The 72089-nt window shown below is 41.2% G+C and overlaps 1 long non-coding RNA gene and 1 other non-coding gene across 2 annotated transcripts; both read left to right on the top strand.

Annotated features, from left to right (window-relative positions):
• Nucleotides 1-19635: 19635 nt before the first annotated feature.
• Nucleotides 19636-56687, top strand: LOC119944516. The gene is made up of 2 exons (XR_005455927.1): nt 19636-19694; nt 56461-56687. It is a non-coding gene; the product is annotated as an uncharacterized LOC119944516 (long non-coding RNA).
• On the top strand, nt 22538-22610 carry TRNAP-AGG. The gene has a single exon. It is a non-coding gene; the product is annotated as a tRNA-Pro (tRNA).
• Nucleotides 56688-72089: the final 15402 nt, after the last annotated feature.

Genomic DNA, 72089 nt, shown 5'->3' with positions numbered 1-72089 from the left:
GCAACTTAGTTTAAATAGCTATTTCAGAAATGGAATTCAATGTTGAATTTATTATTTTTTTATTTTTGTGTGTGTGTGTGTGTGTGTCTGTCTACTCCCACTTAGATTCTCTCCCATTTGGGACAGGGACTGTGTCCAACTTGATTATCACATATCTGCCCTAGTGTTCAGTGCAGTGCTTGGCACATAGTAAGCACTTAACAAATGCCCCAGTTATTATTGTTAGGACCTGTGTGGGATAGGGACCTTGTCTGATCTGATTATCTGGTATTTTCTCCAAGGTCTAGCATAATACTTAGCACACAATAAGCTCTTATTAAATTCTTTAACTGGCTTACTCATTTTTGAAAAAACAATAGCCACTCTCACTGGTCTGACAGTGTATCATTTTTTTTTGCTGCAAAGGGATCAATGGGAAATAATGTGATTCTTTCTTAACCACTGTCCACCATTAGGAAGTGGTCTGGGGCAATACTGATGGCATTCGTTAAGCGCTTACTATGTGCCGAGCACTGTTCTAAGTACTGGGGGGATACAAGGTAATCAGGTTGTCCCACGTGGGGCTCACAGTCTCAATCCCCATTTTACAGATGAGGTAACTGAGGCACAGAGAAGTTAAGTGACTTGCCCAAAGTCACACAGCTGACAAGAGCCGGAGGCGGTATTAGAACCCATGACCTCTGACTCCCAAGCCTGTGCTCTTTCCACTGAGCCACGCTGCTTTTTCATGGTACATTTTCATGGATTCCAGTCAGTTACTCTCCCCTTCCACCTCCGGCATGGGTGTTACTATGCAATGGGGTAATGCCTATGGGCCAACGGGCCACCAATCTTTGAAAGAAGGAATGGTTCCTAATTGGGCCAGTGACTCAGTGAAAGAACAAACGGAATTGGTGGAGTCCGGTGGCATTCCCAGGAAGGCAACTGGGGAGAAAATGGAAATGTAGAAAGATGCTCCCTCAAGCAACACCTATAATTAGATTCTCCCTTTTATGTCCAGGAATCCCACAGCTGACTAGAGGATTTTCTTCTTCATCCAGGTTGGAAATGGAAGCCATGGCAGAGATTAGCCCCCTAGATTACAAAAACCCATTAGAAAGCCATTAAAAAGCATGGCCGATCAAACAATCAATCAGTCACTCAAGTCAACTGTATTTACTGAGCACTTAAACTGAATGCAGAATCAAGTCAACTGTGTTTACTGAGCAATTACTGAATACAGAACACTGTACCTTAGTACATTGGCGGGTAAATTACAGTAGGCATACACAATGCTGGGTCATGTCTACTTGCCGACGGTTGGAAGCATGCTGCCCTTTGGGGATACCAATTCTAGGAGATGGCAATGAACTACCACCGGAAAATAAGTAGAGCACCGATTATTATCACAGAGTATATGCCGAGTAACTCTGTATCAGGGTCTGTCTACCTGGACCTTCAGGGAAAAAGTGAATGAAATTAAATAGGATAGGAGTTTCCAGGATCATCTCATTAGGCATTGGATTTTGGTTGGCACAGAAAGAGCTTAGACTTACACTTTTGACCGGCAAGATGGAGAATTAATGATCTTTGATTTACTACTTAATCTCTGAAAATATCATTTTTATCCTCAATGGTATTTATTGAGCACTCACTATGTGCATAGCACTGTACTAAGCACATGGGAGAATACAACAGAGTTGGTAGACACGTTCTCTGCCCACAGCAAGCTTACAGTCTAGAGACTGTATACTATATTCTATCATTACCTATCTATTACAAGATACAGGAAGAGAGGAAATTGTTACAACACAAGCTACCAATCCATTTTGATGTTTTTCCCTTGGCACGATTTTTTATTGATCTGATATCTGATATCTGTTCTGAATGAAAAAAAAAAATCAAGTCCAGTCAGATAATGATTTTGACCCCTATCTTGTTTTGTACGTTTTCTGGAAGGAGAAGATTGCTATAAATACCTTTATCATTTGATCTTTTAACCCTAAGGAGCGATATGATTCATTTTGGCATTAACAAATCCCTGTCAACAAAAGGAGGACTGAATTGGGATCGTAGCTAATACAAAACATTTTCATTCCTTTCTAAAAATTAGAATCTCTGGTACAATATTCAGATAACTTACACGCTGGCACTTTGACCATATTCCTAATAATCAGATGAACATAGGCAAAGAATCTTAGAATTGCTGCAGACTTTTGCCCGCTTCTTTCAAAGACCTGCCGGCTAAACAAATAAAATGAAGTAGTAGGAGGGAGAGTAGGGGAAATTAACTGCTGAGGGCTATAGTTAATGAGTGGTCTGACAAGAGGAAAGTCCTGGTCATGAAAGTGTACAAATAGAATGGCAAAAAAATTAACACCACTAAAAAGACTTAGACCATACACATTAGAGGTTTATTCAATCTTGAAATTTATTGCTTTCTTGGGGGATCCTGCCTGCAACCAACTACAGAAGGTTTTCCAAACAAGATCAGTGAGATCAAGCAAAACATTGGAACTTTGAAGCAGGGCTAGGCTTCTGGGTAAAAGTATGCAAAATATGACTGAGTCTTCATTAAAAAGTGCCTTACACCATCATCGGCAAAATCTATTGCTGCTTGGCAACACTGCCTCATTAGGAAAAAAAGGAAGCGGTCACTCTATAGAGAATGGCAAATGTGTCATATTATGACCAACCTCAAGGGCTTGTCTGTTGCTTGGTGTTGAAAAGCAACTAAGGGACATAAGATTTCTCTCATACATGTCTTTGCAAGAGTCTATTGAGCTTCAGACAAGACGTGGTTGAAAAGCAACTACGGAATATAAGACTTCTCTCATACATGTCTTTGCAAGAGTCTATTGAGCTTCAGACGAGATGTGGTGACTAAATCTTTGCCCTCTCTCACTGTACAACTGACCATCAGAGATGTTCATCAAAAACACTGTGCTAAGAATCACAGAATGTCTCTGCTTTTATCCCAACTTTATGGAATATTTGTCAGTTTAAGCTCATAAATCATTTTCCACTCATCCAGAAAAAGAACTCTTTCTCTTATGCTTTCTCTTGCAGGAAACGTGAGCTGGATTTGACGATCTCATGAGAGTTTTTTCACCACTTTTTGGGTAAATCTACTATCGCCACCAAGATCTTCTGAAGGAAAAAAAAAGCTGTTAAATAAGACTTTGGGTAAGATAAATAACTGTAAGTTTTCAGGTAACTTTCCTGTAGAAATTCAGCTTGGGGTTTATATCTACCCTCCCAGTGCTTGGTATAGTGTTCTGCACAGATAAGTGCTCAATAAATACTGTTAATGGATTACATGTCCATCTGTTTTCAACAGGGATTGCACTTTAGCAATAAGTCCATCTTTTCTGAATTACGTGGGCTGCTTTAACCATTGAGCAAATGTTCAGTTATCCCAGACCCATTGCCTTCAAAGGGGTTCGTTGTTGAAATTCTAATAACTACCTCTATCCCCTACTCTGCACTGCCCCGACTCTAATCTCTGCCAAGGCCATTGCTTTGGGTGAAACATTACCAGACCAAATGGGTGCCGAGGCTGAGGTATGTATGTTGCAGGAAGGAAGAAGGAGCCAAACATTGACCCGGGGATCTCCCTGCTGGCTTTTAGACTGACCAGAAGCTGAAAGTGGCTTCCATGTAACACTAGTCCCTATTTAGATAGTTGGACAAGGCCTTTTCAGGGTGCTGTCTCCCGGAGTAACTCAAGTCATCATGAATGTAAGTCACCAAGCTCCTGCAAAACTCCTAGAGAAAAACACCATAGCACAAACAGAAGCATTACATCCCAAATCATTCAATCAATCAATCATATTTACTGAGCACTTATTATATTCCAAGCACCGTACTAAGTACTTGGGAGAGCACTCAGTAAGCGCTCAATAAATATGGTTGATGATTGATACAACAGAATTAGCAGATCCATTTCCTGCCAATTAAGAGCTTACAGTCTATGAATAATGAGTAAACATAAGGGTTGGGTAGGGACCGTCTCTGTATGTTGCCGACTTGTACTTCCCAAGTGCTTAATACAGTGTTCTGCACACAGTAAGTGCTCAATAAATACAATTGAATGAATGAGGGAACATATTTCTGGCTGTCATAAAACTTGGTGGAGTTGAGGCAGGAGAAACTTCAATAAATGAACTAGGTCCCATTTTCTAAATATAAATCCACTAAATAATATATTTTAATCTTAAATCAAAGTACTGATAGTTACGAATGGTGCTCACATTCAACCCCATCAGCATTCTCTGAAGCAGCTTATAGAAGTATTCTTTCTACAGTGTGGTGGATAAGCAGGATTGTTCTTAATGTGGCTCTTCCTAAGTTTTATTTTTTTAATACATTTGGCCAATGAACTGGCCATCTAAGCCCATCTAACCTATGGCCCAGTGCTCCTTCTTGCCCTTCACCACTGCCTAAACCACTCTGGAAAGCTTTGGCTCCCTTGATAGCAGACAGGAAGACTTCAGAAATTAATGGAACCGTATTTGAGCTGCCGGCCATGAAGGCTGCAAGAACTTGCTTTAGTGTGACTTCAAGAAACAAGGCTGAGTTGTTAAGTTTCCTTAAATGATTAAATCATATAACATCCAGTCCCACACCTGGAATCTTCCCTTTGAGAAGGTCCATGCACTTTTCAAACACAGGCCCTGGTCCTCCTACTGTGATTGGAGTAAACTGCTCACTCTTTTAAGGTATTATGGTTCCACTTAGCATATTACTGTTTGTCAGGGCAGTAAATGGTACTCTAGTGACTTGCTTGCTTCAGTGTATCTCCAACAAGTGAAAGGTTTCTGCCCTTCTCACCAGCAGGATCAGGTCCAAAATTATATTATCCCTTTCTGTATCCCAGGGAGTAACAGATTTCCAAGAAACGATTTAGCTTGCACAAGTAGCTGAATTCAAGTCAAAGTCAAGGACCTGTCTTGGAAAACACCTGAAGTCTGTTTCCCCTAAATCCCAATCTAGATACCATTAGTAGAAGCACTCCAACCGAACTCAACTGCTAGGTATTATGCATGACTGCATTGTTTACCATAGCGTTTTATGCTATTGAGTTCTCCTGAGATAAAATCAGGAAAACCAATGAAGACTTCAAGGAAAGGTGCCAAATTAAGTCTACCTGCAGAACTCTAAACTGCTGACTCCTATAAAAATTGGTTTACTTGTTTATCTGATTATTAAAAAGTCATTTTATTAAGCTGTAAATCATTTCGTTCGGTACCACTACATCAGTAGGTAAAATTAATGATGGAGATAAGCACATTAGAAAGAGGCACAGCATGGTTACATGACAACATGGAAAAAGTTGATGAATAGCAGCTTAGGAGCAATGACACAGAGTTCACATTTAATTTTAATGGTGAAGGGCATCGTCATATTGAGCAGACCGGATAAGGATAAGTTCATACTGGCACATGGTTTGATGTCATCGTAGGTGACATGGTGTGGTACCAGAGGAAGAAAATGTCATGTGGCATTCTGAAGACAAAATAAATAAAAAAATTTCAGTTAACCCTGAAGGGAACGTGGTTTTCCTAAACCCGACGAAGGGACTCTCCTACAGTTACTGCAGCCAATGTCTCTTTTCCCTCTAAATCTGTTTAAGTTGTCTAAAAGAAAAAGTGCCACATACAATCTGTGCAGGGAATGAGAGGTTGTAGGAAAGAGTTAGAAAGACTAGTGAGAATAATTTAAAGCTTGTAGATCTTTGGATGATTTCATCAGAAAGATGGGTATTCTAGCATACTGAGATGCATGATATATGAAGAATAATTTAGTATCTTTCCCATAGAAAAAACACTTTATATACCATGACATTTTAATCCTCTTAACAGTTCTGTGAAGTAGGTTGATGCATGTGGTGGCAAAGGAATATCTTTCATTTCATTTGGAGGTGGGGAAAATGAAGTACTAACGATGAGAAAACCTTATGGCATTTTTTCTTAGGGTGTCTAAGCATTGTCTCTATGGGATCTTCCTAACCATATCTCTGTGCAGGTCAGGGGCAGGCACTGACCTTTTCCAGATGAAGAAAGTGAATGGGAAAACCAGTAAACTAATCTGTCAGCAAGCTGGTGGCAGAACTAAAAATGGAATTCGCTTTTCTGGTTTCTTGTCTTACGCTGTAGAATCATTTCCGACCCACAGCGACTCCATGGACACATCTCTCCCAGGACGCCCCATCTCCATCTGCAATTATTCTGGGAGTTTATCCATAGAGTTTTCCTGGAAAAATGCAGAAGTGGTTTACCATTGCCTTCTTCTGGGCAGTAAACTTGAGCCTCTACTCTCGACTGTCTCCCATGCCACTGCTGCCCAGCACAGGTGAGTTTTCACTTGTAGCAGATTGCCTTCCACTTGCTAGCCACTGCCCAAGCTGGGAATGGAACGGGTGGAATGGGTATATTTCTGCTTGACTCTCCCTTCCATAGCCAAGACTGGTAGAGTTCTGGAAACTCTACGGGTATGATCCTGAAACGGGATTCCAAGTGCTTAGTACCGTGTTCTACACACAGTAAGGGCTCAATAAATAGCACTGAATGAATGATTTTGGGTTTCAGTCCTACATTTTTAAGAAGTACATCGCACCAAACTGTCCGTTGGCTGTGTTTTTATCCTGACTGTACTTAGAGTGTCGCTGAGAAACAAGTCCCATTTTCAAAATAAAACAGTTAATGCGTAAAACCTACTGCTTTCTTATACACAATTCAGCGAATGAATCTGGCCAACTAAAACACCAAAGTAAGGACAAAAGAAGAAAGTCGCATTGAATCACCTTTCCTAAAATAGCATAGTCTTGAACTGGTTAACTAACCTGAAAAAGAATCCTTCTGCATACACAGCCACGAGGGCTTTGAGGGAGTTAATAAATGCTGAAAATTGAGTACAGTGCGTATGGTAGCCTGAGTGTCTGATCTGAAATGAAAACATTTAAGCCACAGTGCATGTGCCTACATACTGGTCTATGAGCGAGACATGGGCAAGTGTACACATGCCCAGAAAGAGCAGTTCTCTTCAGAATTCCCCTTCTGACCACTGAAGGCTTATTCTCACAGCTTGAAATCATCAGGTCTTTGTTTATAAAACAATCACATTCATTTCCTCCCTTCATTCCTGAGCTTTCAAGATTGGATTTTTAAGAACTAAAAACAGCTCCATATCTTTGAGCGAGGGAGGGCCAGATTTTCTTCTCGTCTATTGTTTAATCACGTGGGTCATACACAAAAAATGAATCCTTTTTTTCGCAATTATTTATGAAGTGCTAGGCTGTAGCAGAGAAATATTTTACCTATATAAAAGAACATACTAAAGTCTTAGACATGTCCCCAGGAGATATAGACCACTGTAAGTCTATTCTAGATTCCCCAACTTCCTTTAACCCTGCCCCAGGCAGACAATAGAGCATGGCAAGATGGAATGAAAGAAACAAAGAAGTGGAAAGGTAGATGAGAGGGGAATAAAAAAACTCAAAAAAGATGGATTCAAAATGAAAATATGTAGTCTACAGCAGCAATGAACTTCATCTGTAGTGGTGTAGGGTATCTCAAGGCATTGAATGTGAGGCTGGTGTCAGCATTTGAATATGGCAAATCTGCATTGCAATATTGCTACATTTTCTCAGTTGTTTTCTTTTTGACTACAGGTTTCATTTGTGTACATGGGAAAACATTTAAAAATAAATGCAGTGGGCATATGGAGCAATAGCTCCTGGAAACACCTTCCTTAAGAAAGAAAAAGAGACCATGAAGTGAGGTAGTTGAGGAAGAAATAAGCTTAAAACTAAAACCTTAAGGAGCATAAATCTAAGACAATTGCCACTTGCCTTCCACCTCAATAGAGGGGTCACAGATGGAGTTATAATAGAGAATATTGAATCCAGAAAAATCCTCATCACTCGAGTTGATTGGAGTGGTGCGAACTAGTTCTAATGGTAGCTGACCCATGGACACCATGTCTCCAGAACACAATGGTTTAGCAGTTACTACCGGTGTCATCTGCATCCAACATCGCAAAAGCATTAAACTTCACTTTCAACATTTAAGTAGCAAAAAAGAGCTAAATTCATTCATTCATTCAATTGTATTTATTGAGCGCTTACTGCATGCAGAGCACTGCACTAAGCGCTTGGGAAGTAGAAGTTGGCAACATACAGAGACGGTCCCTACCCAACAGCGGGCTCACAGTCTAGAAGGGGGAGACAGACAACAAAACAAAACATATTAACAAAATAAAATAAATAGAATAAATATGTACAAATAACATAAATCGAGTAATAAATCCTTACAAACATATATACATATATACAGGTGCTGTGGTGAGGGGAAGGAGGTGGGGTGGGGGGCATGGGGTGGCGGAGGAGGGGGAGAGGAAGGAGGGGGCTCAGTGTGGGAAGGCCTCCTGGAGGAGGTGAGCTCTCAGTAGGGCTTTGAAGGGAGGAAGAGAGCTAGCTTGGCGGATGTGTGGAGGGAGGGCATTCCGGGCCAGGGGGAGGACGTGGGCCAGGGGTCAATGGCGGGACAGGCGAGAACGAGGCCCAGTGAGGAGATTAGCGGCAGAGGAGCGGAGGGTGAAGGCTGGGCTGGAGAAGGAGAGAAGGGAGGTGAGGTAGGAAGGGGCGAGGTGATGGACAGCCTTGAAGCCGAGGGTGAGGAGTTTTTGCTTGATGCGTAGGTTGATTGGTAGCCACTGGAGATTTTTGAGGAGGGGAGTAACATGCCCAGAGCATTTCTGCACAAAGACGATCCGGGAAGCGGTGTGAAGTACGGACTGAAGTGGGGAGAGACAGGAGGTTGGGAGATCGGAGAGGAGGCTGATGCAGCTAAATGAAAATCAATGGAGACTTTCTTCATTTTTGCCTCACAATTCCTCCTTATGGGTGATTTAAAAAGCACATCTAAAGTGATCCTTGTAAACAAGCATTGTCCATTTTAATTTTTACTCGCCTCTTGACTTAATAAATGGAAAGCGTATATGAGCACGATCTCTCTCTCTCTCTCTGTCTCTCTCTGTCTCCCCCCCCCCCACCCCCCCAGCAATGAAGCCGATGTATTGGGCTGTGTAGACAGTCATATAATATCAGTTTCTTCCACATCTTGTTTTGAAAGCGATCCTTTTAGGATAACCATCCAATAGTATTGAATGGGCTTTCACTTCATCAGCACCTCATCCTTCAAGCAGTTTGGATATTTAAAAACGCTTTGCCAGTCAACATTCCTTCGAGATCTGGAAGAAGCAGGGCTACAAGCACCAGAGTTCAGAAGGGCTTACCCACCGAAACCCAAATCCCCACAGAACAACTCCACGCAGGCTTGGACATTTATTATATTAAAATGAAGGGAACACTCCAAAATAATACTCCATTTAGCAAAACCACGATTCTGAATTGCCCACACCACTAGGAGGTTAAAGAACAGGAAAACATTTGCCTGTAAAAATGAATTGTTTTAAACTCTTCTGGAGAAGAGTTGAGATAGCCCACTTTTCTTATATTTTGCCAAATAATATCGAGATAAATTAGAAGCTGCAGTATCACAAGCCCTTTATTTCACTGGAGTATGTGTGTAGGGGGAGAATAAAGGAGAGGTGTGGAGGAAGGTGCTGTTTTGCTAAGGTAGGATGCAGAAATTCAAATGTGAGAAGTCAAAAAACCACACCAGTCCACTTATTTTCCCCTGCTTTATTGTTCCCATTACCCTGCAGAAACATATTATGTGATTCTGCTCTTATCTGCTTAAGAATTCATCAGAATATTTATACTGACACCCCAATCATTTTTCCAAATTTAATTTCAAAAAAAGATTTGGGGTATGTTCTCTTAATAGAAATTTCTTTATTAATTTGCATTTTGGTGGGTCTAAATTCTGTATGAACATATGCCCTCCACATATACGTGTGTATCAAATGTATAAATACATATACACTACACATAAATGATTTATTATAGAAATATCAGTGTTTCTAGATTACACCGCATACTAGATGAGCTGTCATTAGGGCAGAAAGGATACATAGCTTTTCAACAAAAGAAAAGAATGAGGCTGCCAGAGTGTTGCAGTGGTTCGGGCTTTTTTTTTTCCTTCCAGCATCCATCCCTGCCAATCTTTGCACTGCCAGTAGGGAAAACCATATCCATGGCAACCAACCGTACCATTCCTACCCACATCAATGACGCCTCCAATCTAAACTGTCAAATATTCTATGCACATCATGTAAAATAGGTCTCTTTCCCCTTATACCTCTGTGCATCTCGTTTCCGTGGCTACATGTTTATGCAAATGAGAATTGTCCTTTCTCTCTCAGGTTGATTGAACACTGAATTTGTTTTGCACCTTGGCAATGCAAAGCCATGCTGTCTTGCCACCTGGTCTACCGCATAATTGCAAAAATTACATTATAATGATAACTGTACCCAAATTAGCCTGATAACAGCATCTACCTGCCTTGTGAGAGAGGGGAAAAAAAGCCAGTGTGCTATAAGGAAGCATGTTAAAACAGAGTTAAGATAGAGGGATAATGTTTAAGTGGCTCTCCAGAGTCTACTAATTTTCAGAATTGGAAACCTAGTGTTTGATTTGTTCTTTTTAGGCAGCGTGAAAAAAAAATCCTACATAAATTCTGAATGACAAATTTGCCCATCCTTTTTTGTATGGGGTTCTGGCATCTCAGGGAATCTAAGGTGTCATTTCCTCCCTGGAAGAAAGGAAGAACAAAACACGCTAGGTACGTACTGTAAATTTTTCCCTCAATCTCATATCCTCTCCACAAATTTCTCCCTGGCTCCACCTCACAATCCATTCCTCCTTCACTTCCTTACCTCCCAAATTTTAATTCTGCACCTTGAATTTGTTATAGGGTTAGGCTGTAGGGCTTGCCAAGGCTGTCACAAATTTTAACAGAAGGAATGGAATGACCCTTTAAAGAGGAGTCTCCCCCTTCCTCTCTTTCTCCCCACCCCCCCACCCCGCTTTATTCCATTGCTTTCCACTAGATTACGCTGCACATACGATTCCCTGTTGTGCAGCCTGGGATGCATTCAGTTTCTTTTTTAGGAAATCACTGTACATCATTATATAAATAACAAATAATCACGTTGCTTTCTGCTCAGGTTATTTTCATTGTAACGCTTCTCACTGATTCAGTGACTTCATCTGAGGAATTAATTTGTTAATCCTCAATGAGATAGAAAAGTGGAAGTTGAATGCTGGTGAGCGGTATTATCCTCAGGCAGTGCTTTAATAGTTAAATAATAGGCACCCGATTCCTCTGCTATTCTCATGATGGGTGCTTGAAGCATATTTCCTTTCTTTCGACGATGCTGAAAATAAGCACACGATCGCTCTTTAAAGCAAGAAGAGATTCCAAGATCCCGGGAGCTATTTATTCCTTGTGTTCTATGCTTCACTGACATATTTCAAGATTCTGGTGCCACTGAATAGACTGAAGGACTCGGGGACGAAGAGTTTCTTTCCATTCCGAATGGAACATTTCGGTCCTGGGTCACAGCAAACTTTGCTAAAATAATTCCTCAATGACTCTTATTTTGCAGATTGAAAAACTGAGGTAGAAGCCAGTTCAGAGACTTGTCTCAATCTTCCCAGGAGCCATAAAAGAAAAAAAATGCTACTTTTTCTTGCTAAACCTTGGCTTCAAACGTTAGGTCAGGCTCTCTTTAATCCCTAAGGAATGAGGATTAAGACAGATTCCCACCTTCACTGTGGTGGCACGAAACCCTTTAATAATGATAACAATAATAATGGTATTTGTTAAGTGCTTACTATGTGCCAAGCAGTGTTCTAAGTGCTGGTGGGGGGGATACAAGGTAATCAGGTTGTCCCACGTAGGGCACACAGTCTTAATCCCCATTTTACAGATGAGGGAACTGAGGCATAGAGAAGTTAAGTGACTTGCCCAAAGTCACACAGCTGACAACTGGTGGAACAGAATTAGAACCCATGACCTCTGACTCCCAAGCCTGTGCTCTTTCCATTGACCTGTGCTGCTTCCCACTGCTTCTCAGTGGTGCCTTTCCCACCACTGTCCATAATAAGGAAAATAAATCTGAACTTTTCTTGAGGTTTTCCAAATATTAAAGGCATAGGTAATTTGGGAAATTAATCACTAAAGACAAAATGGGATTTGGCTTTCTGAGTTTCCCATACCTGCAGTTTCTAACCTGGAAATCCTTCTTTAGGAGGCAGGCTCTTTCTCTTCAACCGGGACCTCAAAATTCACCCCTTAACACTTCTACAATCTCAGATTAGGATAAGACTTTTTTTTTTTGCAATGGATCTGATTATATGCCACCTCCTTTAAAACATTTAATGGGGGAAATGGGACACCACTTTTGGTGAAGCAATAAGAAACACTCTGCTCCCTACAATTACAGAGGCCACTCTGCCCAGGCTACATTATGCAATTTGGAAAATCACAAATAAATTTATTGACACAATACAGGAAATTACACCTGGGCTATAAATCATCATAGAGCACAACTGGGGAGTGGGAGAGGTGGTAATATAATGTCTCAGAGTCATGTCTGAAGCCAGAATTTTAATGGCGGCCTATCTCCTATGGGATATCTGGTCATTTTGTTCCTCTGAAATAAAGCGGTCAAGTTCAGAAAGTATTGGAATCCATTTTGGTACTCTGCAGTAGGTAGGGGACAAATAGGATGGGATGAGGTAGACTACTAACTTGGTCCTTTTCAGAAACCACTTGCCATCTGCTAATGGACTTGAAACCAAAACCTCTATGCCTGTGAATAAACCATCTCACTCCCTTATCTTCTCCATGGAAAAATTACACAAACCACCCCATTTCCTTTTTACTCTTATCTTAGCACTACTCACAAAGTACACTGAAAAACATTTCTCTTCAAGTGAAGAAACGATTTGGAGAATATTTATATCTAACTGATAGAACACTCCAGTGGTTGGGATTTGAGCCCCTCATGGGACAGAAACTGTGTCCAACTTGATAAACTTGAATCTATCCTAGTGCTTGGACAGTTAGTAAGCGACTAAGAAATATCATAATTATTATGATATAAAAGATGCTACAGCCCATTTTGAGAACGGAAACTAGATTTATGCCTGTGTCTGGCTGTTGGGGACTACCTCTTCTTTATTAAAAAAAAATGACTCCTTGTATAAGTTGAAATCTGAGGTCCCAGCAGATATCGGCCAAGGAGTTTGGCTTCTATCTACCTGAAGTCCTAAAGCAGCTTCATCTCCCTTTCAGGTGGGATCAGCCACACGTGTCCAGTTGCCCCTAGAAGATTGTGGGTTATTTTCCAGCAGTCCAAAGTTATGACAAGGGTGGCACGAGGGGTGCTTTAGCTCTCCCGTTAGGATGGAGCTGCCAGTCCTCTAGCTGGAGGAAGTAGGAAATGGGCCTCAAATATTCATCAGATGAGCAGCATACAACCACAGTATGCCCAAGAACCATAGGAAACAGCAAGACTAACTGTCACCCACCTGAGTTGAGGGGTTACTCTGTTACTTTGGCCTGGAACAATCGGAAGAGAGCATCATGAGCTATAGAGGGGCCTTTTTAAGGGCTAGTCCCCTCAACCCTGGAAAACCCTCTCATATATTATTGGATGAGAGACAAATTTTACCCCATCAAATGCGAACAATTGATCAATGAGAACCAAGGAAAAGATACCTGCAGACCACAGATATTTAAAGAAGGATATAATTAATGCTACATAAAAGAGGGAAATCTTAAAATTGAATGTATTAGTCACAAAGCTTTATTGAATACAAAATGGCCAGAGACCCCAGCAGAAAGGCCCTAAATGTTAGAATAATTACATTTAATGGAAACATGAAAACCCGTATTTTGAAATGGCTTGATGAAGATTTAGTTGAAAGTATCACAGCACCACAGAACCATTTTAGATCAGATTAAACCAGTATCTAGGACAAATGAAAAAAATTAGACGGTGAGGAAGTTACGAGATATTTTAAGTCATCACCAATCTCACTGACTACGCTAGATATTCAATCTAAAATTATTATTACATTATTCTCTCTTGGATTTCTAACATTTTTCTTGGAGAAGTACTATTAATTGGCTATGGAATTTGATATGTGGAAGGGTGGCTAATTTTTCTGATTCGGCTTCGATCCTCCAACAGCTGTTGGCTATTTAGCGGAGTTGAAATCTCTCTATCTCCTGGGATTCTTGGCTCTTGCATAAATTTCAGATGCGCTTTTCTTGAACACAGCAACTTCAGAAACAATTGCATTTATACAATGTACGTGTGTACTATGAAAACAAATCAGTAGAAAGATCGTCTATGAGCACAAGACTTCTGTAAACATATTCTTGTCAAGGTGAAAGTAAAATGCCTCGAAAGAGGAGTTAGGTGAAAACTGAATACATACACAGAGGTGAAATCGTTTAAATAAGCAAAGTCTTTAACAGAAATGTACATAATGTTTAATGTAAGAAATAAGTAAATATATATTTTAAGATGTCCTGACAAACTTACCTATATAGACATTTCTTCTGGCATTATGGTTTTGGGTAATGCAGGATTTAAAAAAAAACATTTTTTTGTTTTTTAGTTAGTGGAATGGTGCATGTTACCTCTTAAGCAATATGAAAGGAAACAATGTTTCCATTGAACAGGTAAAACAGAAAAAAATGGGATTATACTACAATGGAGGCTCAATAAGCAATCTCTCCTTTGGGGATAATGAATCAGTCAATCAATGGTACTTATTGAGCACTTACTACATGTGCTTGAGAGATTACAACAGAGCAGAGTTGACAGGCATATTCTCTGCCCACAAGGAGCTTACAGCCTAGATAAGTGATCCCTTACAAGTATTTTGAAACTTCATGTGCCTGTTAAGAGTTTAAGCCCCATTTGCTGACTCAACATCTAATAATAACAATAATCATTGTGGTAGTTGTTAAGCACTTATTATTATGCGCAAAGCACTGAATTACACACTGAGGTAGATACAAGATAATGAAGTCTAGACTGTGAGCCCGTTGCTGGGTAGGGACCTTCTATATGTTGCCGAATTGTACTTCCCAAACGCTTAGTACAGTGCTCTGCACACAGTAAGTGCTCAATAAATACGGTTGAATAATAATAATAATAATAATGGTATTTGTTAAGCACTTACTATGTGCAAAGCACTGTTCTAAGCGCTGGGGGGATACAAGGTGATCATGTTGTCCCACGTGGGGCTCACAGTCTTAATCCCCATTTTACAGATGAGGGAACTCAGGCACAGAGAAGTGAAGTGACTTGCCCAAAGTCACACAGCTGACAGTCGGTGGAGCCGGTATTTGAACCCATGACCTCTGACTCCAAAGCCCGGGCTCCTTCCACAGAGCCACGCTGCTTCTCCTATGAAAGTCAGACACAGTCCCTGTCCCACAAGTGGTTCTTGAACTAAGGGAGGGAGAACAGGCATTTTATCTCCATTTTACAGATGAGCAAATGGAGGCAATAAGAAGCTCAATGACTTATCTAAGGACCCAAGGCAATTAAGCGGTGGCCCCAGAATTAGAATTTAGGTCACCTGAGTCGCAGGCCTGTGCTCTTTCCACGAGAACACATCTGCCAGCCATTTCACAGTGGATTCTAGCTGAGCAGGGAGAACCTAAGGCAAGTAAATGGCCATGACACAAGGGAAGTTGGCCAAGGGGAATCTGGAGCAAAAATGCAGTAACAAGCAGAATGGTCTAATGGAGGGAGCCCGGGCTTGGGAGTCAGAAGACTTGGGTTCTAATCCCAGCTCCATTACTTGTCTGCTGTGTGACCTTGGGCAAGTCACTTCACTTCTCCGTGCCTCAGTTAAGTCATCTACAAAATAATAATAATAATAATTATGGTATTTGTTAAGTGCTCCCTATGTGCCAAGAAGTGTACTAAGTGTTGGGTTGGGTACAAGCAAATCGTATTAGACACAGCCCCTTGTGGGGCTCATAGTCTCCATCCCCATTTTACAGATGAGGTAACTGAGGCACAGAGAAGTGAAGTGACTTGCCCAAGGGCACATAACAGACAAGCGGCAGAACTAGGATTAGAACCCATGACCCATGGCTCCCAGGCCCATGCTCTATCCACTATGCCATGCTGCTTCTGGAGACTAAGACTGTGAGCACCATGTGGGACAGGGACTATGTCCATTCTGATTACATTAAATCTACCCCAGCACTCAGTACAGTGCCTGACAAATAAGCATTTAACAAATGCTAATTATTACCATTACATTATTATTATTATTATTATTACAGTCACAGTCACTACAGACCACAGCAGGTGAAAAAAGCTAACATCTTCGTCCTTCCATAGTACTACTGCTAATACTAATTATGGTACTTAAGTGCTTACTATGTGACAGGCACTGTAGTAATAATAACAATTATGGTATTTGATAAGCGCTTACCATGTGCCAATCACTATACTAAGCGCTGGGGTGGATACAAGCAAACCATATTGGACATAGTCCCTGTCCCACATGGGGCTGTCACCCGTCGTCTGGGGACGGGTTTGTTCAGTAATCGGCGAGGTGAGAGAGAGAGAGAGAGAGAGAGAGAGAGAGAGAGAGAGACCGGGGATGGAAAGCCTGAGTTTTATATAAAATTTATTCCACAAGGCGAATTGAATTATTTAGTTGTTTAGGCGCAATGGATTGAGCTTCCCTTTCGGGAGGAATGTAATCAATTAGCAATATTCAAGCTTCCCTAACGGGAGGGACACAATCATATGTTAATCGCCTGTGGGTGAGGCAGCTAGCTCTCACCCACGTGCCCTTCCCACTCGGGAAGAATCCACTTACTTTCCCACATGGGACAAATTCATTACATTCCCCGTGCACGTGGTGGGAGGCTAGCTCTCAAGATGTGCTCTCCCTACATGGGAGGAATCCACTCATGATCCCCATCAGCAGTGGGGCACCTGGGTCCCCCCCAGGAGACATTCACCTGTCCCGCGGCCCTTGCCTCAGTGTGTTGGTTCTGGTGGCAGAACGGGCATCTGGCCTTCTGGGCAGAGAAAGACACGTGGACTGCTGCTGCTGCTGCGTGTCTCGGTGTTCTGCCCTGGAAGGTCAGAGGCGACAGGTATTTCATTCATTCATTCATTCAATCACATTTAATGAGCACTTACTGTGTGCAGAGCACTGTACTAAGCGCTTGGGAAGTACAAGTTGGCAACACATAGAGACAGTCCCTACCCAACAGTGGGCTCACAGTCTTTATCACCTGTGCCCCTAGGCCATTCCAGCTTCTGGCCTCAGTCTATCCAATCTACAGCCCACTGTTGGGTAGGGACTGTCTCTATATATTGCCACCTTGTACTTCCCAAGAGCTTAGTACAGTGCTCTGCACACAGTAAGTGCTCAATAAATATGATTGATTGATTGATTGATCCTCAGTCTATTCTCCCCTCTCCTCTATACCTGACTTGATTGGCACAGGGGTGAGGGACACCTTCTGTATTCCCGGCTTGGGTCGTCAATCTAGCACATTTGGTCATGGGACCGGTATCCCACCCTCACTTCCTAGTTCCGCCTGCTGGCTCAGGTGGTCATGAGATAGCTTTTGACCTTGAGATGGCCAGTACCTCAGGGTCACCTTGCGACAGGGGCTCACAGTCTTAACCCCCATTTTACATATGAGGTAACTAAGGCACAGAGAAATGAAGTGACTTGCCCAAAGTCACACAGCAGACACGTGGCAGAGGCGGGATTAGAACCCATGACCTCTTGACCCCCGGGCCCATGCTCCATCCACTATACCATGCTGCTTCTACTGAAACCATCTTTGCTTTAACAAAAATGAGGTCACGGTAGAAATCAATCAATCAATCAATCGTATTTATTGAGTGCTTACTGTGTGCAGAGCACTGTACTAAGCTCTTGGGAAGTACAAGTTGGCAACATATAAAGATGGTCCCTACCCAACAGTGGGCTCACAGTCTAAAAATGACTAGAAATGACATCAGAAGCCAGGGTCACTAGGGGATAGAGTGGTGGTAGAGGCCCTACTGAGAGCTCACCTCCTCCAGGAGGCCTTCCCAGGCTGAGCCCCTTCCTTCCTCTCCCCCTCGTCCCCCCTCTATCCCCCTCATCTTACCTCCTTCCCTTCCCCACAGCAACTGTATATATGTATATATGTTTGTACATATTTGTTACTCTATTTATTTATTTATTTATTTTACTTGTACATATCTATTCTATTTATTTTATTTTGTTAGTATGTTTCGTTTTGTTCTCTGTCTCCCCTTTTAGACTGTGAGCCCACTGTTGGGTAGGGACTGCCTCTGTATGTTGCCAACTTGTACTTCCCAAGTGCTTAGTACAGTGCTCTGCACACAGTAAGCGCTCAATAAATACGACTGATGATGATGATGATGATGGCAGAGAAGAAATGGGAGAAAGTAATCATGACAGCTGGAGGCAGGGACCTGATGCTAGTTAAGGCAGGCATAGCTGGTTGAGAAGCAGTGTGGCTCAGTGGAAAGAGCCCGGGCTTTGGAGTCAGAGGTCTCTGACCTCTGATTGTCAGCTGATTGCCAGCTATGTGACCTTGGGCAAGTCACTTAACTTCTCTGGGCCTCAGTTACCTCATCTGTAAAATGGGGATTAAGACTGTGAGCCCCCCTGGGACAACCTGATCACCTTGTAACCTCCCCAGTGCTTAGAACAGTGCTTCACACATAGTAAGCACTTAATAAATGCCATCATTATTATTATTCTCTAAAACTCCGTTCTGGAACAGAGGCCAGGGTAAATGTGGATTTCAAATCTTCATGATAGCCTCCTTTCTTCAGGCAGAGAGGTTGGAAAATCAGACTTTTTTCTTTCCCCTCAGAGAGTTGGGAGAATTGAGTCTCTAATGCAATGGGTAAGTTTGAGTAAGTAAAACTATTTTTATGACCAGTACTGATAAATGATTAGTTTGGAAATGATGGTATTCCATGTCTTTTATTTTCAATTTTACAGTTGTGCAGAAAGGAGAATAGAGGAAGAGAAAATATAATAAGGATTCTTTAGAACTCCCCAAGCAGACTACTTTGCTAAAAGCTACTTGTTGCTCAAGATGGCTTTTTCAATTACTGAGCAAATAAAATCGGAATGAACACACTGTGAAATCCACTGATTTACATGTATTACAGATATTATAGATGGCGTATTAGAGGGAAAACACTAAATTAAGGGAAATTTATGTGACATAATGCTACAAAGTGTACCACTCACCTAGCTTTTCTTTCAAATCGAAATAGAAATTGTAATTGTATTTTTAAATGATAATACAGCTACGATTTGTAAAAGATGAATGGAAGGTGAATATGGCTGTCTGAAATACTCATAAATCAATGATTTACACTTCGACTTTTTACGAAGGCGTCGTTCTCTGTCGGGTTTTTCTCGTTCTGAATGAATCGATGGAGGTACACAGACTCAAGCTGGGACGGTGCTCTACAAACACCATCGTCCAAGTTTCCGACCAATTTGGGACCATTTGGGTCCCATTCGTGATACATGGCGCAGGTCCCTCTACTGAAAGAAAATTTCACATATGATGTTCTCTTTGTAGATCTAAGAATCGGGGGGAGGAGAGGGGGTCAGCTGGCACAGCTGAGCAAGATGTCGCATCGGTCAGTCTCTTTCATGTTGGAAAACAAGCATCTGCACTGCTTGGGCGAATGCCAGGTACCGATCTTCCTGCTAGGGAATATACGTGCTCTTCATTAATTTGATCTGGCGGGCGCACATGCAAATGACCAAATTCCCTAATTGTGTGTGGTTGGTTCTTAAATCGGTTGCCAGTGCCGGATCGAGGATGGCAGAGGGCCAGGTTCTCTTCACTCTTTTTTTCCGGGAGGCCCTAATCCCACGGTGTGGTGGACGGTAAACATGTTCGGCAGTTCTACTTATCTTCTTTATGGTTAAAGAAGTTTGTTAGCCTTCATAGTCGAGGTTCTAGGTGCCATTGGGTCCTTATCACCATCCTCACTGATTTAAATCAAGTAAGACCTTATAACAATTTAGATCCAGTGTCTTATTTTGTCAACATAGTCCATTTTTGTTGGACACAATAAGAAAATGGAAAATTAATCAATGACTAAATAGTGGAGAAGCATCTTTTAATTTTTCTTACTGTTGAATCTGAATGAACTGCATTTTCTATGGATATTAACACTGTTTCTTTTCTTAAGATTTATTTCATGACTATCAGTGCCACAAATGAATCTACACAGGGCAACTGAAGATTTTTTTTGTGTATTCTGAATTGCTAGGCAGCAAGATAGCTCACAGAATGGGAAAAGAGATACCCAAACCATCCCCTAAGCCTAGAATCTATAACAATCCACTCAATTCACGAAACTTTCTCCATCCACTAGACTGCAAGCTCATTATGGGTAGGGAATGTGTTTTTTAATTCTGTTGTATTCTCCCAAGTGCGTGTAGTAAGCACTCAATAAACACCACTGATTGATTGATTGATTCACTGGTGATAGTTGTCATTTTTTCTAGAATCATTTCAACATTTATTATTTATTAACGAAAGTCAGTAGGAACTCTGATTATATCCCTTGCACTTTTTAAAGAGTTTTACATGTCGTGTGAATGTTGATATCACTTTTTTTTATAAAGACAATCTGAAAACAAGGTGAAGTTACTCTATTAATGGGTTTTTCATTCATTCATTCAATTGAATTTATTGAGCTCTTTTGTATGCCAAACACCGTGACAAGAGCTTGGGATAGTACAATATAACAATAGACACGTTCCCTGACTACAACGACCTTAAAGTCTAGAGGTTAGTGACAGAGCCTGTAAGAAGTGGCTAAGAACAGGACCAACTCTCAAGAGTTCTGGGTTATATTTATGTTCACTCATTCCTTACTTAAATGCAGTAGGGGCAGGATGCCTCCATCTGCGAGCTAGCATCATAACCGCAACCCCCTTCTGAGGGATAATAATAATAATAATGATTCATTCATTCAATCAATCATATTTATTGAGTGCTTACTGTGTGCAGAGTACTGTACTAAGCGCTTATTAAGCACTTACTATGTGCAAAGCACTTTTCTAAGCCCTGGGGAGGTTACAAGGTGATCAGGTTGTCCCATGGGGGGCTCAAAGTCTTCATCCCCATTTGACAGATGAGGTAACTGAGGCACAGAGAAGAGAAGTGACTTGCCCAAAGTCACACAGCTGACAGTTGGCGGAGCCAGCATTTGAACCCATGACCTCTGACTCCAAAGCCCGGGCTCTTTCCACTCAGCCACGCTGCTTCTCCAAGGGATACAGATATAATAAGTGTGAGCTCGCTGATCCATGACTCTTCAACAAATAATAGGCTTCCTGGAGAACCGTGTTCATCTTCTTCCAATTCAGAATAGGTTTGAGATCTGTCCCTCCCATCTCCTTTTATGATTCGGTCCCCCAGACAGGATCTGATTGATGGACAAATTTGCCTTTTGAGTACTCACCAGTGTGACTGGTGGGAAATCCTGCCTGTTGAGTCCCCGATGCTGGTGCCATAATCACCTCTGGACTGTGAGCTCGCTGTGGGCAGGGAGTATGTCTGATGTTATATTGTACTCTCCCAAGTGAGCCCGCTGTTGGGTAGGGACTGTCTCTATGTGTTGCCAACTTGTACTTCCCAAGCGCTTAGTACAGTGCTCTGCACACAGTAAGCACTCAATAAATACGATTGATTGATTGATTAGTACAGTGCTTTGCATACAGTAAGCGCTCAATAAATATGATTGAATGGATGGTTCTGAACGTGAGAGGGTACGTCAAGTGGGCAGGCACTCGGCACCCATTTTATCTTGCTGATTGTGTCAGCAGCCACTCTTCTTTTCCAGAACTCCTGACTACCTGGATGTGATCACTGGAGTTTGAAGTGGAAGGGAGAGAGGTGTTTTTCTCCCCTTCTTCACCCGGAGAAGTTTCAATACCTTTCTAAGTCCAGTAATAAATCTCAAACAAGTAGGAGGAAAAGCAGAAAGTATTATTTTCTCCAGCAACATTTTTCCTGCTTCCCCACCAATCTCCGTGCAAAAAACCCATGCAGGACCCTGATCCACCTGGCCAAAACCGAATCTTATTAATAACAATAATAGCATTTAATAAGTGCTTACTAGGTGCAAAGCACTGTTCTAAGCGCTGGGGAGGTTACAAGGTGATCAGGTTGTCCCACGGGGGGCTCACAGTCTTAATCCCCATTTTACAGAAGAGGTAACTGAGGCCCAGAGAAGTGAAGTGACTTGCCCAAAGTCACACAGCTGACAATTGGTGGAGCCAGGATTTGAACCCATGACCTCTGATTCCAAAGCCCGTGCTCTTTCCACTGAGCCACGCTGATCATACTAGAGAAAGGGAATGATTGCTTGGAAGAACATCCCCAAAACGGTCAGTCTTCGGGGAATTCTCCAAATATGAGGATCACTGTCCATAAAGTCAAATTGGCTTCATGCTATCCTTCTAAGGGTGTTATGAGTATTGATGAAGAATCCCTGTGGCCCAAAGGAACATAGAGAAGCAGTGTGGCTCAGTGGAAAGAGCACTGGCTTAGGGAGTCAGAGGTCATGGGTTCAAATCCCATCTCTGCTGCTTGTTAGCTGTGTGACTTTGGCCAAATCACTTAACTTCTCTGTGCCTCAGTTACCTCATCTGTAAAATGGGGATTAAGATTGTGAGCCCCACATGGGACAACCTGATCACTTTGTATCCTCCCCAGCACTTAGAACAGTGCTTTGCACATAGTAAGTGCTTAACAAATACCAAAATATTTATTATTATTATTATTATTATTATTATATAAATGCAGTGGTTCCGAGTGGGTGAAAGATCTTTTAGGGCTTTGACACTCAATCCCAGAGATCAGCTCCTCTTTTCCCTGGTTTTTGCTGTGCTCTTAAATCTGTAATGCTTAGAAGTAATGATCCTTTATCATGTTGATTTAATGCAGGAGGAAAGTTTTGGTGCAACCCTCCTAAAAGTAATGGAATTCCCTTACTCTATCCTGGCTATTCTTTGGCTACCTGTGGAAAATTCCCAGGGTGTCTGGATTCAGAAACTAACCCAGTTAGACTTGTGGTACAAAGAAATGTAACCCAAAACATTCTAAAAATAAGTAAATAATGAAAGTCACAGACCAAAACAGGAACAAAAACAGGCAACTCCTTTACAAGTAATGACATTACTGCAATTTCCAGGTCAACAGTATAATCATCTTCATCCTTGCAGCCCCACAGTCTTTACCCTTTACCACTATTCTAGCATAAATTTGGTTATTCAGGCAATTTTTCTTAGGGATCACATTTGGTGAAGACACTCACCAAAGCATCACACCCCAAAGCTGTCCTCCTCTCAATTACTGCAACCACAGACAACAATCATCATTCAACAATCTATTCATCACTTTCCTAGCAAACACATATTTAATACTTGTTCTTGGTGACTAAAGTCAGCGATTTTATCCGTCACTATTGCAAAGTTCCCACCCTTTTTCTCCATGCCACTAATCTACATTTAAATTGCCTGATGATTACTCCTATCATTTCATGCTGCCCACTATGCCATAAACAGTTCCTGGTTTTTAAAGCACAGTATAAAAATAGATACCTTCTGGGTCAGGCTGTGTGTTCAAACATTGGACAAGTTTGTAAAAAAAATCAACACATATTGTCACTTCTTTTCACAACAAATGAGTTCTTCAAATTCTCTCTGTTTTTTTGTCAAGCCTAACCTACTCTGTTTCTCTTTTGTCTCCCAACAACAGTGTGATTTCTAGAAAATGGAACTTCCATAGATTTGTCTGATGTGATACTGTTTGCCCCTGTTTCTTAGTTACTGAACTCTGGCAGACTGTTAAAATATCAGAAAAGCCTTCGAACATATTAAATGATTTCCCCCCCCAATTACAATAATATCTTTTGCTCTAGATTGTCTGTACATTTTCAGGAATGTAGAATGATTTTGACCTCAGAGGAAAGCGGGAAGATGAAAATTTTAAGACCCTTCACTCAGTTGCAAAGGAACTATACACTACTACTGTGCATTATGCTTTTTGTTCAAGGATTTCAAGGATTGTTACAAACAAGTGCCAAACCTACTTAGTCAAGGTGGAAACTGTTGCATGGAAAGCTTTTGAAGGACACAGTTAAGATCGTAAACAAGTCTCTGACAGAGCTTGGCACAGACCTTGACTCCTCACTCTCATCTTCTTGCTCTGATGACACAGAACAGTTTTCCTTCAAAAAGAGTATTGCAAGCTGCTATCCAGTCCAAAAATCAGTCATTTCAATTTCTTCTTCATCAGCTAACAAGTTAAGTCCAGTTCCTTTCCTGATGTCATTTCAATTGATTTTTCTGTTGGACTAGCACTTGGACTCAATTACAAAATAATATGTACTGAGATACATTGAGATAAGTGATAAACTTAGAGATTGGGGAAAATTGTGACTGCATTAGTGGGTTCATTCTTCTACAATGAGTTGTCCAGGTCCATACACTGTTCCATTCCTTCTGGGGGTTTATAGTATGATGGTGATGGAGTTCACACATGCTAGCCAGCTAGAGGGAGAGCCAAGACTGGAATCCAGGTGGTCTGATTCCCAGAGCAGCAGCATCAATCATATTTATTGAGCACTTACTGTGTGCAGAGCACTGTACTAAGCGCTTGGGAAGTACAAGTTGGCAACATATAGAGACAGTCCCTATCCAACAGTGGGCTCACAGTCTAAAAGGGGGAGACAGAGAACAAAACCAAACATACTAACAAAATAAAATAAATGGAATAGATATGTACAAGTAAAATAAATAAATAAATAAAGTAATAAATATGTACAAACATATATACATATATACAGGTGCTGTGGGGAAGGGAAGGAGGTAAGATGGGGGGATGGAGAGGGGGACGAGGGGGAGAGGAAGGAAGGGGCTCAGTCTGGGAAGGCCTCCTGGAGGAGGTGAAAAGCATGTGGGCAGGAGATGTGTCTATCAAGTTTGTTGTATTGTACTCGCCCAAGTCCTTAGGATGGTGCTCTGCACACTCTAAGCACTCAATGAATACCTCTGATTGAGTGACTCTTTGAGCCAACTGAATGAATGAAACCATAAACCTCTTTGCTTTTCTGCAAATCCATTCAGTTTATTTCCATCCTGGTTCTTGTTCTAATAAATAGGTCAAAAAGTCAACTGGCACTAGGAAACCACTGGATCTTTCCTTTTTCATGGCATTTATTAAGTGCTTACTATGTGCAAAGCACTGTTCTAAGCGCTGGGGTGGTTATAAGGTGATCAGGTTGTCCCATTGTCGGGGAGGCTCATAGTCTTAATCCCCATTTTACAGATGAAGGAACTGAGGCACAGAGAAGTTAAGTGGCTTGCCCAAAGTCACACAGCTGAAAAGTGGAGGAGCCGGGATTTGAACCCATGTCCTCTGACTCAAAAGCCTGTGCTCTTTCCACTGAGCCACACTGCTTCTCCTTGCCTCCTAGTTTCCAAAACTAGGGAAAAGATGCTGGGAATGGTTCACTGGGGGAACTTCACATGTGAGAAAAGTTAAGACTTCCAATATGTCTTATATGAATTCAGGTAACAGAGCTCTCCGGGGGCAGCAAACCCATTCATTCATTCAATGGGATTTATTGAGTACTTACTGTGTGCAAAGCACTGCACTAAGCACTTGGGAGAGTACAACGTAACAGCAAACAGACATATTCCTGCCCACAAAGAGTTTGTAATCTAGAGAGGGAGACAGACATTACCATAAATAAATAAATTACAGGTATATACATGTTACTACTATCAATCAATCATATTGATTGAGCACTTACTGTTGCAAAATACTGTACTGAGAGTCAGAAGGACCTGATTTCTAATAACCATTCCCACCGGTCTTTCTGTGAGACCTTGGACAAGTCACTTCACCACTCTGCGCCTCAGTTACCTCATCAGTAAAATGGGGATTGACTGTAAGCCTTAAGCACTTAGTACAGTGCTCTGCACACAGTAAGCTCTCAATACAACTGAATGAATATGTGGGACAGGGACTTAATCAGAGGTATTCATTGAGTGCTTACAGTCAACCTGATTAACTTGTATCTACCCCAGTGCTTAATACAGTGCCTGGAATTTAGGAAGTGCTTAACAAATACTGTAAAAAAAAATACTTCTACTACTACTAGTACTACGAAAAATTGCTGAGTGATTTCCCTCAGGCTGATACATGCCAGGGTAAAGTCTCCAAACTCAACTTTCCAAAAAATACAAGAAAGAAAACCATAAAACTCTGTCGCTGACCATATTGTGACCTGGGAAGACTGAATGTAAGTGGCCCCTCCCTGGGGGAAGACATATTTTTTTTCTTTTGAAGATATTTGTTAAGCACTTACTATATGCCTTGCATTGTACTAAGTGCTTGGGTAGATATTAGCTAATCAGGTCGGGCACAGTCCATTTCCCACATTATAACAATTGCGGTATCTATTATGTGCTTACTATGTTCCAGACACTGAACCAAGCACTGGGGTGGATACAAGCAAAGCAGATTGGATTTCATCCATTCAATCATATTTATTGAGTGCTTACTGTGTGCAGAGCACCGTACTAAGCACTTGGGAAGTACAAGTTGGCAACATATAGAGACAGTCCCTACCCAACAACGGGCTCACAGTCTAGAAGGGGGAGACAGACAACAAAAAAAACCATGTAGACAGGTGTCAAAATCATCAGAACAAATAGAATTAAAGCTATATACACATATGCCATCCCTGTCGCACGTGGAGCTCACAGTTTCAATCCCCATTTTGCAGATGAAGTAACTGAGACCCAGAAAAGTGAAGTGACTTGCCCAAAGTCACACAGCAGACAGTGGAGGAGCCAGGATTAGAGCCCATGATCTTCTGATTCCCAGGCACATGCTCTATTCACTAAGCCAAATTCTGATGAATCCCTTAGGCACTTTATATCACCCTGCTCTCAGCTCCACACCTACATAGATTCTCAGAGCAGGGCTGCTTCCCAGTTGGCAAGCTCGGATTCAGACTGGAAAAGCCTGCTGGAATCAGGGTACAAGTGCCGGAGAATTGGGCAATAATTACCCCACTCAAGAGCACACCTGATCTTGCAACTTTGTGCCCACCTCAAGTTCCAAATATTACTGGCAGTGGATCCCCACTCATTTTGGAATGCTATGAAACATTTCCATCTTTCATTCATTCATTCTTCATTCAATCGTATTTATTGAGCGCTTACTGTGTGCAGAGCACTGTACTAAGCTCTTGGGAAGTACAAGTTGGCAACATATAGAGACGGTCCACCCTACCCAACAGCGGGCTCACAGCCTAGAAGGGGGAGACAGACAACAAAACAAAACATATTAACAAAATAAAATAGAATAAATATGTACAAATAAAAGAGAGTAATAAATGCGTACAAACATATATAGATATATACAGGTGCTGTGGGGAGGGGAAGGAGGTAAGGCGGAGGGGTACAGTCCCAGTTTCCTTTCCTAGTGTAAGATATGCAGATTCCGAGAAGCCAAACATTGGAAAGGGGCAGAAACAAGGAGGTAGGTGAGAGAGAGAAAGAGTCACTTCCACCTAAGACTGTGAGCCCCACATGGGACAATCTGATCACTTTGTATCCCCCAACGCTTAGAACAGTGCTTTGCACATCGTAAGCGCTTAACAAATGCCATCATTATTATTCCACCTATCTACCGTATTATGAATAAAAGGGAATGGGATGTAACTTTAGCAAGAGGGATTCAAACTTGAAAGTAAGAAGAATTTCCTGTCTGAGATTCATTAAACTCGGGAACAAGGGATGCAAGGGCATGCTTAATCTGCTACACGAGTCTTTAAAATTAAGCCGATAGCCTTCTGCCTAGGATGGTGAAATTGGAGTTGATCTACCAATAATAATGATGGTATTTGTTAAGTGTTTACTATGCGCCAAGCACTGTTCTAAGCTCTGAGAAAAATAATGATGGTATGTAGACAAATAATTGCATTTAGAAAAATGGTTTCAATTTCTTAAGGTGAAGTTTGGGGTTGTGGTCTTTTTTGCCTGTTCAGGGGACATGACTGGGTGTTCATTTTACTCAGATTCTGGGTTTGATAGATTTGGGAAATGATGGTACTCTCTCCTGCTGGAGGCTACTCTCATTTCTGACTGCCTTCAAGGGCGCTTACAGGCTACTCTCCAACAGCTTCCCTTTAGACCTCTGCTTCGAGCTAAAAATAGCCTGGGCACGGCGCGTCTGGATCTGGAAACAGGGGCATACACAACCACCACAAACTGTCATTCACCCACCCATTCTCTCTGTCTTTCCGTCTCTCTATTTTTCTCCCTTTCTCTCTGAGTAATGAGATAGTTGAACTTTAGCTTGATACTACTAATGATGGCATTTATTAAGCGCTTTCTGTGTGCAAAGCACTGTTCTAAGTGCTGGGGAGGTTACAAAGTGATCAGGTTGTCCCACGGGGGGCTCACAGTCTTCATCCCCATTTTACAGATGAGGTAACTGAGGCCCAGAGAAGTGAAGTGACTTGCCCAAAGTCACACAGCCGACAATTGGTTGAGCTGCGCTTTGAACCCATGACCTCTGACTCCAGTAGGCTTTCCCTCTCTTGGCTCTACCAGAGCTGACATCAGATTGCTCTGACCACAGGTCTTTACAAGACGATCCCTCAGAAAGACTAAACGGAAAGTGGCAGAGGTTGGACAGATCATTCATTCATTCAATTGTATTTATTGAGCGCTTACTGTGTGCAGAGCACTGTACTAAGCGCTTGGGAAGTCCACGTTGGCAACATATAGAGACGGTCCCTGCCCAACAGCGGGTTCACAGTCTAGAAGGGGGAGACAGACAACAAAACAAAACATATGAACAAAATAAAATAAATAGAATAAATATGTACAAGTAAAATAGAGTAATAAATATGTACAAACATATATACACATTTATAGGTGCTGTGGGGAGGGGAAGGAGGTAAGGCGGGGGGGAGGGGGAGGGGGAGGGGGAGGAGGGGGAGAGGAAGGAGGGGGCTCAGTCTGGAAAGGTCTCAACATGTGAACTGGATTCTGTTTCTGCAGTCTGAGAGTGAGATAGATCAGGGTTCTGAGTATAAATGGTCTTTCCCAGTCTATGTTTCTCTCTCAAAGACCCAGTTGGTTGCTGCAAGGAACGAGCATTGGAAAGGATAGAATTGTAATTCTGAAAAACTGTTACAAGGTCAAGGTTTATTGTCATTAATTATTCAATTCCATGTATTTGTAAGAAGAGGGCTCTTAGAAGTTCATATTTATCGGACGGGGTGAAGAGACAGTGAGAAGCTAATTTGTCTAACCAATCTCTCTGATGAAAAGAAAGCCATTTAAAACAACAACTAAGTGTGTATCTTTGTCTCCCACCTTCTGAAATGGGAACAAATGGGGTTGTTTCTTTGAGAGATCATTTTTCATCTCCAGAAAGTTACTCTAATAATAATAATAATTGTGTTAAGCACTTACTATGTGCCAAGCACTCTACTAAGCACTGGGGTAGATGTAAGATAATTAGGTCAGATGCAGTCCCTGTCCCATGTGGGACTCACAGTCTAATGTGATGTGTCTGTTGTTCATCGTCTGCAATCAAATGCAATGCAATGAAAAAGTCTCCCTAATCTGAAAGGCACACAGAATGTAGAGATTGTTTTAATGTCTTCCTGTGCAGTTTCTCTTACTGGAACCCAAAGAATACCTAACTCTCTTGTTTCTTGGAAAAAGAATAATTCACATGATCATTACAACTTAGCGGATGGGTGTAATAATAATAATAATAATTGTGGTATTTTTTAAGTGCTCACTGTGTGCCAGGCACTGAACTAAGCGCAGGGGTGGATACAAGCAAATCAGGTTAAACACAGTCCCTGTCCCACCTGGGGCTCACAGTCTTAATCCCCATTTTACAGATGAGGTAATGAGGCACAGAAAAGTGAAGTGATTTACCCAAGGTCACACAAGTCAGGCAAGTGGCAGAGTCAGGATTAGAACCCATGACCTTCTGACTTCCCAGGCCCATGCTGTAACCAGTATGCCATGCCGCTTCTCCGTACTAACCGACTAATCCACTGCTTATTGCTTCAAGAAGATGATGCCCTGTATCAGGCAAAATGGTCTCTCACAATGAGAAAGGAAAATCTAGTTCTCTTAGTTGAGTAATGATATCTCGGTGACATTCTCAAAACGAAAGGAAAGCATGATGTTTGACCTAACCATTCTGTTCACAGTAAAAGGGTGTTCTTCATAGCCCCCTGACTGGAGTTTGGAAAAAATATGACAGATGTAAGACAAAGGAATGGGAAATATAACTAGCAGATTTACTAGGAGGTAGCAATGGTAATTTGGCTGGACATCCAACCAGGAAGAGTCGATTTCAACTGCCATCCAAGATGCAAAAATTTAGTTTCAAATTCATCTTGAATAATTTGATGTGACATCCACGAAGAGAAATATAGCATCCATGTAATGCTTTATTAGTATTTTTAAACATGTCTTATTTCTTAGTTTAAGACTATTTCATGTTGGTTTGGAAGACCTAAATTACTTCCTCCTTCTGCACAATTTCACATAAGACTATCAGTGAGATGTCTCTGTTGCCACTGAGAGACTCCCTCAGAAGAATTTAATTAATATAAGCTAGGAATACTTCCTTGACTATCCCACTATCTCTTATAGAGGCTCCCTTTCACGTTTCTTCTCTATTTCTTTTTTTCTTCCCTTCCCTCTTCCCTCACTGTCTTCCTCTCCCTTTCCCTACTCTCTCTTTCCATTTTCTTTTCTCCATCTTTTTCCTTCTTCCCTATCTTTGTGATTCATCCTTCCTTCCTGTTTCTTGTCTGCCTCTCCTCTTTTCTATATTTCTTCCCTTTTTCCTCTCCCTCCTTTGCTTAATTCTCACCCCTACCTCTCCCTAACACCCTTCTCCCTCGTTTTCCCCTCCCTCCCTTCTTTTTCTCCTTCACCTTCTTTTTAACCTCTTTTCTCTCCCTCTTTTCTCTCCCTCTTTTCTCTCCCTCTTTCATCCCCTTCTCTCTTCCTGTTTTTCTAGCTGTACTCCCACTTTCCTCCCTTCGCCTCCTCCTCTCCCTTCCTCCTTCTCTCTCTCTGTCCTCCACTTTCCTACCCTCCATCTCTTACCCTTTCCTCTTTAACCCCATATCCCCTTCTCTTTCCCTCTCCAATTCCCTATCTCTCCAACTCAGTTAGTTGAGGACTCATAGGTATCCCAGACTCCACTCTTTAAGATAATTTTTCCTCTTCTAAAGAGTTATTCACTCTCTAAAACTTCTCTGCCCTCCTCTTTTTTAACATCATTACTCAATTCCATTTTGAGCAAATCCATCTGGTTCTCTACATTTCCACCTCTTTATTTAAGCCACGTTTATTCATCCATTTATCTATTCAGTGATAACGGTGTATTTTATGTTCTAATTGCATGCTAATGGAAATGTTAGAAAATATGTTCCCATAAGAGTTGCCCAAAAGACAGACAATTCTATTTGTATTAAGCTGTAGCACTGTAAAAACAATAAGAAAGGATTCAATGTTGCACTGTAGGCTTCCCAAGACTTTCTCCCTGTAGAAAACGAGGTGTGTCAGGCACTTTGTCACTGACACCAATCTCTAACACCCTTCCTGGAAGTCATCCAAAGCAACATTCTAGGACAGCAGACCCTGGGGATAACTGAAACATGGTGAATGTGATTTCTGTTTCCCTGCTTCCAGACACAACACAGGTACTGTAGATTTCCATTCTACTGACATAAGCAACCATTAGTGATGTTAAACACAAGCAGTCACAAAGGGAACTCAACTACAGAGATGGGGAAAAAAGAGCTTTGAAAATGATACCAAAAAAATCAACCTCTAACACCCCTTCACCTATTTCAAGTTTCTAGCCTCTTGGTGGGGATTTCAAGAGATTTATGAATGCACTTGAGACTGATATATTTATATATGTGCAAATATGTAAATGTTTATTGTAGCAAATAGATATAGATAGCAATTGGTACTTGATATTTGCCTGTATTGCAGGGCTGGCTGTTTTGTCGTTTCTGGACTTAATTTTCCGAGTTTGATATTTTGTACCCAATCTCACAACTCATCACTTAAAGACACACATACATTCTTTTTTCCTAATGGAAACTGCCAATTAAAAACAGCCGACATGGATTTTATTGTCCTTGTCAATCCCCTTTGGTTTTCTCATTATTCAGTTAAATATAACAACAAACTAGTACACATCAGGATTATCACTGGGGAGGTTACAACAGACCTTCACTTGTTTCATGGATTCAGTTTGCTGATTTTTCTGTCTGTCCTCATATATTTATTTTATTTGTCATTCATTCAGTTTAATTGCAACATTCACTTCAAAAGCCTCAGATTTAAAGCCAAAAAAAAAAGCATTTCTGAAAATCCCTTCACTAATTCAGAAATTGCAATAGTCATTTGTGTTTGGACTAATGTCATAAACTAGTAGTCTGGATGTTTAACTAAATATCAGTTGACTGGGTTACAACCTAGTGGTGATTCTGTTCAATTGAAAATCCGGCTCAATTTACCAGTTCCAAAATCACAGTAGGATTCTCACATGGAAGTCAGCTGGGATGAAAATGCTTGTGGGAAAAAAAGTCTGAATTACTATTCTAAATAAATGCTAAATTAACCAGTTACTTTTCTAGCATTAACTCAAAACAGAAAAATCACAACAGTGTTGCTTCCTCAATTATATGCATCTTAACATGAAGCTACGGGCATATATGAGCAAGAAAAATTACTACAGTTACATATATTAATATGTAATTATAGGCATAATAAATAAGAGAAAAATGCTTTTATTTTCGTCAGGGAAAGTCATAATCCAAATGGGGCGGACAAATGAAATCTATTTAAAGTATGCAGTGGATTTTTTTTTAAATGTACTTTCAATATTGAACATTCTTTTTACACAACTGCACTTTTCTTGTTGCTGTTTATGGTAATTCTTTCTACAATAGCCTATACTGTAGACACATACTGGTAATTTTAGAGTGGAAACATATCAATCACAATTTGTACATATAATTTTGGAAGACATAGTGTGGTGTACAGTGTCTCTAAGGAATCTGTTTGTTCTACAAAGAAATGAAATGCAGTACTACAATAAATGTTACTGAATATAATGTCATTGTGTTCTACTCTCCACCCCACTCATTCTACTGAAAACTGAAAGTGAAGAGTATAAATGTGATGCTTCAGAAATATTTTAAAGCACACATCCCAGAGGCTTCCTCTGACTCAAAACCAGAACCAATTTCCCATTTTCTTAGTCCAATATTCCTCTTAAATCTATAAAAAATATTGTGAGAAAACAACAAGATGCACTCCATTCCCTACTCTGGATTATCAGATTCACCATGTAACGGTGACTTCAATTTGTAAGGACACCTTTTAATAAAGTACTAATTGATCCCCTATTAAACCTAAGAGGAAGGAAATTTACTTGTACATTGAAATGGGACACAAAGCATGTTTCCCTTTTTAAAAAGTGGAATACAGGTTTCTCTCATCAATCATGGCTTTCCAAATCTGCACTGAATAGTTTGGCTATCATTTTGCCCTCTATAAAGGCCTGTTTCTGTGGCTTCACATCAGCCCCCATCTATCACTGCAAATTACCTAAGCTCTCACTCCCCACCTTGCAATGTACACAGTGTAGTGCTTAGTGCTATTCAATCTGCTTCATTCTGAGTATACTACTGCTCTTTCTTGATTTTGCCGTCCTCAGCTGTCGCTTCCATGTGAAACCGAAGTGGAAGTTTGTGAAGAACGCAAGGAAAGGGGTGTCTTTGGAAAAGAAAGTTATATTGCTTGTATCTCCTATCACAGGGTATCATTTTGATGTGAACAAGTCTCCAGTAAGCCCAACTGAGGGAAAAAAAAATATGTAAACTCATAACATTGTAAACGTCTCAAGAGAAGAGACTGTGTCTTTTCTAGGGGCTTAGTACAGTGCTTTGCTCACAGTAGGGGCTCCACAAGTACTCTGAATAAAATCTTCCCAATATGATTGAAGCTAATGACTCGCCAACCCATTTCTTGGTATTAAAAGAGCACATTCAATGATTTAATGCAATGACCAATGAGGCTAAACTGTGTTTTATGCTAAGCAATAAACTCTAAATTTTCTGACCCTGCCCTCTACAACCATTTTGGCTATTCAGTTAGAAAGCATACCAGTCCTTCCTGACAATTAATGGATGGAAGGCCAATAGGTGGACACTGAGTCCAAGGACAAGGATATCCTCACTCCTCACTGTCGGAACCTGTTTAATTTCATCACAAAATGTGGTTCCAAAGGTGTGTCCAGTTCAACTGAAGAAATTTGGAAGACTCTGTCTACTTCCAGGGCCGGTAAAGTTCAGCCTATGTTTCTCCACTCCCCAGAAACCTCCAGTGACTGCCCACCCACCTCCACAAATGGAAACTCCTTACCATAGATTTTAACACATTCAATCACCTTGACCCTCCCACCTTACCTCACTGATTTCCTGCTACAATCTGGCACACTCATTTCACTCTCCTAATGCCAAACTGCTTACTGCACCTCCATCTCACCTATCTTGCTGCTGACCCCTCTTCCACATCGTGCCTGGGGCCTGGGACTCCCTTCCTCTTCATATCTGGCACACGATCACTCTCCCCACCTGCAAAGCCTTATTAAAATCACATCTCCTCCAAGAAGTCTTATCTAAGCCCTCATTTCCCTTACTGCTTCTCCCTTCTGCATCTCTCTTGCACTTAGATTTGTATCTCTTATCCACCCTACCTTCAGCTCCAAAGCCCTCATGTACATATCCATAATTCATTTTAATATCAGTCTCACCTTCTAGACTGTGAACTCCTGTGCACAGGGATCACGACTACCAACTCTGTTATCGTGTACTCTCCCAAGTGCTTAGTACAGTGCACTGCACACTGTGAGTTCTCAATAAAAATGATGGATTAATTGGCGCGCATTAGAATTCCCTGTGTTGATTTTGAACAGATTCAGCCTCCAGGGATGGTGGATAAGTTAACCATTACTTTAAGCTCAAATTTTACATTCTTTTTATTTCATTTTCCTAGCCCTGTATCTTAATGAAAGGCACTTCTACAAACTCCAGTACTGAGGAACCATAAATTCCTGGAAATATAGTCACATCTATCGCAAACTAAAGTCACATATTGTTTAACTTAATAAACATTAGACTTTTTTGCACGTATTAAGCATCTTACCAAGAGTTGAGTAGAATTTTCCCTTTGAGCTTGATATCAGGAAATCGACCACACAGGCAAGGATTAAAGAAAAGATTACCACCTCCTTCCACTTTTGCCTATTCCCACCTGGAGCGTGATCCCAGAGAATAGTCTTCTGGTTGCCCAGATTAATCGATGGGGTCCCGTTGCCCAGATTTACTGGCAATGGCCAACGGTTTTGTATGGTCTATGAAAACTATGTAGAAGTTGGCAGTCCAGCAATGAGTCTATCCTAATCAGTGTCAAAGCTCTATTTCTTTTTCACAGTTTGTCATTGTGGAGCATATTCATCATGAGAGTGGCAAACTGTTTTTGTTTCAGGGGAAGGCATAGCATCATCTCATAATCACCTGGGATTCTGGACTGATTTGGAAACCCCCAGACTAGCAATTACTTAATTGTGAAACCAGCCCCTGCTAGCCTCTACTCTACAAAAGAAAACCACTTCAGAAGATGTAACTAGCACCTGTCTGGGAGATGTCCTCAGGTGGTAGTCTTGTTCTCTAACATTTGCACTAGGAGTATCAAGTCAATGGTTGTCCAGCCTTGGCTTGGCTGGACAGGCAAGACACAAGGTCTGATTCTGGACTTTCAGATGAAATGCTTTCTTTACTCCTGGTTGCATCGAGGACGATGCACAAGCAAACACAGAACACTAAAGATTCCTTCAAGTCTACTGAAAGGACAGTCTTTTAGACTGTGAGCCCACTGTTGGGTAAGGACTGTCTCTATATGTTGCCAATTTGTACTTCCCAAGTGCTTAGTACAGTGCTCTGCACATAGTAAGCGCTCAATAAATACGATTGATGATGACAGCAAATAAAAACATTAGCTTGGTAGATTCTGATAGACGGTCACCTCTCATGGAGAAATACTATAACGTAAGGAGTGGTTTGAATTTTCAGATTGTCAGAGAGTTGGAGAAATGAGAGAGGCAGAAGCCACAAATGCAATACCTGGAACCAGCAGAAAAATGAAAACTCTGAACCAGTCTCTGCCCTTGAAAATATTTGTCTAAGTTGGTATGAACTTTCCTGGTGTTGGATTGCCTTTATTGGTCACATGCAATTTGTTGGTCACAAGCAAGAAAAACTACTCTGGTCTTTGAAAGATAGTTATTGCTGCTGCGCTGACATCCCTGGAAAAATCTGAAGGCAGTATGGCTTAGTAGAAAAAACAAGGGATTGGGAGTCATTTTACCACTGGTTTGCTAGGGAAGACACACGGCAGTCAATTAACCTTAGCCTTTGTGATCTAGGGCAATTACTGTGCCTCAGTTTTCTTTCATATGTGAAATAGGAGATTATATATATATAGTTATATATGTAATTATATAATTATAATTATATATATATAATATATATGTGTGTGTGTGTATCCCAATGTGTGTTCAAGTGTGGACACACACACACACATCTCTGAGATTGTCTGATCTGATCTGAGAAGCAGCGTGGCTCAGTGGAAAGAACATGGGCTTGGGAGTCAGAGGTCATGAGTTCGAATCCCCACTCTGCCACTTGTCAGCTGTGTGACCTTGAGCAAGCCACTTAACTTCTCTGTGCCTCAGTTACCTCATCTGTAAAATGGGGATTAAGACTGTGAGCCCCACATGGGACAACCTGATCACTTGTTTCCCCCCCAGCCCTTAGAACAGTGCTTTTCACACAGTAAGCGCCTAACAAATACCGTTATTGTTGATGATTATCTTATATTTAGCCCTGTGCTTAATAAATGCTGTTAAAAAAAATCCATAAAGTAGCAGGATATCTCCCAGATGGGATACTTTTATTTTATAAACACTTCTCTAAGATACTGGGTCTGACATTCAAAAAGGTAGCAGATGAGTCTTAATTAGGCATTGGTTCTTTTAGACCTTGATAAAATGCGAATTTGCTAAATAAAAAACTATTATCTTTATGAGGAAAGAGTGTCCACACCCTCCAAAATGTGTAATTTGCCGCTAAGGAGGAAGCGATTTTCTCACTGGCCAGATCTGGCCAAGATTCTCTGATGTTCTACGCCAAGACTCAAATGTTGACATGTTGAAGGACTTTGAATTCCCTATTGGGTTTCCGTCTGAGAACATTAAATCACTAAGGCAGGAGAAACTAGTACAATATTTATAGCTGTCCTTCATTTGCTAAGATGGCGCTGCTGATGGTGAAATCTTCTCTATGTGTGTGAGTGTGTCCGAAAAGCCTGATGTGTGACAAACTCTTTCTTTCACTTTATGCACATGAAAAGTAATACAGTCATGTAGGGGAAGGATAACTAAATAGTAGTCTATGAGTTACAACTCCTTTCATTATGCTATAATAGTAAGCATTACTGTATCCGTTTGGCATTTTGTTTATATGCCATGATGTAACACTAATGTGATAAGGTACATTAAAAATACACACTAAATAAATGGCAACTTCTTAAAGAAAAAGATATACTGTTGGAGAGAAGCTTCTACCCAGGAGAAGAGAATGTTATTACTGAATAAAAAGCACCTTCACATTCAGGCACACTGTGGTGGAGGGGAAATTAAATGAAGCCATTTTCTAGGATACAGTTTTATTATTTCTGGAGGTGAGTTATAACAGGAAAGACTATTATTACTACTTAGGTGATTGGGGCTTATGTAACATTTCATCGTAAACAGCAGGTACTAGAGAGTAGCAGGATTCAGAGTTCATTATAAGAGGGTCGCTTTCCATTATGAAAATCCATATTGACTTTGTTGTAGCTTGGAACCAAAGTGAAACCAAATACAGATGAGGTAAGACTTCCATCTACAAATGTTTCTTGGTTTTTATAACTTTGCAAGGATAGTATCTTAGCATCCGCTTCAGTTTCATAGCTGAGATTGGGTCAGCGAGGGAAGGGAAAGTGTGTTTTATCAAGGTTAGAGTTTACTCCAAAATGGTAGGGGTCATGCATTTGAACTCAATTAGGATTGTTTGGAGTTCAGGTTCATTTATTTTTGGTATCTGCCACTTTTTCTTTTTTTTTTTTTAAAGACATTACTGTTCCCTTGTGGAAGCTGACTTAGCATTACTTGTGTTGATTAAAGTACTGTAGGAAACTCTTCTGAACTAATTGGAAATGCTGTTAGTTCAGGCAGTCAGAAGTTGGGACAAACAAACAAATCTGGGATTGACTTTGTTGTTTAAAGTTATAACCAACCTTGTTCAACTACCCAGATATTTTAGAAGTATTATCTGAACTAAATGTAATTCAGATACATAATATTGAATAAATGCACCTAAATTGTAAATTAGAGTCCTTTACAACACAAGGGCATTTTTTAGTTGTTTTAAAAAAACAATAATTGTGGCAATTGTTAGGCACTTACTATGTGACATGCACTGTATTAAACACTGGACTAGAGACAGGAAAATCAGATCAGACAGTTTCTGTCCCACACGGGGCAGAGAGAGTACATGTATTTAACCCCCATTTTTCAGATAAGAAAATTGAGTCATAGAGAAGTCAAGTGTCTTGCCTATGGTCAAATAGAAGACAAGTAGCAGAGTCAGGATTAGAACCCAGCTCCCATGACTCTCAGGCCCATTCTCCTTCCACTAGGCTATGCTCCTTCTCTAACCTTTGGAATCACATTTTCAATTGTCTTTGGTCTTTATACATTACCAAGTTGATCTACAAAATCTTCTCCAAATGCAGTCAGGTTCCTATCCTTCCATCTCATCCTTTAATTTACTGGGAAACTAGTGTCCAAATGAATTGTGTGTTTGTTCACTGCCATTATACTTAACTGCAAACTCACAGTGAGCAGGGACTGTTTTGTACAATTTGGCGGTCTCAGAAGCTTCCCAGTAACTCTTATCTAAGGATAAGGATATTTATGTTGATTATAGAGTTGTCTTCCAAAATTACATATCATATATTATATATACTGTTTTAAAATTGTAAACACCTATTTAAATCAAATAAAATTTGAAGTCAGGAGTGATGTTCTAAAAGAAATGTGGTCTCTCATATAATCATCTTGATGTTGGCAAGTTTTATTATTAAGTGCCGTCGAGTCATTTCCAATTCATAGCGACTCCAAGGATACACTTTCTCCAGAATATTCTGTCCTCTGCCATTATCCGCATTCATTCATTCATTCATTCATTCAATCATATTTACTGAACGCAACCTTTCTAACAGCTCTTCTGTTATCGTTGTTATGGTCTCTATCCATCTAGCTGCTGGTCGGTCTCTTCCATGTTTTCCCTGGACTTTTCCTAGGATTAGTGTCTTCTCCAGAGAATTAGTCTTCCTGATTATGTGTCCAAAATATGCTAATCTAAGTCGAGTCATTTGTCCTTCCAAAGACCAAAATAATTTGCTCCAAAATCCATTTGTTTGTACTTTTGGGCAGTTCATGGTATTCACAAAAGCCTTCCCCAATACCACATTTCAAAAGAATCAATGTTCTTTCTATCCTTTTTTTCCCCACTGTCCGGCTTTCGGATCTACACATTGTCATTGGAAACACCATAGAATTGACAATTTGTATTTTTGTGGCAATTGTTACGTCAGCACATTTCATGACTTTTTCCTGGCTCTTCATGGCAAGTCTTCCTAACATTAATATTTGGCGTATTTCTGGATTACTAGTTCCTTTAATTATTTGTTGAAAAATTAAGATACTGTTGATCCCTGAAAAATGTCCTCCATGAGTAGCAGACAAGCCTGAAGTACAAAGGCTCCCAGAAATTCTTCCCTCCCTTACCCTTTCCTGAGAGCTGGGGGAGTAGAGAAGCAGCGTGGCTCAGTGGAAAAAGCCCAGGGTTGGGAATCAGAGGTCATGGGTTCTAATCCTGGCTCTACGACTTGGCAGCTGTGTGACCTTGGGCAAGTTACTTCACTTCTCTGGGCTTCAGTTACCTCAACTGTCAAATGGGGATGAAGACCGTGAGCCCCAAGTGGGACAACTTGATCACCTTGTATCCCCCCTCCAGCGCTTAGAACAGTGCTTCACACATAGTAAGTGCTTAAATACCATTATTATTATTATTACAAGTTGAATTCTATGAGTGACGATGTGTAAAAATCACGTAAGCAGCAGCATGGCTTAGTGGATAGAGCACAGGGCTGGGAGTCGGAAGGACCTGGGTTCTAATCCTGGCTCGGCCTCGTGTCTGCTGTTAGACCTTGGGCAAGTCACTTCACTTCTCTGGGTCTCAATGACCTCATCTGTAAAATGGGAATTAAGGATGAACTCGATGTGGGACAGGGACTGTGTTCAAACTTGTATCTGCCCCTGTGCTTAGAACAGCGCTTGGCACATAGTAAATGTTTTACAAGTACTATAATTATTATATTGTTATTATTAAAAATGTGGCAGGTCAGCATGCCTGTCAATTTAAGATTGTATGTGTGGGTGGGTTTCTCCCGGACCCTGGGGATGGTTATGCTGCTCAGCTGTCAGTGTCTCCTTCCTCTCCACTTGGACAACTCCTGGATGGCCACCCTTACCAGCTAGAAAACAGTGACTCCAAGAGGCTCTCCAAAGGGCACTCGGCCATTCGACTGAACAGTCCAGCACCTAGGATTCTTTCCCTGGCCCAGCTGTCATTTCAGCCAGTAGCACTGTTTTTATTATGGTATTTATGAAATGCTCATCATGAGCCAAGCTTCCTGGTGGATACAAGACACAGTTCCCATCCCACTTGATCACCATCAAAGAGATAGGCAGAGCAGGCATTATTACCTCCATTTTGCAGATGAGGAAATTGAGTCTCAGAAAGGTTAAATGACCCGCGCAAGGTCTTAGAGCAGCATAGTTGATATTAGAACCTAAGGCTCAAGGTTTCCAATCCCAGGCACTTGCCACTGGACCCCGATGCCTCCACCCTATTCCTAGGGCCTACTCAGACTGGGGGCTCACTGTGGGCAGGGAATGCGTCTACCATGTCTGTTGTACTGTACTCTCCCAAGTGCTTAGTACAGTGCTCTGCACACGGTAAGCCCTCAATAAATATGATTCACTGATCAGTGCTGCTAGCATGTAGCCTGCAGCTCGCAAACCTTAAGGAACTACTCATCCCTAAGTGATCAATTTACACTTCCCCTCCTCTCCATCCCCCCCGCCTTACCTCCTTCCCCTCCCCACAGCACCCGTATATATGTTTGTACGTATTTATTACTCTATTTATTTATTTATTTTATTTGTACATATTTATTCGGTTTATTTTATTCTGTTAATATGTTTTGTTTTGTTCTCTGTCTCCCCCTTCTAGACTGTGAGCCCACTGTTGGGTAGGGACCGTCTCTATATGTTGCCAGCTTGTACTTCCCAAGCGCTTAGTACAGTGCTCTGCACACAGTAAGCGCTCAATAAATGCGATTGAATGAATGAATCAAGAAGTGAACTCTCAATTTCCAGGATTAGACTGCTGGCTGCTTCACAGATTTACTAGTTCCTTTACCTGTCTGTTTCCCTTAGTTTATCGCTTATGAAATAGAGCACAGAGTGGGGAGAAGTAACTAAACAAAACAGCAAAACAAAACTGATGTTGCATAAATACAGAATAACCCAGTGAACATTTTGATATTGACAAAAGCAGTTCGGTGATCTTTCTTTTTTTACTATAAATAGTTATCTCCTTTGGCCCTCAACTCCCTTTCCTTCACGTGCCCTGATACTGCACTCAGCAGTTTTCTGGATACACCAACTCAAATACATCATGGGCATCTCTTTAGATCCTAATTTCATTGACTGTGGGACGAGTCGGGTAAAATTTGTCAAGCCCAATGAGGGAATCTGTGGATGTGTGTTTATCTGTCTGGTGCAATAGTGTGTGTATGTGAAATACCTCAGCTCTCAGTGCATGCCTACTGTCAGAATCCATTGACAACGCTCTTAATCACCAGGTTCTCTGCATTTCAGTGCTTCGCTCCCTCTCTCTGGTATTTTTAATATATCTTGCTCCTGCTTTCAACTCATCCACAAAGCTGTCAATTTTCTGATATGCTCCCCTCTCTCCATATGTCTACATTTCTGATGGTATCTGGATAACTCAAACAAAATATAAAGCTACTGTCCTAAATGCAGAGAGTGCTTTTTTAGCTTAGCCACCCCAGTTATATACATTTTTTATTTTTATTTTTTCCTCCAAATGTTACATTACTGTAATTAACACTGCTGGCTCCTGAAAGACAATGTGACTGAATTAGAAAAAAAAAGAAATGGAAACACCTCAAGACTTGTGTGATTTGGACTGTGGATCATTTACACTTGTCATTAAATGGGAACGCCGCTCTAGCTCTTCCTTTCTTTTAGCCAGCCATCTGGCCTCTTATAAGGAATCTGAGTGACAGGAACGTATTCCTTTGTCTTCGGTTATGTCATCAACTTTCAGCGGCCCCTTTCAAAAGGCAATGATCACTGTCCTTTTAATAAAATAAGACTGTTCACCTTCTCTCTAAATTTGCTCCAGTCCAGTCTCTCTAGTCTCCCTGTCAAATCATCTCCCTTAGCTCCTCCATTTTGTTGGAGTTGCCCCTCTTCCAGCTTTACCACACCAAAATATAGAATATTGCTCTGCCTTCCACAAAAACATGGCCTATGTTACCAGAACCGACTCTGGGGGTCTCCAGTAGCTGAGAACATCCAGAGCACATGAAGTTTACACTGGATTCCTCTGAGAATGCCTTCCACCCTTCCCCCTGAAAAAAAAAAAAAGGTCAACCCACTATCACAGCCATGAGGAAATGCACTTGTAGAGATCGTAAACTCTTTGAGGTTAGACATCATGTCTACTAACTCTGCTCCCCAAGCTCATACACTGGTCTGCGGATGGGAGGGGCTCAATAAATACTGGGATTAAAAACACTTTTGAAAGAATTCTTGTTTAAACTAAAACCGAATATACCTCTTCTACTGCTTGACACACCATTTCTTGTGATGAGTGTGAACTGGTTAATCCCAGGACTCCTCTAATGAGCACAGTAGGCTGTTCAGGGCAAAGCCTCTAAAATTAGGATTGTTACAAAAGATTACTGTATGAATCCTTTTTTTTATTTTTATTTTTTGGATCTGATAGGATGACACCTTGAGTGTTTTGTGTGTGGTTTTTTTTTTTTGAGAGGGTTGAATTTCAAAGCTACATTTTTCTCTACAGCCATTCAATCAATCAATCCATGGTATTCATTGAGCACTTACTGTGAGCAGAACACTGGGCTAAGTGCTTGAGAGTTTATACTAGACATTCAACTCCAAACAGTCAGTTCCAACTGAAGGGCTCTGATGGCCAAAGAGAAAAGCAGCGTGGCTCAGTGGAAAGAGCACGGGTTTTGGAGTCAGAGGTCATGGGTTCAAATCCCGACTCGGCCAATTGTCAGTTCTGTGATTTAGGGCAAGTCACTTAATCTCTCTGTGCCTCAGTTACCTCATCTATAAAATGGGGATTAAGAAAGACTGTGAGCCCCTTGTGGGACAACCTGATCACCTTGTTACCTCCCCAGTGCTTAGAACAGTGCTTTGCATATACTAAATGCTTAATAAATGCCATTACATTATTATTAAAAGATGACCACAAATACTGGCCCGAGCTTGAAATGTCTCAATCTGGATTCTTGCACACACAAAATGCCTGAGCTGCAATCACTCTCCCATACAACGGGCTCTAACATTCCTGTACTAATGCTCCAAGGGGAAGAGGAATGGAAGGCCTAGAAAAAGCAGAGATCAAGAAGGGAAAACAGTGGAGGGGATGAGGAGACGAAGCCATAAAAAAATGTGACTGTTTTGGGGAGCTGAAAGTGGGCTAGGAGGTGGCGAAGGTTGGAAAGGAAGACAGATAGAAATATTGCTGGAAAGAAAAGAAATACAAAGCCAGAAGCCTAAGAGAAACACAGGGAGAAACAGAGGGAGCCTGAAAAAGAGGAACAGAGAAAAGGAGCACTCTCCCATGGATTTCACAACAGCACAGCAATTATGTCTGTAGCTGAGGCAGATCAGTCTATCCTTCAGCAATTGATCAACCAATCTGTCAATGGTATTGACTGAATGCCTACTCTGTGAGGGACATTATACTTGGGTAAGCGCTTAGTACAGTGTTCTGCACACAGTAAGCGCTCAATAAATACGATTGAATGAATGAATAAATACGACTGAATGAATGAATGAAACACTGGAGTTGGGAGACATCTTTGGCCTGACATCCTCCAACTTAATAATAATAATAATGGCATTTGTTAAGCACTTACTATGTGCAAAGCACTGTTCTAAGCGCTGGGGAGGATACAAGGTGATCAGGTTGTTCCCCATGGGGCTCACAGTCTTAATCCCCATTTTCCAGATGAGGGAACTGAGGCCCAGAGAAGTTAAGCGACTTGCCCAGAGTCACACAGCTGACAAGTGGCAGAGCCGGGATTTGAACCCACGACCTCTGACTCCAAAGCCTGGGCTCTGTCCACTGAGCCACGCTGCTTCTCTAGTGATCTTTTCTATGATCTCTGCCCTCAAGGAGTTTGCTACCTAGCAGGGAGCCAGAAGCCAGGCCGCACGTTACAGCAGGAAAAGAGAGTAGAGAGGAATCCTGTATCGTGTCCCGTGTTGCTCTCACCTGCTCCTGGGCACTTCTTAGAACTGATCTGTACTTCTAGCTGCTGAAGTGCTCTGCACACAATAATTACTCAATAAGTTTGATTGATTGACTGATTGATAGCAAAGAGAAGGCTCCCAGCCTCAGTCCCTGTCGCCTCGCCGAGGAAAAGAGGGTGCTAATGGAGTCTCACTAGCCATAATGCATTAGAATGTCATTCCCACACACCAGGACAGTCCTAATCCCGCAGTAGCTGCTCAATTAATGCTGTTGATAATTCAGGTGGCCACCCTGACTAATTTGGGACACCCGCTCACTTAAGTCATAAAAGTCTCAAGAAAAGCAAGGGAAATGACAAGACATTAAGGAAAGAGAGGGGATAGAAAACCCCCAAAATAAAGAAAATGACACTCTAGGGAATAAATAAAGAAGGCACAGATACATGGGCATGATAACGGTTTTTAGTGAGGTTGTTTGTAAAGACTATACCTTTTATCTTCACTAGAGAAACTAAAGTCTAAGCCTACCTTCGGATGCACATCAGAATGCTATTCAGCAGTATTTAACTTCAGATCGTATTGTGATATGAATCAAAGATTCTTTTCACTGAATAGGGCATTGAAAATTCTAGACACGTTTTAAAGATAGTGGCAAAGGATAGTCTAGTGACACGTTTGGCATCAAAAGGTTTAAGGAGAGGAACTCTAGGGCAGGGAGAAAAATGACTCATTGCCTGAACAACAAACCAAACACTCACTGAGGAGAAATGCTAAACCTAGTTCAACCCTTAAATTGCTTTTAGACCAAAGAGCAAGTCTCAAGCCTTAACATCCTCAACTGCAGAATACCTAGCTACCACACTCGTCCGATGTGAGGAATGATTAATAAAAATGATCCTGAAACACTCTGAATATAGTACAGTAAGATTGTTAAGTAATTAATCCACCACTGATTTCCTCCTTGGTGTGCTAGATTTTTTTTCCAAGAGCAGTATGTGATTAGTTAAATAAGCATTGAAAAATTATGATAGTTAAGTGCTTACTATGTGTTATGTATTGTTCTAAGTGCTGGGGTAAATACAACTTAATCAGGTTGGACACAGTCCCTGTCCCACATGGGGCTCAAAATCTAAGTGGGGAGGAGAACAAACATTTAATCCCCATTTTGCAGATGAGGAAACAGAGCCACAGAGACTTGCCCAAGGTCACATAGCCGGCAACTGGCAGAGCTGGGACCTGGGTCCACACTTTTTCCACTAGGACACACTACTCTGCATTTAACATTAATAGGGTCCACTGTCCACATATTAAACAGACTATGGGGAGAGGGGGGATGACTTTTACTTTATTTAATTGTGAAATAAGACTGATTGGGTTAATTCAAACTCCCAATAGAGTACCAAAATCCTTCCTAGAAGCAGGTTTAAGAGGAAACTACTTCGCTTCATCTTCAACCAATTTCATTTACCCTGGTATCCCCAAATTAGCCACATAGAACCCACAAGATGGTATCATCTCAAAAAGGATTTTTTGTACGAGAATGTAGGACTTTCTGATGAACTTTCGGTGAATGTGAATCTTCACTGGTTTTCTCTCATAGCCTGTGCTAGATGAAAAAAGGTGAAAACAATATTCATTAACCACACCATAGCCCTTTTATCACAGATGGTCTCTGGGGGCTAATTTTCAAAACCTGAGCAAGCATGGTCCCTATAAGAGACACACGGAGACTACCGTGAGGAAGGGAAATGTAACTGTCATTAGAAATGGGGCAAAAAATTATCCAAGTCCCATAACTTAACTATATTTCCTCACTAATTTAGACTCCTAAAAGAAAAGGTCTGTACTTTTTAGTGAACCAGTGAAAGACAAGTCAACTCCTTTGTGTCATTACAAGCAAATGCTAGGGGAAAAAGGAGAAAGATCTTGAACGCCAGTGATGCCCTAGTTATTCGCGGCACTTGAGAATTTGGATTCATTCATTCATTCGATCGTATTTATTGACCGCTTACTGTGTGCAGAGCACTGTACTAAGCGCTTGGAAAGTACAAGTTGGCAACATATAGAGACGGTCCCTACCCAACAACGGGCTCACAGTCTAGAAGATACATCATTACTGGTGGGATTGGTCTTAGACAACTGGCTGGTCAGAGGAGGGAAAAATCCATTCACCCTCTCCCGTCCCATAAGGTGTCAGCATGTTGTGCTATGCCCATAGCCCGTGCTCTTTCCACTGAGCTACGCTGCTTCTCCAGACTGTAAGCCCGTTGTGGGCAGGGAATGTGACTGTTTACTGTTGTAGTGTGCTCTCCCAAGCACTTAGTACTGTGCTCTGCACACAGTTAGCGCTCAATAAATACGATTGAATGAATGAATGTGATGCTCCTTCAGCATCGTGCTTTGATAACATGTGCAAACCCATGGGAAACCCGGACCGTAGAACAGTTCTTGAAGCAGGCCCTGGCTTAGTGGAAAGAGCCCGGGCTTTGGAGTCAGAGGTCATGGGTTCGAATCCCGACTCCCCACATGTCTGCTGTGTGACCTTGGGCAAGTCGCTTAACTTCTCTGAGTCTCAGTTACCTCATCTGTAAAATGGGGATTAAGACTGTGAGCCCCACGTGGGACAACTTGATCAACTTGTAACCCCCCCCAGCGCTTAGAACAGTGTTCTGCACATAGTAAGCGCTTAACAAATGCCATTATTATTATTATTATTATTATTATTATTATTACTACGCAGCTGCCTCTAGCCATGTTCGAATCACTGAGATGCTAAAGATATGTCTCTCTAAAAGCGAGCAGATTGCCTCTTGGATATAAGATGGCAGTTCATGGACTCTCTAACGTGATCATTTCCCTGCCGGTTCCACAATCAATCAATGGCATTTCTTGAGTGCTTACTGTATGCAGAGAGTTGCAATAAACACTTGGAAAAGTACAGTATAATTGAGATGCGATTCCTGACCTCAAGGAGCTTGTAGCTTTCTCGGCGAGACAGACCTTAACATAATAAATAGGCCAAACAGTATATCCACGCTCTTTCAGTCCTAGACTTTCATACCTCCCTCATTTCCTCGGGTAGACAAAGATGCAGAATGCCATAAAATATCAGGCAAACTAGTATCCCTGTACTAGTCATTAGTAAATTTGGGGACCTCCTACTAAAATCTCCTTTCTTGGAGAAGGATTAGCTTCTCCAATACAATTCAATATCTAAAAATACATCACTCATTCATTCAATCATATTTATTGAGCGCTTACTGTGTGCAGAGCACCGTACTAAGCACTAAAACTCTGAAAATACTTTAGATTCATTCATTCAATCACATTTATTGAGCACTTACTGTGTGCAGAGCACTGTACTAAGCACTTGGCAACATAGAGAGACGGTCCCTACCCAACAGTGGGCTCACAGTCCCTCAGGCGGGGCTCATAGTCTTAATCCCTATTTTACAGATGAGGGAACTGAGGCCCAGAGAAGTGAAGTGACTTGCCCAAAGTCACACAGCTGACAATTGGCAGAGCCGGGGTTTGAACCCATGACCTCTGACTCCAAAGCCCAGGCTCTTTCCACTGAGCAACAATGCTTCTCTAAGTTGGCAACATCTAGAGACAGTCCCTACCCAACAGCGGGCTCACAGGCGAGAAGGGGGAGTTGGCCAATGAAACCAAACATATTAACAAAATAAAATAAATAGAATAGTAAGTGTGTACAATCAAGCTCTTTCCACTGAGCAACGCTGCTTCTCTAAGTTGGCAACATATAGAGACGGTCCCTACCCAACAGCGGGCTCACAGTCGAGAAGGGGGAGGCAGACAACAAAACAAAACATGTTAACAAAATAAAATGAATAGAATAGTAAATATGGACAATCAATCATCTTTACTGAGCACTTACTGTGTGCAGACAAAAGACTCCTCGTGCCCTTTGACCCTGGGGAGAGGCCAGCAGACACCCCATGGAGGAAGCCCGCTAGAGGAACACCCCCCCCGGGGACCAATCAATCAATCAATCAATCAATCAATCGTATTTATTGAGCGCTTACTGTGTGCAGAGCACTGTACTAAGCGCTTGGGAAGTCCAAGTTGGCAACACATAGAGATGGTCCCTACCCAACAGTGGGCTCACAGTCTAGAAGGGGGAGACAGACAACAAAACCAAACATATTAACAAAATAAAATAAATAGAATAGATATGTACAAGTAAAATAAATTAATAAGTAGAGTAATAAATATGCACAATCATATATACATATATACAGGTGCTGTGGTGAAGGGAAGGAGGCAAGACGGGAGGGATGGAGAGGGAGACGAGGGGGAGGGAACATTTCCCTGAAAACTAGCTCCTTAATTCCTTTCAAAAAGACCCTCACTTATAACTGCTGTTTATTTTTCCTCTTTATGCCCGAATATTTTGTTTTGGTAGCAAAATCTGCTACCAGAAAAATGATCGTGATGTCACAGAGTTCTCCAAGGCCGGGAAACGACAGAAGGAGCAGAGGAATACCTGAAAAACAGTGATCCTTTTTTCGTTTCTGGAAATTGAGAGAGAAGGCAACAAAATGTGACAGAAAGGCAGAATGATATTGAAACAGGTGGATTTTTGCTATTTCCACCAGAGCAGCCACTGCTCTTTGATAGATTATACTGTATGAGTCACAGTACTGATAGAAAGTTAGACTTGCTTATCTCACACAGAAAGAATAGAGGGTAGGAGCTATGTAACTTTTGAATCATTTAAAATAGGACTCCCAGTAATGTGATATCACCTTCTGGGAGCCTAAGAATGGCATGTCCTCTCCAGTAAGGGACTCTATAAAGCTGCAAAAACTGTTAATTGTGTGGTTTTAATGTCTATTCCTACTCTGTTCCATTATGTCATACAAATCTGTAATCATGTAAAGGACCTATTGGGTTACATTCTGAAAGTGTTGTCGGGTAATTACATGCACAAATCCTAGGAATAATGAAATTTATGAAAAGCTCACCTCACTGCTTTGAAAATATCATACACTATGCTATATGCATCAAGGAGAAAGTCACTGTTGAGACTTTATCCTCCTTCCTGTGTGAAATCAGATTCTCCCCAGGGTATTTCTATCCGATTAATTACAATGGTCTGCTGAAAAGGCCAAATTCTTTTCTGTGACCAAAAGTGTCTGAACTTTGTAGCACAAGACATTTGGATGTTCAAAGGAAAAACGAATCAGAGAGTTGTGAACTTGGAATCACATTTGATAGTCTAATTTCAAGTGAAAATATAGGTGCAAGCTCAGACATATTTTGGTATAAACTTCTGTAGACTAGATATTGGATGAAACAATTTACAGACATTGCTGCTAGGGAGAAATTACTCTTGAAATCTTATGTTAAAATGGATATTTAAAATTGGCTACACACGAAAATAATAAAAAATACTGTGGGTGCCTCACAAAATCGTAGTTAAAAGAAAATTATTTTCAATACCTTGTCCCAAAGGTGTGTTTAAAATTGAGTTCAAAGAAGCATTTATAAATTTATGTGACATAGGTATTTTTTCACATATGTACAAGTGCATTGAATTGATCAGCTAACTTGGGTCATATCAGTTCCAGTATTCTGGGAAACAATACAACAAGACTTACTTAAACTGTCAATATTTAAAGGAACTGAAATACTAATCTGGGTTATAAAGCTGGTCACCGCTTCCTTTCATATTTTACCCTGCTTTTATGCTTTTTTTCTTTTTGTTGCTAACCTCTAAGCATTCTTTTCTGACGTTCCCAGCGTTATCTAAATTATGAATGCTAATTGTGAGGACACGTTTGAAGTGAATTGCTAAGAGGTTGGAATCTGTGGATTAATTTTCCTAAAAGAATTATAAACGAATATTCATTCATTTTCTTTCTCCTATAAAAGGCTGGAGTCTGTCCAACCCTTACAAAATGAGTGCGATTGTGGGCAGAGATTGCATCTACCAACTCTGTTGCATTGCACTTTTCCCAGCGCTTAAGACAGTGCTCTGTACACAGTAAGTGCTCAGCAAATAGCATTGATTGATTGATCAACTGACTAGAGGTTGGGAAAATTGCTGAAATTTCACCAATTAAAATGATTAAGTTGCTTCAGCTGGGAAGATCCCTAAAGAGTAAACAACTCACATAGTAATTTATTGATTTCTGCTGATTTTGACATGGCTTTTACTGAACGCTCATTAGAGGTCCTAGAGCATCCATCTTTATATAACCTGGGTCAAACATCTAATCCTTAAAATTAGGTGAAACCAACATAGAAAATGAAATAGAAACATCATTTATCCGGAGAATTCAGTCCCAATAAGCAGCCAAACCGAATCAGTCAGGTCAGAAGGTAACAACACAAATAAAATCCACTTCCCTAATAGTCCCCAATTTCCACTTCTCCCTTTGCTTTATGGATTTTGTATAATAATAATAATAATGATGGCATTTATTAAGCGCCTACTATGTGCAAACATCTAATCCTTAAAATTAGGTGAAACCAACATAGAAAATGAAATAGAAACATCATTTATCCGGAGAATTCAGTCCCAATAAACAGCCAAACTGAATCAGTCAGGTCAGAAGGTAACGACACAAACAAAATCCTCTTCCCTAACAGTCCCCAATTTCCACTTCTCCCTTGGCTTTATGGATTTTGTATAATAATAATAATGGCATTTATTAAGCGCCTACTATGTGCAAAGTACTGTTCTAAGTGCTGGGGAGGTTATAAGGAGATCAGGTTGTCCCACGGCGGGCTTACAGTCTTAATCCCCATTTTACAGATGAGGGAACTGAGGCACAGAGAAGTTAAGTGACTTGCCCAAAGTCATACAGCTGACAATTAGCAGAGCTGGGATTCAAACCCATGACCCCTGACTCCAAAGCCCGTGCTCTTTCCACTGAGCCATGCGACCACTGGCTTTATACATGCATATCATTCCTTATCTGTTTCTTGTATTTAGAACGGTGGTTTTCATAAAGTGATCCAGTATCTGTGAGGTAAGGGATATTATTAGATCGGATTTTACTAGGGGAAAATTCCTCATCACCCAACTCTGCCCGAGGGCAAATCTAACCCTTAGTGAGGAGCAGTACTACTGGGGAGAGCCCCAAAAGTTTTCACTACATACCAGTAGCTCCTTTCAGACCCTGACCGGAGAACCATGATATTAGTATGTCTACCTAAATGATGGACGCTTTTAGAGAACATTTTCCAGGTTTGTTCCTTTCGCCACCCCTTTTCTCCCACAACCTAAAGCAAGAGGGTCGTGGGTTTCCCAGCAATCTGGGAAATCTGGGAATCCCAGCAGCTGTCAAACAAGTCAACTTCAGAGCCAACCAAGAAGCCCACTAGAGTATACAATCATGTAACCTCACATTGTCAGCTCAATCTCAAAATATTTACTGCTTACCAATGCCTTTTTGATTGTCTGGAAAGGAAGCATCCATTATAGCACCATTATGGAATGCTTGGGTTTGAGAGTTTTTTGGTTTGTTTTTATTTTATTTTTTCAAATGCGGATGGATTTTGACAAATGCAGACACGGACGATGGGCCCCGTTGGCTATTGAAGCAGCGTGGCTCAATGGAAAGAGCACGGGCTTGGGAGTCAGAGGTCATGGGTTCAAATCCCAGCTCTGCCAATTGTCAGCTGTGTGACCTCGGGCAAGTCACTTAACTTCTCTGTGCCTCAGTTCCCTCATCTGCAAAATGGGGATTAAGACTGTGAGCCCCCCGTGGGACAACCTTATCACCTTGTATCCTCCCCAGCGTTTAGAACGGTGCTTTGCACGTAGTAAGTGCTTAACAAATACCATTATTATTATTATTAAGTTGGAGGATGTCAGGCCACAGATGTCTCCCAACTCCAGTGTTTCATTCATTCATTCAATCGTATTTATTTATTCATTCATTCAAGCATATTTATTGAGCGCTTACTGTGTGCAGAGCACTGTACTAAGCGCTTGGGAAGTACAAGTTGGCAACATATAGAGACGGCCCCTACCCAACAGCGGGCTCACAGTCTAGAAGGGGGAGATTACTATGTGCAGACCACTGTATTAGGTGCTTGGGAAAATCCATACAGCAATAAAGAGAGACAATCCCTGCCCACAGTGAGCTCACAGTCTAGAGGAGGGGAGACAGAAATCAGTACAAGTAAACAGTTATCAATATAATTTCTACTGATGCAGATTTATCTTCACTCTCTTCCAAATCTAATAGTCCCATAGAACACTTAGAACAGTGCTTAAAACAGTGCTTGACATATAATGGTATTTGTTAAGAGCTAACTATGTGCCAAGCACTGTTCTAAGTGTTGGACATATAATAGGCACTTGAGAAATACCACATATAAGCAAGCAAAAAAAACCCCTACTAGGATCTTAAAATTTGAAGGTTCTGAAATACAGTCACAGCATGAACTTAAAGATGCAGACAGCTTTCAAAGCTGCATGGTCTAAATGATCATAAACTGAAATACTTGTGGCATAGTGGATAGAGAAGAAGTCTGGGAGTCGGAAGGACCTGGGTTCAAATTCCAGCTTCTCCACTCGTCTGCTGTGTGACTTTGGACAAGTCACAACTTCTCTGTGCCTCAGTTATTACCTCATCTGTAAAATGATGATGATGATGATGGCATTTATTAAGCGCTTATTATGTGCCAAGCACTGTTCTAAGCGCCGGGGAGGTTACAGGGTGATCAGGTTGCCCCACAGGGGGCTCACAGTCTTAATCCCCATTTTACAGATGAGGTAACTGAGGCACAGAGAAGTTAAGTGACTTGCCCAAAGTCACACAGCTGAAAATTGGCAGAGCCGGGATTTTGGGTTAAGACTGTGACTCTAGTGAGGGACAGAGACTGTGTCCAACCCAATTATCTTTCATCTACCACAGCGCTTAGTACAGTGTAAGTGCTTAACATATACCACAATTATTATTATTACTTCAGTACAATAGAGGTCACATATGTTCAAATTCATTTGTTCTTCCAAATTTCTGGAAAGTTACTTACCCACCAAGGTTTTTAAAATGAACATTAATTCCTATTTCTTGAATGTTGACAATAATATGTGGTCTTCTTTAAGAGCCTACTATATTCCAAGCACTGCACCAAGTGCTGGAGTAGAGACAAGGTAATCATGATGGACACAATCCCTGCGTCATACCTGTGTATAGAGTAACTTTATCGTAAATTGGAAAAGATTAGTTACTTTTTCCATGAGATTTGAATATGATACGTTCCTTTTTCTGGTTGCCTAGCCAGGTCGCATCTCTGCCTCTGAAACTAGTGGGCTAATATTCACACATTCTCTGCCCACAGGGAGCTCACAGCCTAGAGGGAGAAACAGACATTCATATCAATTAACAAAATTACAGATATGCACATAGAGAAGCAGCGTGGCTCAGTGGAAAGAGCACGGGCTTGGGAGTCAGAGGTCATGGGTTCTAATCCCGGCTCCTCCTCTCGTCAAATGTGTGACTTTGGGCAAGACGCTTAACTTCTCTGTGCCTCAGTTTGCTCATCTGTAAAATGGGGATGAAGACTGTGAGCCCCACGTGGGACAACCTTGATTACCTTCTATCCCCTCCAGCGCTTAGAACAGTGCTTGGCACATAGTAAGCCCTTAACAAATACCAGCATTATTATTATTATGATTTGTTAATCAAGCGGAAATGTTTTGGTAATGAGGAGGGTGGGGATTTTGCCAGCACCCGGGTATAAATAGGAGTCGGATGCCTCAAGTAGTTCGTCTCCAAATGCTCTGAAGTCAGTGAGATTGGTCAAAATAATTTATGCCTTCCTGCCCAGACGTGATGCATCCCTCCCACCCTCCTACACGCCTTCTTAAATGCAAACAATCTTTGTGGCATTTATTTTCTTCTCTCCTTCTTCCCCAGCCATCTCTTGACCCCTCTATCTGTTTCCAAGAAGCGACGTGGTGTAGTGAATAGAAAACAGGCCTGGAAGTCCGAAGGACCTGGGTTCTAATCCCTGCTCTGGTACTTGTTTGCTGTGTGCCCTCGGGCAAGTCAGTTCACGTCTCTGGGTCTCATCTGTAAAATGGGGATTACAACTGAGAGTCCTATACGGGACTGTGTCCAACCTAATTAGCTTGTATCTACCCCAGCACAGTGCCTGGCACGTAGTAAGTGCTTAACATCTACCAAAAAATATAAAAAGGGGGTTAATATCCTTTTACCAAGCCAAAGCAGTTCTCACGCCTATCCTGGAACTCCATTTTTCCCTTCATATGCAAGGGTGGTGAAGACAGTGCCTCAGTTTTACTTAGAGTTAATGGCTAAAGCCTTTCTCCAAAAAGAATTTTTATGGGAAATCTCAAACATGACAACTTAGAGCTACAAAGCACTTAGAGGACAATTCTGATGTAAAAAAAAAAAAAAAACAGTGTCATTTATTCCTCTTCAGAATATATTTTTCCCAAGAACCCAAATGTTCAGTTTTGTCGGAAGAAAACAAGAGAAAAAATGTTGAGATTAAAGAAAGTTCTCTTAAAAAGAAAGGAGAAGGAAATGCAAAGCCGAGGGCCATGATAAGCATGTGTTTTAGTGATTTTCCTGGTACTCAAAGACTAACCTCTGAAAAATAAGCCCTCAGAACATAAAAAACCAACCTTATGCACAGTTTATCATAAGAAGTCTGGTGACATCCAAACTACTTCAGCTTTTTTTTTTACTTGCTCAGGAGTGTAACTCTATCCAAAAATGCAGTTTTATGCTATGTCATTTACTTAGACCCCTGTACTTGCTGAAGGAAACAAAACATTTTCTTTTACTTGAAAAGCATGAATGAGATACAAGATGGCACTTGTGGCCTCTTTTCCATCTAGAAAGAATTTACCCAGAAAAATAAGCAGATGAGTAGCTCAGCAATCTTTAGGGTTGTTGAGGGTTTTTTTGTAGTTTAGATAGTTAAATGTGACAGTTTTTCAATTTCTAAACCAAACTGCCTATCAAATACCTGGAAAAATACACCACAATAACAAAAGAGGACAAGTCTATGCAAATCGAGGAACGCTGCAAACTTCATTTAAGTCACTCACAAGAAATGCTTGGAAACTATATTTTCTTGGTCACAAACTTATCTTATGTCTTTGGATGATCTTAAAAAAAGTAAAAGTGGATGTGTAGAAGGAGAAAATTCCACATATTGGATAAAAGTATGTTGGTGCATTCAAATTGTTATTTTATTGTTTTAAGGATTATGATTCAATTGAAAGATAGATTATTTTGTAAGATTTTGTTAATTATATACATACGTATACATAAAATATAAAGATACTTTTCCACTAAATGATACTTATTCTAAAATATCAGATTTGTGTATTAAAAACAAACTCTTGGTGTTTATTACACCTGTAAATGTTTAATGGTTAATGATTTAAAATGTACAGTAACAAATTAAAATCTGCCAAATTTAAATAAATATAGGAAAGATACTTTTAACAACTTGGTTTAGAACATCATTTCTTAGAAGAGATGGGTCTCAGGAGGAGTTGTGTCCGTGAAATGGAGATTTTGTGGCAATTCACTATTTTATCCCATTTAAAAATTTCAGGTTTTCATTTCCAGCTCCTAAATTTCTCCTACTATTTGATGGCCCGCTTGAGAAGAAAGGAAGGCACTAATCAGGAATGTCACCAAACAGAACGCTGGCTATGAAGACACGCTGACAGAAACCCGGCAACATTTCATTAATGTGTCGATGTTAAAGATATTGTAAAATGGGAGAGACTCCATTTCTCCACCTCCAAGTATTTAAAATTAAAGAACGATTGGAATCCAGATCCATCTGTTTCCCTGCGGGTAGGTTTATTAGAAGCAAAAGGAGCTTCAGCTCGAAATTGAAAACTGTTTCCTTCATGCAGTTTCAGCATCACATCAACTTCACGTCATTTGCATCACATTACTTACAAGGAGTCACTGAGAGGGGCTGCAATGCCATGTTAAAATTAAAGGGGAACACCTGAATTTTTAAGACAGATTTGCGTAACATACCAAGGAATTTGTGGATGTCTCATCCCTAACCGTGGCTTTAACCTCTCTCAACCTTAAAATCTGTAAGGCCATGCACTTGGGACACGTCGTAGATTGCGTTAGGTAGCTTAATCAGTGACACCTATCATTTAATATGACTTTGACGACAATAATGGCAGAGCATCCTTTTGGTGTGAAACTCCTTTGTGGTCCAGGGAAACCATTAATGAACAGAGGTTATGCCGTGTTCAATTCATCCCATCCTCCAGGCCCTAGCGTTTGTAATATTTCCGGAGAGGAGGTGCCTAAGAGGAGTGGCAAGAGAGCTAAAATGCCAAAATCAAAATTGGAAGTGCTTAATGTTAAAGGGACTAACAAAGGTTAACCAGAGGGAATAGCTTGTTCCCCTCAAATGAGGTAAAAGAATGGGAAGTGATTTTGTGATTTAGTTGCAGTACAATTATGTGAACAGATTATTCTCTCAACTCTAAATTCATTATTCTAGCTACATCTTCATTAAGGCTTCTCTTGTCCCAGTCGCTTCCAAAGATTACAAAATCAAAGGAACTTCAGGCGGATTTAGAGGAAACTACCAATAACTGATTCAATGAAGAATAATTGACTTGCCAGATCACATATTTTTGTTTATTATTCAGATGGCTCTTAATGATCCATAGCATGTGGAAAGAAGGGCAATGTGCGCAAAGCCATCTATTCTGAGTGGCGGTTTCGATAATAAAAAATAGATGTCACTCAGCGATGGAACTGTCCAGAGTTCGGTAACGTACTTGGTAAGAATGCGACGGCTTCTTATTTACATGTCGCTCATGTTTATGCAAGTTCAGGGCAAATACAGCTGCTGCTTCCCCCAGAAATCACAGTGACTGGTCAGGTCTACAAACGGTACCCTTATTTGAGCCCGTAGTGTATTTTTCACAGAAAGGCAGGAGACTTAATGGTAGGGAGAGAAAAAAAAAATCAACGCCAATTTGCTTTTGAAAAGATAACGGACATTTTTCAAAAAACAAATACGGTACATTCAACCCAGCTCCTTTAGTTGCTTTCATGTTATAGGGATTCTACTGGTGATGAAAACAGCATACAACCAATCAAATGGCAGTACCCTAGTGCCATCCAAAGTAGAAGCCTAGTGTTTAAAATAACCCTGATGAATTATTCATAGAGAGCTGATGTTTATGCAAATTATAGAGCCGTGCACCCACCTGACCACCAAGGGGAAAAAAAAAAAACACAGAAAAAAAACCCTTCAAAACCCACCATGCTTTCTTTAAGCATTCTCCAGAACCTATGTAATCAAATGATAATATTCTTTCATTAAATGCATCAAGGAATTACAATCCTTACCTGGTTAGTTTGTAGGGCCTTCAGATTTTCTGGATGAAATAACTGACTGTGCGTGCAACCAATAAAACTGAACTGAAAAGCTGATTAAGGGCACTTACTTAATGCAAAGCCACTCACTGAATATTCATATGGTGCCTGTGTTTATGCATATTAAAGCAAAAGACGGCCCAAGGGGATTGGTTGCTATAGCCCACAAATACTGTGTACGGCAGGAAAAATAGAGAACGGCGACAAATAAATCTCGAAATTCATAGCTTGGGAACAACAAAGAATAGAGTGAAATATTAAAAACCCGAGGTGAAATACGGTTCTAAAGAGCTTTCTTTAATCATATCATTTTAGGCCTATCAGGTATTTCCACCACGTAATAATCTATAATTATCGTCATTCCGAAAGATATTGTCACTAGTGTTTGTCAGCTTTATTTAATCCGCAACCGCTTATATAAGCAGAGCCCTTGAGCATGCAGAATTGGAGAAAGACACGATTGCAATAAAAATTGAAGTGCAATGCACTAACAACAAAAGTCGAAGACATGGGCTACCCTTTCATGTGGTGGTTCCTACACCAACAGAATCACACCAAAAAGTCGAGTCAGTGGGAGACTGTTAGGATTGTTTTCTATTTCCTTAGCTTCTTAATTCTGATGTATCGCTGCTTTCTTTTAGATGGCTGGTTGCTTTATATTGGAACAGACACTGGGAATCTCACTGCTGGGTAGGCACTGGCACATGCATTTTTAAATACAAAGATAGCTCTAAAAATCCCAAGCGTTTGCAGTTTTCAAACCCAAATGCAACATTTTTTGATATGCATGCTAAATATTCAGCGTCCTAATCACGATGAAATGTACTTATGTGAGCACCTATTACTGGCACTGACACTATTCATAATATTTAAATGATATCTTGCAAGTCTGGCATAAAATATGTTTTACACTTGAAAGTATTTTCTTAGCTTTGTTATTTCTTTAATAAGCAAGAAATTGGAACAGCTAAAAAGGTAGGTTTGCATTCAATAGGTCATCTCTTAAGGTTTAACCTTTCCCAATTTTTTTAAAGATGAAAATAAAAATGCGCTTTCATTAGCAGCTCCCCGAAGCTAATTATCTATTATCATTTTCCATTGTTTTTCTAGGAGCAGCGTGAATTTTCCAAGATGAGCAATATTCCATGCTAGAGTTTGGGAATTAAAGAAATACAGATAGCCAAAAGTAAAATAACTATCTCTCCATAACAAGTAGCACTATTTATAAAATTATAGAAAAGCAGACAATTTCTGCAAATTTTTGCTGAGAGTCATTTAAGAAGACGGAGCTTCATTTAGGCTGTCTAGATCCGCCTACCCGCCTTTTTTGTTCTTTGTAAAATGACTCATTGACCTTCAGGGAACCTGTTCTTTCATTTTAAAAAACATTCTTATTGACATCCACTTAAAATCCGTTGTTCCAGGTTTAAGTGACTATCAAAAGGAAATGTGATTGGTTCTCATAAAGGGATTGAAATGAAGGCTGCTTCACAGGAGCTAAGAAATCTAGATCATTTCCACTGCTATCCATGCATGGTTGGCTTCTTTCACTTTTGGATTTGGCTGCCCTTTTCTTTCATTTGCTTTCATTCAGGATAGATTCACACTGTACAACAATACTAAAAGGGGAAAGTGACTTGGTATCCCCAGTTTTCCTTTCCTTCTACCGTCTTAATGGATTGGCTATCCTCTGAGGAATTTCAACTCTAGAATACCTAAGGTTATGTGGACTCGATTCTCTTCTGGGCACCTAGAAGGGGGAGGAAGTGAAGGAAACCTTTCTTCTCTCCATCCCCCTGCTAGGGTTCCTGTAGAGGCTGCAGGGAGAGAATGACCCATCCAGGGGAAAGCTCCTCCTGGATGTGCCCAAGTGGAAAGATCATGGGCCCAAGAATCAGAGGACATGGATTCTAATTTTAACTCAGCCACTTCTCTGCTGTGTGACCTTGGGCAAGTCACTTCATGTCTCTATGCCTCATTCATTCAATCATAGTTTTTGAGCACTTACCGTGTACAGAATACTGTACTAAGAGCTTGAGAGAGCACAAAACAACAATAAACAGACACACTCCCCACCCAAAACAAGCTTACATTTCCTCATCTGCAAAATGGGGATTCTATCCTCCTCCCTTCTACTTCGTCTGGGAGACCCTAAGCACTTAACAAATGCCTCCCCCCCCCCCAAAAAAAAAAACAAAAAAACCCAACAACACTGAGGTACTTAGAAGAGACAACACCAAGAGATCATCATCATTATCATCAATAGTATTTATTGAGTGCTTACTGTGTGCAGAGCACTGTACTAAGCACTTGGGAAGTACAAGTTGGCAACATATAGAGACAGTCTGAAAACTAATAGGCACCAGGCACTGTGCCAGGGCAGAAAATGCAGTCGTTCAAGAAAGGGACAATATTTTCACATAAACGATGTGGAAAAGGTTGTCAGCTAGGCCTCAGTTATATCTGCCACGCTCACACACAGATCTTGCCGACAGTAGCAACATCTTTGAAATCCTAAGTACCCACAGGTATAAATATCAACAAAACAGTTTTTGCTTTATAATTTAGATCCTTTGACCAAACCAGAAAAAAAAACCAGCCTGTAGGGCAAGATGTATAGAGATACAGGTATGGTTTTAGAAGGTGTTCTTATCTGAATACTTAAAGGGAACTAATAGAAACAAATATTCATTTATATTTCAGCAATGTGGTGCCATCATTTAAAAAAAGCAAGTTGCACTCCATCCATTGGGCGATTACACTACTATTGTCTAGGCAACCAAAGAAGGGCCAGTAGAATTCATTTAAATCTATTTTCATCTGAGGCACTGGAAAAGATAAGGCATGTGGTGGCAGAGACTAGACCACCAGTTAAATGCTCAGAGTGGGTCAAAATGACAACTCGTAGTGGGCAGGGAATGTGTCTGTTTATTGTAATATTACTGTATATTCCCAAGTGTCTAGTACTATTGTTTTGCACACAGTAAGTGCTCAGTAATAATAATCATGGTATTTGTTAAGTGCTTACTATGTGCAAAGCACTGTTCTTAGCGCTTGGGAGGTTACAAGGTGATCTAGTTGTCCCACGGGGGGCTCACAGTCTTCATCCCCATTTTACATATGAGGGAACTGAGACACAGAGAAGTGAAATGACTTGCCCAAAGTCACATAGCTGACAATTGGCAGAGCCGGGATTTGAATCCCTGACCTCTGACTCCAAAGCCTGGGCTCTTTCCACTGAGCCACGCTGCTTCCCTATAAATAAATACAATGATTTCATAATAATAATAATAGTAATGATAATAATTCTCAATAAATACAACTGAATGAATGAATGAATGAATGAATGAATGAATGAATTAACTCCAACAAAGGAGTTGCTCAGCTAAATGTAGGGCACTCCGAAATTTTCCCAGACTACCTACTTTTGCAATTATTCATTTTTAGAATTTACAGTCTTGTTGGAAGGAATGTTTCTGCCGACTCTGTTTATATTGTACCCTCCCAAGTGCTTACTACAGTGTTCTGCACTCAGTAGGTGCTCTGTAAGTATGATTGATTCTAATTGGTAAATTTCCTCATAATTTTTCCAATCAATATAAAGGTTCTGTTCTTTCAGCATGTATTACCAAAATGTAGTTTTATGGTGACAAGTATCTTCCCTGTACCTTCAAATTTTGCTTGAACTCTATCTTTCAACATGTACAGTCCCTTCCATTGGCAAATTATACACTTTTTAAATTAAACCAAGTGCTAAAATATTTGCATTCTGAAAATGATCACACAATTTCCCCTAACAACTATAAATTGAACAGTTTCCTCCTTAGCTTTAAATTATATCAGTCTATTACAAGAACTCATGGTTGGAATATTATTTCCAGTGCGTAGTATAAGTATTATCTCATAAAATTAATCTGATTTTGATTTACTTTTTAACCTGCTGTAAATCTATTGGGCTGTGCTTCCTTGGGCGACAGTATTCAGAAAAAAATCTCTTAGCTCCATTGAGTAATAGTTTTAAAATCAAAGCAGGGACTGGGTCCAACCCAATTGGCTCATATCATACCCCTACGCTTCGTACAGTGCCTGACGCATAGTAAGCATTTAACAGATGCCACAATTATTATTATTATTACTGGGCTGTGCTTCCTTGGGCAACAGTATTCAGAAAAAAATCTCTTAGCTCCATTGAGTAATAGTTTTAAAATAAAAGCAGGGATTGGGTCCAACCCAATTGGCTTATATCAACTCCTACGCTTCTACAGTGCCTGATGCATAGTAAGCATTTAACAGACGCCACAATTGTTATTATTATTATTGACCACAACAACCTGGAGGGGAATCAAGAAGGGACTGAAGGACAGATAGTGTGTACCTCTAACACGGCACGGGATGCGGACCAAAAACTGAGAATTTGTAGTGTCCAAGAGAGTTTGTAAAACAGGTATAGAGCATTTGCAGTGTCCAGGCCTCTTTATGACAGTGAGACCTGAATTTACCAGAGATTTGGAATGTGGCTTCTTGAGCAGTTTCAGCCACAGAACCTATATGCAATACTTAACATGAAATGGCAAGACAGAATCACCAACAAGGAGGTCCTGGGACACACACCATTAGCATCAAATCACTGCCTGTCACATCACATCACATCTTGTTGGCAGGGCATGTGAGGAGATTGGATGACAGAGTAAATCCAAACAGCTGCTGGAAGGTGAGCGGCAATGGGCCAATTGTAAGAAGGATGGATAGAAGAAACACCTTAGAGACACGGTGAAGCAAAGCAGCCATCAGAAATGGAGAGACTGTCATAGAGCAGAGACTTTTGGAAGGACGAGACATGGAGAGGTAAAAACAAAAACAGTTCCAGGCACTAGTACAATGACAGGAAATCTTTTCATGCTTATGAGGCAGAAAAGATTTTCAGTCGTGCATTGGTCGTTATCAATCATGCTTGCACATTCTGATAAAAATCTGTCATACAAATTGCTTTCTAATTTGAAGGATGGCACATTCTTCCTGTCTGTACTTCTCTCTCTGAATCACTATCTCTTTATCTATATCTCTCTGTATCACATATATGCAGACAAGGAACTTGCTCCCTTTGTTCATCCCCCCCCGCCCCCAGCCCCAAAACACTTATGTACATAACACTACTGTTTACTTTTTACTTGTTTAGATGTCTGTCTCCCCCTTTCTAGACTATGAGCCCATTGTGGGCAGGGATTACCTCTATTTGTTGCTGAACTGTACTTCCCAAGCATTTAGTACAGTGCTCTGCACACAGTAAGCACTCAGTAAATACAACTGATTGAATGAATGAATGAACATGGTGTAGTGGCTAGAGCACTAGCCTAAGAATCAGAAGGTCATGGGTTCTAATCCCAGTTCCGCCACTTTGCTGTGTGGCCTTATATTTATATTTATTTATATTAATATCTGTCTCCCCCCGTTCTAGACTGTAAGATAATTATGGGCAGGGAATGTTTCTGTTTATTGTTGTATTGTAGTCTCCTAAGTGCTTAGTACAGTGCTCTGCACACAGTAAGCACTCAATAAATACAATTGAATGAATATGTACATATAAACAGTATACACACATAAGTAACATGCATATTTTAGATTTGCAATTTTTTTAGATTTAGCCTACTTGATTTTAGGAGTAGGGAAAGTCCTGTATAAACCATTTCTAAATTCTGAGCAGTGTTTGCTGTCAGTTTAAATGGCTGGGTAATGCTTCATGTCTAAACTGAGGTCTTCATTCACTCATCAATCCACTGCTGTTGTCGAATTCCTGCTACACTGTATATCTTCTCTGAGAAACAAATAATGTCTGTTTCCCCCTCTAGACCGCAAGCTTGTTGTGGGCAGGGAATGTGTCTGTTTATTGCTATACATACTCTCCCAAGCAGTTAGTACAGTGCTCTGTGCATGGGAAGTGCTCAATAAATACAATTCATTGACTGACTGACTCCTTCCTCTCCCCTTCCTCCCCCTCCCCATCCCCCCTGCGTTACCTCCTCCCCTCCCCACAGCACCTGCATATATGTATATATGTTTGTACATATTTATTACTCTATTTATTTATTTATTTTATTTGTACATATTTATTCTATTTATTTTATTTTGTTAATATGCTTTGTTTTGTCGTCTGTCTCCCCCCTTCTAGACTGTGAGCCCGCTGTTGGGTAGGGACCGTCTCTATATGTTGCCAACTTGTACTTCCCAAGCGCTTAGTACAGTGCTCTGCACACAGTAAGCGCTCAATAAATACGATTGAATGAATGAATGAATGGAAGCAGTACCCCTTAAGCACTTTGATATTCGCCCACCTTCAGTCTCACAAAACTTATGTTCATGTCCTTATACTCTGCTGCTTCCCCCTAAATGTAATTTATTTTAATACCTGTCTCCCACTAGGTGGTGAGCACCTTAAGGGCAGGGATCATGTCTATTGACTCTTTTGTATTGTGTCCTCCCAAACACTTAGTACAGTGCTCTGCACACACTCGCTCCATCCCTTCTCTCCTCCTTAACTTCCATCTTCAACCACTCACTCTCCACTGGTTCCTTCCCCTCTGCCTTCAAACATGCCCATGTCTCTCCCATCCTAAAAAAACCCTCTCTTGACCCCACCTCACCTTCTAGTTATCATCCCATATCCCTCCTACCATTCCTTTCCAAACTCCTTGAACGAGTTGTCTACACGCGCTGCCTAGAATTCCTCAACAACAACTCGCTCCTCGACCCCCTCCAGTCTGGCTTCCGTCCCCTTCATTCCACGGAAACTGCCCTCTCAAAGGTCACCAATGACCTCCTGCTTGCCAAATCCAACGGCTCATACTCTGTCCTAATCCTCCTCGACCTCTCAGCTGCCTTTGACACTGTGGACCACCCCCTTCTCCTCAACACGCTATCTGACCTTGGCTTCACAGACTCCGTCCTCTCCTGGTTCTCCTCTTATCTCTCCGGTCGTTCTTTCTCAGTCTCTTTTGCAGGCTCCTCCTCCCCCTCCCATCCTCTTACTGTGGGGGTTCCCCAAGGTTCAGTGCTTGGTCCCCTTCTGTTCTCAATCTACACTCACTCCCTTGGTGACCTCATTCGCTCCCACGGCTTCAACTATCATCTCTATGCTGATGACACCCAGATCTACATCTCTGCCCCTGCTCTCTCCCCCTCTCTCCAGGCTCGCATCTCCTCCTGCCTTCAGGACATCTCCATCTGGATGTCCGCCCGCCACCTAAAGCTCAACATGTCGAAGACTGAGCTCCTTGTCTTCCCTCCCAAACCTTGTTCTCTCCCTGACTTTCCTATCTCTGTTGACGGCGCTACCATCCTTCCCGTCTCACAAGCCCGCAACCTTGGTGTCATCCTCGACTCTGCTCTCTCATTCACCCCTCACATCCAAGCCGTCACCAAAACCTGCCTGTCTCAGCTCCGCAACATTGCCAAGATCCGCCCTTTCCTCTCCATCCAAACCGCTACCCTGCTCATTCAAGCTCTCATCCTATCCCATCTGGACTACTGCACTAGCCTTCTCTCTGATCTCCCATCTTCGTGTCTCTCTCCACTTCAATCCATACTTCATGCTGCTGCCCGGATTATCCTTCGTCCAGAAACGCTCTGGACATATTACTCCCCTCCTCAAAAACCTCCAATGGCTACCGATCAATCTGCGCATCAGGCAGAAACTCCTCACCCTGGGCTTCAAGGCTGTCCATCACCTCGCCCCCTCCTACCTCACCTCCCTTCTCTCCTTCTCCAGCCCAGCCCGCACCCTCCGCTCCTCCACCACTAATCTCCTCACTGTACCTCGCTCTCGCCTGTCCCGCCATCGACCCCCGGCCCACGTCATCCCCCGGGCCTGGAATGCCCTCCCTCTGCCCATCCGCCAAGCCAGCTCTCTTCCTCCCTTCAAGGCCCTGCTGAGAGCTCACCTCCTCCAGGAGGCCTTCCCAGACTGAGCCCCTTCTTTCCTCTCCCCCTCGTCCCCCTCTCCATCCCCCCATCTTACCTCCTTCCCTTCCCCACAGCACCTATACATATGTATATATGGTTGTACATGTTTATTACTCTATTTATTTATTTATTTATTTATTTATTTATTTATTTTACTCGTACATTTCTATTTTGTTGGTATGTTTGGTTCTGTTCTCTGTCTCCCCCTTTTAGCCTGTGAGCCCACTGTTGGGTAGGGACTGTCTCTATGTGATGCCAATTTGTACTTCCCAAGCGCTTAGTACAGTGCTCTGCACATAGTAAGCGCTCAATAAATATGATTGATTGATTGAATAAATACCCCTGATTGACTGGACACATATATGTATGCTCCAGCTTCTCTCAGGGTGTATGATGTGGACAGAGATTGTCTCTCTTTATTGCTGCATTGTACTTTCCCAAGATCTTGGTACAGTGCTCTGCACACAGTTAGTGCTCAATAAAGCAATCGAATGAGTGAATGAATGAATCTACCTTCGTGTAAGGCTACTGAGTTACTGGTGCAGTAATTTCCTGCACTCTTTCCTCCCAACACCCCACCACCTTCCCCTCCTCTCCCCCCAAATAGCTCCCATTGCCCTTTCTCCAACTAAAACAAATGTGGCGAGATCACCATGCCATTGAGACAGGAAGAGGATGTCACATTTCCTTGGTTCTCTCCAGAAATTTCTAGAGGAGGAGATTCCTCCTATTCTATTTATTTATATTGATGCTATTGATGCCTGTCCACTTGTTTTGTTTTGCTGTTTGTCTCCCCACTTCTAGACTGTGAGCCCGTTGGGTAGGGATTGTCTCTGTTTGTTGCCAAATTGTACTTTCCAAGCACTTAATACAGTGCTCTGCACACAGTGAGCGCTCAATAAATACGATTGAATGAGTGAATCATCATCATCATCAATCGTATTTATTGAGCGCTTACTATGTGCAGAGCACTGTACTAAGTGCTTGGGAAGTACAAATTGGCAACATATAGAGACAGTCCCTACCCAACAGTGGGCTCACAGTCTAAAAGGGGATGAATGAAAGGAAGGAAGAAGGTGTAATGGAGGATAAAGTGATAAGAAGAGAGGGAAGGTAGGACCAGAATGGCCCCCAGGTTTTTACCAGGAAGGCTTGAAATGAGCACTTGAGAGTGGAGAGAGGGGAGGGTGAGAGAGGTGGGGACTGGGAAGTGGAAAGGAGGGGATTTGAGGAATGGAAGCTCTTTCATTTCCTTGGAGTTGCTCCAACCCAATTAGGACAGAGACTCAGTAAGCAGAAGTAAAGGTGATTCTGGAGCCACACATGGCCCAATCAGGCACGAACCCACCAGGATTTTCCTAGTGTTCCACTGGGTTGATTGTAGGGGATGGGGAAGGATCTGCTGACTAAGAAAAGGTAAGCATTTAAGGTGATCCTGAAGAGGGAGGGGAAAGAGGCAGTGGAAGGGAAAGGACAGGGTGAGCTCTGAAAGTCACCCAGCTACCCCAACTGGAAACCGTTGGAACCCTGGAGCTCTCTGGCTCCAGTTTCCTTGACCAACCTCCAGAAGATCTGGGCCTGTACTATGAGAAAACTGATCTCAGCATCAGTCTTAAGATCTCTCCAAGTTGAGCAGTTTTCCAAAGAAATCTTCATAATACATGTGCCACAAGTCAAGCCTTAGTTTAGCGGGACTGTAATTGAGAATCAGCCCAAAATAAGTTGGGATTCATTTTTCCAGCTCTACTAATTATTTCTTTCCAATATCATATAGTAATTGCTCTTTTATTTCCTCATTCTCACCACATGTTCTAAAATAAGTTGCCCATCTGCTATCTCCATTTTTAGTCTGATTGGGGTGTTGCTTTGAAACTGCTAAACAGCAGCTTCGCTAATCACCGTTTCTGGCTGGGTATTTGCAGTGCTGTTTTTGCATACAGAAACACTACTTGCTGCTTTAAACGAAGAAATGAAATGACCATTTCTTTAGGAGTATGGGATCGTCTATAGGAGAATCTGGTTTTTCCACTTGAAGGTTTATTAGTAAGAAGTAACAATTTCTAGGAGGAAAGAATTAAAATGCGTTGTGCGAAACATTTGGAATTGTTTTTCCTCCGAAGTTACATTTGACAAAATCCAAACAACTTGCTCCTACTTAAAAAAAAGATACTATTTTCCAAGAAGAGACCTTTGTTTTATCTTCAGGTGCTGTTAGGTTAGGTACCTTTCCAATGAGATTTGGGTATTTATAGCCAGAATAATTCCTGCCAGCCCAAAGGGGCTGTGCATGGCTCAGTCATTTAATTATGGTACTTATTAAGGGCGTACATGGTGCTAAACCCTGAGGTATATACAAATTAATCAGCTCAATTTTTGTCTAGGCACAAAACTCAAAATCTAAGAGGCAGGAGATGTAGGTACCATCTCCATTTTACAGATGGGGAAAATGAGGCCTTGAGAAATGAAGAGAGTTGCCCAAGATCATTCTCTGGACCGTGGCAGAGCTGGGACTCCCAATCAATAAATCAATGGTATTGATTGTGTGCTGACAAAGTGCAGAGCACTGTATTTCTTGGGAGAGGACCATGGAGTAAGCAGACATGATCCCTGCCCTCAAGGAGTTCACAGTACTCTTTCCACCGTGCTCGGCTCCCGCTCATTTCTCATGCCTGAGAGGAATTCTGATGTTAGGTAGGGATAAGCAGCAAATAAGGATATCAGTTGATCCTCCAACAGTATTGAATGTATCCTCTAACGGCAAATGGACACAATTGTCTTAGAGACAAACTTATATCCCAAACTCACTTTAAAGTTCATTTTTTAGCAGCTCCAAAACCGACTGTGATGGAAAGATAAAACGGAGAGCTCTAAAGGCTGGATGCCGTGATCAGTTCAGACCTAAGACTTTTGTTCAAGTGAAAGGCACTAGAAGCTTTTTTTTTTGAAGACAAGGCCTCAAGTTTGAATAGACACAGAGGGTAAGAATGCTTTACCTTTTCACCCCCAGCTTTAAACAGAAATGAGTGTGTGCAGTCTGACTCTCTGAAATGATATTTCTGTACTCCATGCCTGTCAATCGCTCACCTTTCAAGAACACTAAACCAATAAAATGAATTATTTTAAAGAATAACGAAACAGAGAAAATGTGATCCATAAATTGACTTCTTTGTTCTGCCAATTGACTAAGTGACATTTAGTCATCTCTAAGTGCCTGGAGAAAATAAAAGGCATTTCTTTTGTGAAGCTGATGAACAATTAGGCAATTGTAAAGCCTAGAATGGGAAAGTGGAGAATGCAGAGTAATATTGTTTTATGCCTTGCCCCCCCTTCATCTTTTTTATTTTTATTTTCACAGACAAATGCTCCAGGCAGATCAGCGTAGTATTGTACTACTCCTCCTTCCCGGTAGCTTTCATAAAATGGATGAGCATTTGTTCTAAATAGTTTAAGGGAAGGTTATCCATGGCCAACCCTTGAATGTTTGTCTACCTGCCATTTCATAAGATGATTATCAGATTGTTGTGTCCAGGATGCTGCTTTAGACACCGAATGCTCAGTGGTAACTAACAGATAGGCCTTCCCAACCCAGTTCCATGGCAACCAGAATGCTGAACTTCACTGGTGAACGGGGTATCTGACTCGGCCCTGGATCCTCTGCTGTTCAACCTCAGCCGGATGAACAAAAAAGAGAAACCTTTCTGAAAGGACAAAGTAAAACTCCTAAAAGCATTTTTGAGGACTTTGCCTTTGATGAGTATGATATGGCGCTGAACAAAGTGTAACACTTTCTTCACAACTTAATTCTAACAAAGCAAATTCTTTTTATGTGGCCTGTGAAATACTGTTCATCCACGGCCTCATTCTTTTGAGAAATACATTTGAAAGGGACACTTGAATTTCTCGAAGGGAGGTTTAAGGGTGTTCAAGAAAAGAGCGTTGAGAGCTGATATTTCTGGGCCCCATTCTCAGGCCTTCCAAGTATTGCTTGGGCTATCAATCCGTCAATCAATTTGGTACTAAACTCTTGGAAAGGTACAAGAAAACACAGCTGGTAGATGTGATCAACTTGTATTTCCCAAGCGCTTAGTACAGTGCTCTGCACACAGTAAGCACTCAATAAATACGATTGAAAGAATGAGTGAATGAATTCCTGCTCATGAAAAGCTTAGGGTCGACAAGGGGAGACAGACATCATCATTATCATCATCAAAGGGTGCATATTGAGTGCAGAGCATTGTAGTAAGTGCTTGGGAGAGTACAATATAATAGAGTTGATAAACATGTTCCCTGACCACAAGAAGCTTACAGTCTAGGGATCTGAATTGTTTGTCCAGAAAGTTCCAATTTGCCTCTTCACTGCCAGTTGTGCACTTCATATTTTGAAGAAATGGATTGAAAGTGCACAAAGGAAAACAAAGCTTGGGCAGGACGTATTCCATGTGGGAAGTGTTATGGAAATTATCCTCCCCAAGAAGATTCCAAAATACATAACTGCTGATGAAAGTTGAAAAATTCTAAAGAAGAAGCTCAGGGGGGGAATAATCCCAAATCCAATTTTCAATGGATATTTCCTTTGAGAATGATTAATTTACTAAATGGCTGAGCTATGCAAGGAATTTTTTTATAGGCTAAGAACAGGCCCTTCGTTGTTTTGGTATCTTGTTGAACTACACCAGTTCACAGCTATCATAATATGACAAAGGACTTGGACCCTATCAGGAAAATCGGTCACAAAAAGCCCTAAATAAAGTTAATATTGGGCTCCTGGTAGTGTTCAGAAGGACATAAGGCATAGGGAAAAAACTGTCCTAGAATGGGGGTGGCCAAGCTTGATGAATCATAGAATCACAAACCAAAAAGCTGGCTGATAATAGCAGATTAAAAAAAAAATAAGTTCCTTTACTGGCAACAGTGACCCATCATCCCAGGGACAGGTTTGGGTGGGAAGTGGTGGAGTCAAGCAGGAGACAGGTGTAAGCAAGGGCTGGGGTGAGGACTGTATCTAACCTGATTATCTTGTATCTACCTCAGTGCTTAGAACAGTGCTTGGCACATAGTAAGCGTCTAACAAATACCACAGTCTCTAAGGAAGCAGCATGGAGTAGGGATAGAGCATGAGCCTGAGAGTCAGAAGGTCATGGTTTCTAATCCCTGCTCTGCGCTCAGTACAGTGCTCTGCACACAGGAAGCACTCAATAAATATGATTGAATGAATTAATAATAATAATTATAAAGGTATTTGATAAGCATTTACTGTGCTGGGGTAAATATGAGGTAATATGTTGAACACAGTCCCTGTCCCACATGGGGCTCACAGTCATTCGTTCATTCATTCATTCATTCAATCGTATTTATTGAGCACTTACTGTGTGCAGGGCACTGTACTAAGCGCTTGGGAAGTACAAGTCGGCAGCATATAGAGACGGTCCCTACCCAACAACGGGCTCACAGTCTAGAACAGGGAGACGGACAACAAAACAAAACATGTAGACAGGTGTCAAAGTTGTCAGAATAAATAGAATTATAGCTATATGCACATCAGAGAAGCAGCGTGGCTAGAGAAGCAGCGTGGCTCAGTGGAAAGAGCCCGAGCTTTGGAGTCAGAGGTCATGGGTTCAAATCCCGGCTCCGCCACTTGTCAGCTGGGTGACTTTGGGCAAGTCACTTCACTTCTCTGGGCCTCAGTTCAATCATCTGTAAAATGGGGATTAAGACTGTGAGCCCCCTGTGGGACAACTTGATCCCCTTATAACCTCCCCAGTGCTTAGAACAGTGCTTTGCACAGAGTAAGCACTTAATAAATGCCATTATTATTATTATTATTATCATTAACAAAATAAATACAGTAGTAAATACGTACAA

Source organism: Tachyglossus aculeatus, chromosome 23 (genome assembly GCF_015852505.1).
Source record: "Tachyglossus aculeatus isolate mTacAcu1 chromosome 23, mTacAcu1.pri, whole genome shotgun sequence".
In the NCBI taxonomy this organism is placed as follows: domain Eukaryota; kingdom Metazoa; phylum Chordata; class Mammalia; order Monotremata; family Tachyglossidae; genus Tachyglossus; species Tachyglossus aculeatus.
Note: the sequence above shows the minus strand (reverse complement) of the source record. Positions and strands in the feature narration are given on the sequence as shown.